This window comes from Capricornis sumatraensis, chromosome 7, assembly GCF_032405125.1.
Source record: "Capricornis sumatraensis isolate serow.1 chromosome 7, serow.2, whole genome shotgun sequence".
Taxonomy (NCBI): domain Eukaryota; kingdom Metazoa; phylum Chordata; class Mammalia; order Artiodactyla; family Bovidae; genus Capricornis; species Capricornis sumatraensis.
Window position 1 is genome coordinate 6293177 of NC_091075.1, and position 72089 is coordinate 6365265.

Genomic DNA, 72089 nt, shown 5'->3' on the forward strand with positions numbered 1-72089 from the left:
GCAGAGTACATCATGAGAAATGCTGGGCTGGAAGAAATGCAAGCTAGAATCAAGATTGCTGAGGAAAATATCAATAACTTCAGATATGCAGATGACACCACCCTTATGGCAAAAAGCAAAGAAGAACTAAAGAGCCTCTTGATAAAATTGAAAGAGGAGAGTGAAAAAGTTGGCTTAAAGCTCAACATTCAGAAAACGAAGATCATGGCATCTGGTCCCATCACTTCATGGCACATAGATGGGGAAACAGTGGAAACAGTGGCTGACTTTATTTTGGGGGGCTCCAAAATCACTGCAGGTGGTGATTGCAGCCATGAAATTAAAAGACGCTTACTCCTTGGAAGGAAAGTTATGACCAACCTAGACAGCATATTAAAAAGCAGAGACATTACTTTGCCAACAAAAGTCCGTCTAGCCAAGGCTATGGTTTTTCCGGTGGTCATGTATGGATGTGAGTGTTGGACTATAAAGAAGCTGAGCACTGAAGAATCAATGCTTTAGAACTGTGGTGTTGGAGAAGACTCTTGAGAGTCCCCTGGACTGCAAGGAGATCCAACCAGTCTATCCTAAAGGAGACCAGTCCTGGGTGTTCATTGGAAGGACTGATGCTGAAGCTGAAACTCCAGTACTTTGGGCACCTGATGCGAAGAGCTGACTCATTTGAAAAGACCCTGATGCTGGGAGGGATTGGGGGCAGGAGGAGAAGGGGACGACAGAGGATGAGACGGCCGGATGGCATCACCGACTCGATGGACATGGATTTGGGTGAACTCAGGGAGTTGGTGATGGACAGGCAGGCTTGGCGAGCTGCGGTTCATGGGGTCGCAAAGAGTTGGACAAGACTGAGCGACTGAACTGAACTGAACTGAAGCGGTCCTAGGGCCAAAAGTTTGAGAACTGCTCCTTGTAAACTAATTCCTACGGCGATGAAACATATTTCTTTGAGGGAGCCTTTCCAGTGGCGGTGAAAGAGGTCAGAATCTACCTTGGATTCAAGTCAGTGCTCCACACACAAAGAGAAAGACTTGGGACTCAGCGCAGTCGTGGCATCGTAGCTCCTCTGCGTCTTGGTCTCCCTGGAAACCACTCTTCTCAGGGCTCCTGAACCCGGCCCTCCTTTCCTCTCCGCCTCTCATTGGAGCGGGGTCAGTCAGTGGGCGGCCTGTCGGGAGGTGGGCGTGGCTTCATGCCCTACAGAGCCCACTCGCAGGGACGTCCTGACGTCACGCAGGACGCCGCTGCTCTGACGCTCCGCCTTTGCATCCCCCACAGAACCCACCACAGTACCTGGCGTTACCCCTCAAAGGAGTCGCGAGCAGTTTCCCCTGAGGCCTGGGATACCACACTCTTTGACCCACCTAGCCTGGCCTGGCGCTGTCCGCCGCGTCCGTGCCGCCGTCATGGATCTGAATCTAAACCGAGCGGATTATTTGCAGGTAAACCTGAGGGGTTGGGGCGGACGCTGCGCGTGGTGAGCCCCGCTCTAAGAGAGGATTCGATCCTTCCACTGCCGTTTGTTGGGGTCTGTGGGAGCCGAGCGGTGAAGGAGTGGGTGTGAGTGGAGCCCTCCAGACGCCTTCCGCACAGGCTTGCCCGCGGGGCGGGTCCGCGGGCACTTGGGAAGAAGGAGAACCGTCCCCCCCACGACCCCCACCGCCCCGCCCCGGTGTGCCGGCGTCCTGAAGATGCTCTGAGTGTCCTGACGCAATCCGGGATTCCTCCCCAAGGCCCTTCCTTCTCCTCCCGACTGGCTGCAGCTACCTGTGGGCTTCAAACTCCTGACTCTCCTTCTCTACCCAGTCTCGTGTCCCTCGGGCCAGACACATTTCTTACTGTGAGCTGGATCTGGCGACCCGGACAGTAATAAAAGCAATGGTAGCCGTTTTCGAGGGTCTGGTTTATTCTCAGAACTTACCTTTTGTGCATATATTATATTGTTGTTCGTCGTTCAGTCGTGTCAGATTCTTTGGGACCCCATGGACTGCATGCAACACGCCAGGCTTCACTGCCTTCACTGTCTCCTGGAGCTTGCTCAAACCCATGTCTGTTGAATCGGTGATGCCATCCAGCCATCTCATCCTCAGTCACCCCCTTCTCCTGCCCTCAGTTTTTCCCACCATCAGGGTCTTTTCCAGTGAGTCAGCTCTTAGCATAAGGTGGCCAAAGTATTGGAACTTCAGATATATTTTCCTTCACAAAAATTCTCAAAGTCGGTACGTGATGATCAAAGGGAATTTTCTTTTTTTTTTTTTTTGAGCTTTGAAAACAGTGCATTTATTAAATCACAGATAATCAAATCACAGATTTTCTTCAACTTACAATGGGATTATGTCCCATTAATGCACCCTAAGTTGGAAACATTCTTATTTATTTATTTATTTTAAATTTTAAAATCTTTAATTCTTACATGCATTCCCAAACATGAACCCCCCTCCCACCTCCCTCCCCATAACATCTCTGTGGGTCATCCCCATGCACCAGCCCCAAGCATGCTGTATCCTGCCTCAGACATAGACTGGCGATTCAATTCTTACATGATAGTATACATGTTAGAATGCCATTCTCCCAAATCATCCCACCCTCTCCCTCTCCCTCTGAGTCCAAAAGTCCGTTATACACATCTGTGTCTTTTTTCCTGTCTTGCATACAGGGAATTTTCATAATAGCCAAACTGATGCAGTTCCTATCTGAAGCAAAGCCTCTTTCTGTTACACCACCCTGCCTCTCAGTATTTCAGCCGTGGACTTTCCCTCTTCTCCATCCCCTTTCCCAGTAATCCTCTTTTGGCTAATGGTACAAATGTTTATCCTGCCACTTTACTTGAGACTTATGCCAGATACTTACCACGTTCAGTTCAGTTCAGTTCAGTTCAGTCACTCATTCGTGTCCAACTCTTTGTGACCCCATGAACTGTAGCACGCCAGGCCTCCCTGTCCATCACCAACTCCTGGAGTTAACTTAAACTCACGTCCATCGAGTCGGTGATGCCATCCAGCCATCTCATCCTTTGTCATCCCCTTGTCTTCCTGCCCCCAATCCCTCCCGGCATCAGGGTCTTTTCCAATGAGTCAACTCTTCGCATGAGGTGGCCAAAGTATTGGAGTTTCAGCTTCAACATCAGTCCTTCCAATGAACACCCAGGACTGGCCTCCTTTAGGATGGACTGGTTGGATCTCCTTGCAGTCCAAGGGACTCTCAAGAGTCTTCTCCAACACCACAGTTCAAAAGCATCGATTCTTCATCACTCAGCTTTCTTCACAGTCCAATTCTCACATCCATACTTGACCACTGGAAAAACCATAGCCTTGACTAGACGGACCTTTGTTGGCATAGTAATATCTCTCTCTGCTTTTTAATATGCTATCTAGGTTGGTCATAACTTTCCTCCCAAGGAGTAAGCATCTTTTAATTTCATGGCTGCAATCACCATCTGCAGTGATTTTGGAGCCCCCAAAAATAAAGTCTGACACTGTTTCCACTGTTTCCCCATCTATTTCCCATGAAGTGATGGGACCGGATGCCATGATCTTTGTTTTCTGAATGTTGAGCTTTAAGCCAACTTTTTCACTCTCCTCTTTCACTTTCATCAAGAGGTTTTTTAGTTCCTCTTCACTTTCTTCCATAAGGGTGGTGTTATCTGCATATCTGAGGTTATTGATATTTCTCCTGGCAATCTTGATTCCAGCTTGTGCTTCTTCCAGCCCAGTGTTTCTCATGATTCCACCTTAATATCTTCCATATCCATCTGGTCACCACATTTTGCTGTTTCTATCTCGGAAGTATCTGTTGAATCTGTCACATTTTCTCCCTCATCTCTGTTGTCCTAGTTCAGTCCTCATCTCTTGGATAATGGAAATAGCCTCCATCCTCCTCTCCCTCCAACCCATACTTTACAACACTGGCTAGACTGATGTTTCAAAAATACAAATCTAAGTAGATTAGTTTAAACTTTAACACTATTCCATAGAATACAGAATAACAGGATAGATCTGTATTTACAATATGTAAATTCTTTCATGGTCTATTGTCTCAATTTCTCTCCCTTTGGTCCCATTCTCCTCCCCTAACCATGCCCAACTACTGACATTTCTCTGCTGAGCAAACCATGCTATTTTCAACTTCTGTATCCTTTGTAAAATAATCTTCATCATCAGTTAGATTGGATGTCATTGTCATCAGCATGTTGGTGTCTTAGCAAAAATCTTCTCTGTTCCATTTTCAGTAATAATCTATTTCTAAAGATTTTTCAATACAAACTCTTCTTTAACAGCTGTCTGAAGTTGTAAAAAAAAGGCTTCTAGATATAATTTTTTCGTGTGAAGTACCTTGCCAGTAATGTCACATAATTATATTTGACTTGACAACTGTATAGCATGAATTTTACTGTTTTTGATTGTTTCCTATATTCTGACTTTTGTGGCATATTTTATTAGAAAATAAGTTCACTTCTGATAAGAATTATTTTATATCACTAATTGTAATGAAAAAACTAAGGCTTACTATGATTAGAATCTGCTGGCCCTTTTAATATTTGAGGTATAACTTTAAATTAGTGTATTAGAAAACATTAACTATGCAGCTCATGTGTTTCCTTAGGTGGGGGTGACCTCTCAGAAGACTATGAAGCTACTTCCTGCCTCAAAACATAGAGCCACACAAAAGGTAATGTAGAGATACTGATTCCTCCTTATCTCTCTAGCTCTTACAGAGGAAAGGTTTATATTCCCTTCTTTATTGACAAGTTTTTTTTAAATTTCAAAGCTAAAGTGGAAGTAGATTTCTATTAATTTGAACAGAGGTTGGAATACCAAGGGACACTTATATACAGTAATTTTCTTGTACATTATAAGTATCATGTACAATCAGTAAATAGTATTAGCAAACTAGTTGAAAACCATGTTCCGTTTTTCTGGGAATAATTTTCCCTGAGTGTACTTGTGCATACCAGATTGTATATATGAAAAAAGAAATATAAAACACAATATGCTGTAGAGAAAATACTTTTAAAAAACTTTGTCATATTTTTGAGAGTAATTTTTATTTTAAACTTTATATTTAGCAAACAATATTGATTTTTTATAGAAATATTAATCCTGAAATTTCTATAAGACAATATAATTTCTTAGTATACTAATGGGATTCTTTAATAGCTGCAAAATAAATACAGTATTACCATATAATAATTTTATCAAGATAAATCAACAGATTTTTGATTATCATTTATTGTATTCAGTCTACTAAAGCAACACTTTTCAAACTTTTTGGTCTTAGGAGGCATTTATAGTATTTTTAAGATCATTTTATTATTTTGTTTATTTTTTATTGAAATATAGTTGGTGTACAATATTATGTAAGTCAGAGGTATGCAATATAGTGATTCATAATTTTTAAACATTATATTCCACTTATAGTTACTATAAAATATTGGCTCTGTTCTCTGTGTTATACAGTATATCCTTGTACCTAATTTTATACATACTAGTTTGTATCTCTTAATCCCTACTCCTGTGTTACCCCTCTTCCTTCCCTCTCCCCACTTGTAACCCCTGGCAGTTTGTTTTCTGTATTTGTGACTGTGCTACTTTTTGTTATATTCACTAATTTGTTGTGTTTTCTAGATTCCACATACAAATGATATATGGTTTGTTTTTCTCTGACTTATTTCACTAAACATTATGCCCTCTAAGTCCATCCATGTTGTTGCAAATGGGAAAATTTCATTCTTTTTTATGACTGAGTAGTATTCTTTATCCATTCTTCTGTTAATGGACACTTACGTTGTTTCTATATCTTGGCAATTATAAACAGTGCCATGAACATTGGGGTGCATATATCTTTTTGAATTCATGTTTTTGGTTTTTTCAGATATATGCCCAGGAGTGGCATTTCTGGGTCATATAGTAGTTCTATTTTTAGTTTTTTGAGAAACCTCAATATTGTTTTCTACAGTGACTGCACCAATTTATATTCCCACCAACGGAGTACAAGAGTTCCTTTTCTCTACATCTTTGTCAGCATTTGTTATTTATGTTATTTTTGATGATTGCCATTCTGACAAGTGTGAGGTGATATCTCATTGTGGTTATGATTTATATTTCTCTGATGATTAGTGATGTAAAGCATCTTTTCATGTCCCTGTGGGCTGTTTGCATTTCCTCTTTGGAAAAATGTTTATTCAGGTCTTCTGCCCATTTTTTAATCAGGTTGTGTTTCTAATATTAAGTTGTATGAGCTGTTTATATATTTTGGATATTAAGCCATTATTGCTCATGTTATTTGCAAATACTTTCTCCCATTTGATAGATTTTCTTTTCTTTTTTTTCTATGGTTCCCTTTGCTGTGCAAAAGTTTTTTGTCTAGGTAAATCAACTATATTCAATAAAAATTAAAAAACGAAAAAAGCTTTTAAATATATCAAATAGGTCTGTCACAAACTTATTTTCATAATGCTTTAAAAATTAATCTTACAGCATTCTTATGCCTTGGTGATGGGGAAAAAGTCAGCTCCTTGCCATATCCATCTGTGTTCTCTTGTTCTCTTTACCTTGTAGGAAACCAGCTACTTCTGTAACAACTCCCACAGGCTTCTCTTTGTCCCTTTCTTGTAATTCTTTAGTGAATATTTTTTTGTAGGGCTGTCTTTACTAGGTTTTCTGATCTCTGTTTTTTTAAATTATAATTTCTATATTGTGGATCTTGTTTCCCTGTATAAGTTAATAAGGCATAATAGCAGTAATTTTAGATTCTCTTCAATCTGTTACAGGTGGTTGTTGGAGATCATGATGGCATAGTTATGTGCTTTGGCATGAAGAAGGGAGAAGCAGTGGTATGTGTATGTTTTGAATCCTCCCAGGTTCAGCTTTTTCTAAAGCACAATGAAAAATGGGTTAAAGGAAGTAGTGATATGAAGTATGAGACTTAAGGCAGCATAAGAGTCACTTGCTAGCTGTTTGTAAAACATCTTTGACATTCTAAGGTTTTTCTGCTGTGTAACAAATTACCTCAAATTTAGGGGCTAACAATGAAATACATTTATTATCTCTCAGAGGCAGGAATCCAGCCTGGAGGCCTCATGTGGCTGCAACATGGATGTTAGCCAGGTTCAATTTCTTTCTGGAGCTCAGAGTCCTATTCCTTGCCCACTTGGCTGTTTGAAGAATTCAATTCTTTATTATTATTGAACTGAGATCCCCACTTTATTGCTGTCTATAAGCCCAGGCCTGCTTTCATCATTTGAGGCCCCCACACTTCTTGCCGTGTGATCTTCTCACAGGCCCTCTCACAACATGGCAACCTGCTTCTTCAGGCCAGTGGAAAAATCTGTCCCGTCTTCTAAGACAGAGTCTTACCTAACAGAGTACAACCTGGAAATGACCATCACATCACCTTTACCATTTAATATAGCCTAGTCAAGGAAGTGATTATTACATTATCATATTCACAGACTGTAATTTAAAAGTGATAGGTCTGAGATGTGAACTCTTATCTTCATTATACCTTATATGGAATTTGCAAAAAGATGAAGCAGGTAAAAACGATCAGAAACTCAGTGTTTCCATTATCCATATATGCTTCCAGATATTTTGTTCTCTGTGTATAAAGTCTCTCAGGGTGAGGGAAGAAACTGATGCCAATAATAAAATAGAAATTAAGGAGAAGTTAATAATGCAAATACTTTCAATTAAATAGAGAGCTATGAAGTTATACACTCAGGTTTTCAGTAGATTCTGTAGTCCTTTGTTTATACTACTAAAATTTTTAAAATTGTAAGGGAACCATGAGAAATTAGTTTTAAAAAGATGATTAAAATACTGGAGGAGGTAGCCGTTTTCTTCTCCAGGGGATCTTCCCAGCCCAGGGATCAAACCCAGGTCTCCTGCATTGCAGACAGATTCTTAGCCAGCTGAGTCACAGGGAAGCCCATAAAAAGATGATGAAAGTGTAAAAACATGTCCATTAGAACCAGATGGGGAGTCTTGGTAAAGTGCACATTCTCATTCAGTAGATCTGCAGTTGAGCCTGAGGGTCTGAATTTCTAAAAGGAAAGTGATGCTGTGCTGCTCCTTAGTGAGCCCTACTGTGAGTTGGAAGAATTTAGATTTTAATGATGTTATTGTAATATGTGTGGGAATAAAGTTTGAAGATATTTAGCAAAAAATTCCACAAGATGGTTGAAGTAAGCACATTTGTACCTACAGGTGTTCCTATATAGTAAAACTATAAACTTTTGTAAGTTTAAAAGCACTACATTTTTATGGTAAAGGAAAATATTTGCAATAAGTTTGTGTACTCAATTTTTCCCTTAACAATTTTTGCAGACAGTGTTCAAGACTTTACCTGGGCAGAAGATTGCAAGATTGGAACTAGGAGGGGTTCTTAATACACCCCAGGAGAAAATTTTTATTGCTGCAGGATCTGAAATTAGAGGCTTCACAAAGAGAGGAAAACAGTTCCTCTCTTTTGAAACAAACCTCACTGAAAGCATTAAAGCTATGTATGTTTATTCTTTCTTTTTATTTTTACATGTACATTTACAATATTTTGGATAGATGACAAGCATCTGATTAAGTATCATATCTTAATAGGTTATCTAGGATATAACTAAAAATACTTTATGAGTCAAAAGTGAATTTGACCTGGAATCAATACATAATCAACTGGTTATTGAAATCTTTTCAAGACATTTGTAGTATTTATATTCAGTTATGATTCATAACCAAAGTATAAAAGAAGTGAAAGAACTCTCCAGATATTTACATTCAAATAAATACCCTCTTTATGATCATAGGTGATGATAGCTATCTAGTGAAAATAATATATTAGTATATAATTTTTGTCAAATATTTTACCTCCCCCAATGAAAACTTGATTCATTCTAAGAATTAGAATATAGTGATGATTATTATCTAAATTTTATTAACTATAATTTTAAATGAACTTATTATTTCTTTTTTCAAGTTAAAATTCTAATGAAATCATTTTTTTCCCACTATTTATTATTTAGTTTCAGGTAGATTCAGTTTAGATAGCCTTATTCTATTTAGTGTGGTACTAAGAAAGATATGGAATAGGAAATGGCAACTCATTCACTCATTCCAGTATTCTTGCTTGGAAAGTTCCATGGACAGAGTAGCCTAGTGGGCTACAGTCCATGGGATTACAAAGAGTCAGACACAACTGAATGGCTGAACATGCAAGAAAGATAACTGTAGAGTTAAAGCTGCCTGAGTTGCAATCCAGTCTACTGTCTACTGTGCATTTAGGCAAGTTACTTAACATTTTATGAATATTATTCCCCTTAAAAAGGGATAACTGTATAAACTAGGAATAATTGTTCCTAGTTTATAGAGTTATGAGGATTGAGCTAATATATTTAAGTCACTTAGGACAGTGCTTGGCACAAGTACACATTAAAAAAAACCTACTTTTTGATATATTAACTGTCTTCAGTTGTAGACAGGTGAACTACCGTTATCCTGTCTTCATTTACAGTTTTTCTGAATTTTTGAGAAGCCCGAGGCCTTAAGAACCTCATTTTCAGCTTTCAAAATCATGGCTATACCAAAAGACTAGAATAAGTATGGGAAATGAAAACAAACAGTGTTCTCTGAGTCTATGATAAAATGATAGTAAACTATAAATAAATAAACTTTTCATCTCTGAAAATAATTCAGGAGTTTCCTATGCTTATTTTTTAAAATGTGGATGTCTTAAATTACTTTTCATACTCTCAGGCACATATCCGGCTCAGACCTTTTTCTCAGTGCAAGTTACATCTATAACCATTATTGTGACTGCAAAGACCAACATTATTACCTTTCTGGGGACAAAATCAATGATGTCATCTGCCTTCCAGTGGAAAGACTACTTCGTGAAGTACCAGTGTTGGCCTGCCAGGACAGAGTACTCCGAGTTTTACAGGTTACTGTTATTTGCATTTTTATAGTTTTTCATAATTTAGGTATGCAAATATTGATGAACAATGTATAATTGAGATAAATTACTTTGGTGACCACTACCACTTTAAATATCTTAAAATTATATCTGAAAAATTTTTAATGTTTTACTTGACTAACTTTATTTTTTTTTTACTTGAGGCAAATGTGTTGAAATCTTTAGCAAGTTTTTAGAGAGGCATATATGGAAAAAAGGACACTTTTCTCCCCTTCAACCCACACATGATATCTGAGTTAGTGTAATTAGAATGTAGTACCTTTACTACATTTACTTCCCCACTTTTATTCTTTTTTCCCATCTATCACCCTCAGTTCAGGTCAGTCTCTCAGTCGTCTTTGCGACCCCATGGACTGCAGCACACCAGGCTTCCCTGTCCATCACCAACTCCCGGAGCTTGCTCAAACTCATGTCCATCAAATCAGTGACGTCTTCTGTTGTCCCCTTCTCCTCCTGCCTTCAGTCTTGCCCAGTGTCAGGGTTTTTTCTAATGAGTCAGTTCATTGCATCAGGTGGTCAAAGTATTGGAGTTTCAGTTTCAGCATCAGTCCTTCTAGTGAATATTTAGGACTGATCTCCTTTAGGATGGACTAGCTTGATCTCCTTGCAGTTCAAGGGACTCTCAAGAATCTTCTACAACACCACAGTTTGAAAGCATCAGTTCTTTGGCACTCAGCTTTCTTTATAGTCTGACTCTCACATCCATACATAACTACTAGAAAAACCATAGCTTTGACAATACAGACCTTTGTTGACAAAGTAATGCCTCTGCTTTTTAATATGTTGTCAAGGTTGTTTTCTTCCATGGAGCAAGCGTCTTTTAATTTTATAGCTGTAGTCACCATCTGCAGTAATTTTGGAGCCCCCCAAAATAAAGTCAGCCACTGTTTCCCCATCAGTTTGCCATGAAGTGATGGGACTGGATGCCATGATCTTAGTTTTCTGAATGTGTCTATCACCCTCCTCTCTCCCAAAAAATCAAACTAAAAGAGGAAGTTGGCTTGGGGAGAAGGTGTTAGGCTTTAACAAGGGAGACTTGAGATCAAGATTGTATCATTTGAGTTTATCCAGCATTTATGACACTATGTTGAACAGAATAAGCACTCAGTAAATATTTGAAAAATCATTTATTATCTTTATATTTTTATTAAAAACTGTGATTGGCTAAAGGTTCTCTCTAGCAGCATGAATGACTGATCTCTCCCCTAGCCTATGCTCCCCAATATGAGTTGTTTGAGTAAGGCTTTTAATAGGAGCTGACTCACATCCATTTAGAAATTGACCTGACTGAATTCTAGGACCCTGCTTTGTTTAACCAGTGACCCATGTGCTTACTGTGGAAAGTAAAAACTTGAAATCTTTCCTCTGACCTGCACACTTTTTCCCTACTTCCCTTCTGCCTCTGTATGCAATCCATTACCCCCAAAGGTAGCCTTTTAAAACAGTTTGTGTTTATATAGTTAGATATAGTTTTGTGTTTACTTTTAAAACAGTTTGTGTTTATATAGTTAGATATAGTTTTGTGTTTATATAGTTAGATACAGATATCTGTGAATATTTAATGTTATTATAAATAAGGTATAAAGCATATGACTCATATATTCTATGTGTATTTAAAATTTTTAAACAAAATCGTGTATCAGATTTACTGTAATTTTGCAAATGTTTCTTCATTGAGAGATTTATTGTATTTTTTCTATGTGAATTTAATATTCTATCTCATTCTTTAACAGCTTCACAAATACTATGCACCAAATTAAAGCATTATAGGTGACAAAATTGAAAAAAAGACAGAATTTAACTTGTTTTCTTATCTAAATAGCAGGGAATTCTGCCTCTTACTAGAGTGGGTTTTGGAGATACAGAAAGGCAAGGCCAGAATTTTCCTTAGGAAGTAGCTTTGAGTCTGTTTGAATGTGCCCCAAGTTAGGACAGAAGATAAAGGTTGTTCCTAGAAAGTTTTGATAGGGAAATTTACCAGTGTCAAGTTTTCATGCAAAGTACCTAAAGTGAAAATTATTCAAAGTGGAGAATATTTGAAATACTTATTTCTTTGCTCTCTTTATTATATATATATATATATATATATCAGTTCAGTTCAGTTCAGTCGCTCAGTCGTGTCCAACTCATTGCGACCCCATGAATCACAGCACTCCAGGCCTCCCTGTCCATCACCAACTCCTGGAGTTTACTCAAACTCATGTCCATTGAGTCAGTGATGCCACCCAGCCATCTCATCCTCTGTCGTCCCCTTCTCCTCCTGCCCCCAATCCCTCCCAGCATCAGAGTCTTTTCCAATGAGCCCATATAAAATGAGTCAATGTGCAAAGTTGCTAACAAAAGTTAATATTCACAATCTAGTTTTTTTCAATTGTTCTATTCTAGAGTTCTTTATATGAATATTGATGTTATCTATGAATCATTTTATTATCAGTATTTTCAATTTGTATTCTGTTTTAGTTTTAAAATACTTGTTCTCCTTCAGGGATCTGATGTGACGTATGAAATTGAAGTTCCTGGCCCACCTACTGTTTTAGCGCTACACAATGGAAATGGCGGTAATCAGGGTTTAATTTTTAACAATCAAATAAGGGAGTGAGTTATGTTATTTAAGTTTAGATGTTTCAGGGTTTTAATCATTTAACTATATATTAAGTGGAAATGAGAAACTGTAAAAAGAACTTGAACTGAAATAGAGAAAGTTGTCTTCTAACTTGCCAGTAGCTAACAGTAATGAGTCACTGAACTTGGCTTTTCAGTTTCCTCATCTTAAGATTCCATCTCTTATGGTTATAAAATTCTGCGAATGTATAACCATCTTTCTAAAATAAGTAAATTAATTAAAATCTGTCTTTTCATAATATTTTAAATGAGGTTTTTATAGGAAAGCCAATATATATGAAAGTATTTTAATTTCAAAGGAATAGTGTGAGCTGTGGGATAACCATAATATGTTGACTTTTAACTGTAACTAGGTGACTCTGGAGAAGACCTTTTGTTTGGAACATCAGATGGAAAACTTGGGCTTATTCAGATCACTACATCCAAACCAATACACAAGTGGGAAATTCGAAATGAGAAAAAGAGGGGAGGTATGTTTTTTATGTAACTCAGATTCTGAATTTTAGTGATTATTGAATAAAATAGCCTGGGAATTCCCTGGCAGTCCAGTGGTTAGGACTCCATGCTTTCACTTCCAAGAGCATGAGTTTGATCTTGGTCAGAGAACTAAGACCATGCCTGCTGCAGGGTGCTTGGCCACAGAGATAGATAGATAGATAGACCAACCTGCATTGTATAGTTCATCCTGTTTCCTTTATCCGTAAGGCAGAGCAGACCTAGCAATTTACAGAGCCATCTCATGTTTATTTACTATTTGTTTATTTAGCAGGTCTATCAGTTTTGCTGTAATTTTTTAAAGTAAGATGTACTAATGGGGCTTCCCAAGTGGCTCAGTGGTAAAGGATCCACCTGCCAGTGCAGGGAACATAAGAGATACCGATTCAATCTGTGGATCAGGACAATCCTCTGGAGTAGAATGTGGCAGCTCACTCCAGTATTCTTGCCTGGAAGATTCCATGGACAGAGGAGACTGGTGGGCTACAGTCCAAGGGGTCAGAAAGAGTCAGACATAACTACTGAGCACACACAGGATATAGTAATAGTAATTTGGGATGGATAGGCACTGGAGAAGGAAATGGCAACCCACTCCAGGGTTCTTGCCTGGAGAATCCCAGGGACAGGGGAGCCTGGTGGGCTGCCGTCTATGGGGTCACACAGAATTGAACACAACTGAAGTGACTTAGCAGGCTTTTATGGGCTAATGTTTATCTATGACATCAATCTCTGCTCAAATCCAATTTTCATTGTTTGCTATAGAGAATTAATTGCAATTTGGGAGTACTTGGTATGAGTCAAAGAAGTACAGTGAGATCAGAGAATATTCCTTAAGGAATTTATACCTTTCTAAGGGGAATTTTTATCTGACTTGGTAAATTTGGATGGCTGTTTATAAGTACAGCATGAAATCTGATTGATGAGAAAATGTGTTAACAATGCAAAACATTTAAGGGAAAACAATGTCTGGGAAGAGGAAAAAATAAAAGCAGAGAACTTGAGGCAGAGGTGAATTCTGTTCATTTGAGGAGCAGAAGGAAGACCAGTGTGGCTAAATATGGCATGAAATGAAGCCAGAGGTAGGCTAAGGCCAAGTCATGGAGGTCCTTGGGAGCCTTGGGTTTAAATTTTAGTCTAGGTGCAGTGGGGAGTCATTGGAAAACTGTAAGTGAGAATATGATGTGATCTAATTTACCAAAACTAAAACAAAAACACTCTATAGAGAGTGGATTTTCCAGGAAATAGGTTGAAATTAAAGACAGGGAGTTGAATTAGGAAGTTATTGCTATAGTTGTAATTTACTTTTTTTTCCCTACTCTGTTATATAGATTTTTTTCATTCATAGTTAGTATATTTGACTGCAATATCAGTATTATTGCTGATTTATCACTTACCTTTTTTTAAAGGTATTTTGTGTGTTGACAGCTTTGACATTGTGGGTGATGGGGTTAAAGATTTACTTGTTGGAAGAGATGATGGAATGGTGGAAGTATATAGTTTTGATAATGCCAATGAGCCTGTTCTACGATTTGATCATGTAAGTTCATTTTTAAGAAGACTATATATGTTTATATTTCATCAAACAATTATAGAAGTGGCTGACAGTTTGTGTTTTCTTAAATGATTATGTTAAAATGTTGTGTTTGGCTTAAAATATTGCTGCTTTGATATTATCAAAATCTTGTCTAGACTGCTCTTATGATTGAATAATAGATATTGCCCTCAAGCTAAACAATAAATTACTTTTTCATTTGATTTCTAAATATTCTATATCTAAAGTATTAAATATTTTACCTTAGTTTCCATAACACATAATATATTATAGGAGTGACATTTATATGTTTGGGTAACATAAATGAGATTGTGTTGTTTTAAAGTAATAAGGTTTGGAGAATAAACTTCATATTGTTAAGATGATATAAAAAATATCCTTAAACAGAGAGGGCAAAGTAGCAATTTCACTTTTAGTCACCCAAGGTCCACTGTATAAGAAGAAATACTAGATAAGAGTAATTTTTAGCTCACAAATTTTAAGCATAATTAGGCTTCTTTATCCCAATCTTTCATTTTCATAAAGTGGTGTTCTCCTGTCCAGGGTTTCCCTCTTCTGCCTCATGCATGATGTGTTGAGGCTGTTCAAGAACAACAAAAAGCTACAACTCAGTATCAACTTTTCTTTCTTTGTCTAGTTTCTCTAATTGTGGTAGAAGTTCTCCCAGTACCTACTTTAATTGCATGTCAGTAAATACAGATCTTTTGATGCACAGATAAAGTATAGTATTATATAGATAATATGGGGATAAAAACATTATACAACATATCTTCTAGATATATTTCATATTCATCTTACTTAGGTATAAAAAGTCACCTTGTTAATGATGCAAATAACAGTTTAGGCTTAAACATACATAATAATCCTATTTGGGGATCTCTTAGTTTTTCTTATTAACCCCTGGGAAACTTTCCTATTTAGAGCTCAAATCTCCTCTTTGACTTCTTTTCCAAATGCCAGTAATGACATAGCGTGTGTCCCCTCTGCCAGGTGTGGCACTAAGGATTCCTGTCTTTCAAGTCTTTCTTCTGTTAGTTTGATGATAGAGTTACTGCTTTCACATTATGTTAAAGCTGCAAATTTGTTGTCTCAACTTGATTCCTGATGTCACTCACTTTGCTGTCTTTCTAATCAGGACAAGTCCTCTTGTTTGACACAGTCTGGATTGACAGTTGGTTAATCAAACAAGTTAAGGAGCAGATCATTAAAAGATAATATGCATATACCTTAAACACTGCATTTAAAAATATGTTTTTAATTAATTTATTTTTGGCTGCACTGGGTCTTCATTGCCATATGCAGGCTTTCTCCAGTTAGAGCGAGTGGGGGCTACTCTCTAGTTGGGGTGCATGGGCTTCTCACTGTGGTGGCTTCCCTTGTGGCAGAGCGTGGGTCTAAGTGTGCAGGCTTCAGTAGTTGTGGGGTGTGGGCTCAGGGATTGTGGTGCAAGGGCTTAGTTGCTCCACAGCTTGTGGAGTCCTCCTGGGGCAGGAATCGAACCTGTGTCCCCTGCCTCGGCAGGTAGACTCACAACCACTGGACCACCTGGGGAATCCTAAATATCACATGTTAACTTAAACTAATATATTTACTCACCAATATTTTGAACCATGACCAAGGTCTTTTTTTGTGAATTCCCCTAATTAGCATTCTGTGTTGTTACTTACATAAACCATGTCCATATTGTGTTGCCTAGGATCTCTTGTTTTATGGTTTGTGACTGGTTTTACAAAATATAAGTTGAATTAACTAATTCTACAAGTCTAGGACTTTTATAAAAAGATACTTGAATTACATAAAGTAAATGAACTTCATTAAAATGTTGTATTGGCAAAAAAATGTAGAAATTATAGTTTTTTTAAATTTTCTAACTTTTCCTGAGTACATTAGGTTAAATAAGGTACTTCTAAGTGAGGAGAGAGTAAGTTATAATTAATAGTCACTTGAGGGGTTTTCCCTGTTGCTCCAGTGGTTAAGAATCCTCCTGCTAATGCAGGGGACATGTGTTCAATCCCTGCTCCAGGAAGACGCCACATGCCTTGGAGCAGCTCAGTCCATGAGCCGCAACTGCTGAAGCCCATGTGCCTCCAGCCTGTGCTCCGCAGCAAGGGAAGCCCCTCCCTGCAGGGATAGCCCCCGCCCGCCAACAAAGGGCGGCCCCATTCTCCGCAATTAGAGGAAGCCCACAAGCAGTGTTCTTGCCTGGAGAATCCCAGGGACAGGGGAGCCTGGTGGGCTGCCGTCTCTGGGGTCGCACAAAGTCGGACACGACTGAAGCAACTTAGCACCAGCACAAGCAGCAGCAGAGACCCAGCGCCACCAAAAATAGACAGATAAAAGAAGATAAGAGAGGGAGGTCGGGGAGGGAGGAGGCAGAGAAAAAAGGAAGATCGCTGAAAACAGTAACATAATGAAATAATAAGAACATATAGTCCTTATAATATTGGTGATAAGAGAATTTCCTGAGCAAGATAAAAAAAACTTCAGAAGTCAGAAAGCAAAGACTAAAAGTTAAATAATTATAGTAATGATGAAAATCTGAAAGTTGAAAAATGTACACAGGAATGGGTGCAGTTTTGTTTTTTTCAGAATTAACTTTAGCAGGAACATGAACAAAAAAGTTCAAAGAATTCTAGTGTCTATTAAGTACACTGGGACACTCATTAAAACTGCACTTATACTAAAGACTTCCCTGGCAGTCCAGTGGTTAGGACTCTATGCTTCTATTGTAGGGGGCATGGGTTCAATCTCTGGTAGGGGAACTAAGATCCTACAAGCCATACAGCATGGCCAAAGGGGAAAACAAAATGCACTTACGAGCCTAATTTCATGCAGATATTTAATCAAACCTCTGTTACTTGAAACCTTCAGGTAATTAGCTCAGAAACAGCTAAGATAGTCTGATTTGCGGAATAGCTCAGTGGCTTGCCTTCTACAGGGAGGGTGAGGATGACTAGCATTTTTGATGCTGGTGTCCATTCCCTCTACCTTCTCCTTTAGAACAATGGCTTTGGGCTTTGCCTAGTAAGAGATACCTAGCAGAGCTGCTGGTCAAACCCATTAATGGGTTGCCAGCCCATTTTTTTTCCTTAAAGAAAGAGAATAGATTAGAATATATCAGAGTACAATGTAGAATACAATATTTAAGCCTTTTAAGTTATTCCTGTTGTTGTATATGTTCATATGTGAAGTATACCAGATTGCAGTATAAAACTTATTGATTACTTTTCAAAGAGCTTGAAAGCCACTGACCTAGAGTGTTTGTTAAAAACAGGTTCCTAGTTGACTTATCCAAGTAATTATTGTCAGACAAGTTTGGGAAGTATTGCTTTAAAGAGATACAAACGCCTGAAAAACAGGGTTTCTCTCCATAATAGCAAATTCCCTAAAGGTCCCATGTTAGCTACCATTTTCTTTATTCTTCTAAAAAGCTACTTGGAGAAAACACATGAGAGGTGGTCTGTGAAATTCAGATAAACTAAATGTGTTAAGAGTTTTGCTTATATAATGTTTTTTAAAAAATAACTTACTTCTTTATATAAATAAATGATCTTTGCTTATTAATGACTACTGTAGCTGAGTGGTACACACAGATACATGAGTCATTTTCAGTCTCCTTTCCTCATATTGAAAAACACTGGAATTTCTGGCCTCTTGTACAGGATTTTCACCTTTCCAATCTCAGTGTCTTCAAATAAGTATTCAGTAAAAATATATTTAATGTTTGGAGATAGGAAAATAAGTTTTGTAGCTTATTTAACTTTGTGAAATTTTATTGATGACATGCTTGATCTTAAATTCATTGTAGACGTTGTCTGAGAGTGTCACGTCAATCCAGGGTGGCTGTGTAGGGAAAGACGGCTATGATGAAATCGTGGTATCCACATACTCAGGTAAGGTAAATGGAAATGGTAATAGCTAGTTGAAAGAATCAATCATAAAAAATATAAATTTGATAAATTGCTTTTAAAAATATGTAAATTTGATAAATTGCTTTTGATTATTTTTTTCAGTTTATTAGTAAGTATCCCTTACCTATAGCATTAAAAGCTTTATTGGTTAAAAATAAGAAAGAAAGGAGTGTTATTGATTTATAAAATCATTTCTTTATTAATGCTGTTTAAAAATGTTTAGTATATCTCTAGTATCTTTGAAAATTAAATGATATCCTTTGACTTAAAAATTATTATTTACTGAAATTTAGTTTGTTTTGTTACTATGTACATTTCTTATAAAACTTACTTTCTTTTGAGTTGGTCATTTTTGGATTTTCACGATAGTTATATGAGATTTTAACTTTCCATGAAAGTAGTTTTTGAAAGGCAGCTCTTACTCATCAGCTCTTTTTTGCATTTGCTAGACTATGTTGACTTATTTCATACCTGAAAGCTAAAGTTATAAATTAAGAAGGATTTCTTTAATTGCAGTATTACAGTATTTCAGGCAAAGCAAAAATGGTATCCGAAGTAATTTCCTTATAGTTTGAATATCTTCCAGCTTGATTTCTTTTGGTTTTTTTTTTTTTTTTTGCTTATGCTTTTTTGAAAAAGAATAAGTCCAAAACTAAATGAGGTTGATGTTGGTAGACAAAGGGGCATGCATTTTGGGTTTAACACTGGCAGCACTTACTGGTGCACGATTTAATTCATCTCTGCAGGCTGGGTTACAGGTCTGACAACAGAGCCTGTTCATAAGGAAAGTGGACCAGGAGAAGAAATAAAATTTAATCAGGAGATGCAGAATAAAATTTCTTCTTTACGGTAATTTGGGGTTTTGGTTTGCCTTTTTTTTTTTTCATTTCATGAAGTATGTGATTGTTGTTTTCTTTGTTACTTATTGGTACTGTATATTTTACTGGAAGAAATTATATAATTAATTAGTTTATCACCTTTTTAAGTGAAAGTTTATCTATTTGAGAACATTAGCAGTAAGTGCTGATTAATATTTGGAGTTAGAAATACACTTTTTATGTGTTTTTTTCTATGTTGATTTTTTTCTTAGATCAAAAATCTAAGAAAAATCTAAGAATATGTTTTTGCATTTGCCTATTATAGAGTGTTTTTTTAATAGACATTAGAAAGTAGCCAATATAGATGGCTCCATTCCTCATTAATTCTAATATTCACTGCTATTGTGGACCTTTCTGAATCTATACTTTGGCTTATAAGTTTTCTTTCTGGAAATGAGTAATGTTAACTCCTTTAGACACAAGGATCACTTTCACGTCCTGTTCAGTTTGACAAGTCCTATGACAAGGGCCTCAAGGAAAATTGCTTCATATAGTGAAGAAGTAGGAGTTGCTGAAACTTTTTTTTTTAATTTTTTTACTTTACAATATTGTATTGGTTTTGCCATACATTGACATGAATCTGCCACGGGTGTACATGTGTTCTGCATCCTGAACCCCCTTCCCAGCTCACTCCCTATCCCATCCCTCTGGGTCATCCCAGTGCACCAGCCCCGAGCACCCTGTATCATTGAACCTGGACTGGCAATTCATTTCACATGTGATAATTTACATGTTTCAATGCCATTCTCCCATATCATCCCACCCTCGCCCTCTCCCACAGAGTCCAAAAGACTGTTCTATACATCTGTGTCTCTTTTGCTGTCTTGCATACAGGGTTATCGTTACCATCTTTCTAAATTCCATATATATGTGATAGTATACTGTATTGGTGTTTTTCTTTCTGGCTTACTTCACTTTGTATAATAGGCTCCAGTTTCATCCAACTCATTAGAACTGATTTAAATGTATTCTTTTTAATGGCTGAGTAATACTCCATTGTGTATATGTACCACAACTTTCTTATCCATTCATCTGCTGATGGACATCTAGGTTGCTTCCATGTCCTGGCTATTATAAACAGTGCTGTGATGAACATTGGGGTACACGTGTCTCTTTCAATTCTGGTTTCCTCAGTGTGTATGCCCAGCAGTGGGATTGCTGGGTCATATGGCAGTTCTATTTCCAGTTTTTCTAAGGAATCTCCACACTGTTCTCCATAGTGGCTATACTAGTTTGCATTCCCACCAACAGTGTAAGAGGGTTCCCTTTTCTCCACACCCTCTCCAGCATTTGTTGCTTGTAGACTTTTGGATAACAGCCATTCTGACCAGCATGAGATGGTACCTTATTGTGGTTTTGATTTGCATTTCTCTGATAATGAGTGATGCTGAGCATCTTTTCATGTGTTTGTTAGCCATCTGTATGTCTTCTTTGGAGAAATGTCTATTTAGTTCTTTGGCCCACTTTTTGACTGGGTCTTTTATTTTACTGGAATTGAGCTGCAGGAGTTGCTTGTGTATTTTTGAGATTAATTCTTTGTCCGTTGCTTCGTTTGCTATTATTTTCTCCCATTCTGAAGGCTGTCTTTTCACCTTGCTTATAGTTTCCTTTGTTGTGCAGAAGCTTTTAATTTTAATTAGGTCCCATTTGTTTATTTTTGCTTTGATTTCCAATATTCTGGGAGGTGGGTCATAGAGGATCCTACTGTGATTTATGTTGGAGAGTGTTTTGCCTATGTTTTCCTCTAGGAGTTTTATAGTTTCTGGTCTGACGTTTAGATCTTTAATCCATTTTGAGTTTATATTTGTGTATGGTGTTAGAAAGTGATCTAGTTTCATTCTTTTACAAGTAGTTGACCAGTTTTGCCAGCACCACTTGTTAAAGAGATTGTCTTTTCTCCATTGTATATTCTTGCCTTCTTTGTCAAAGATAAGGTGTCCATAGGTGCGTGCAACTTTTAATGATTATTCTCCTTACTTCAGCCCTTGCCAACTTCTTGGGGGAGTGAAAGTTAATCTTTTTTTGGTGGTAGTTGCTACAGAAGTTTTTGAGGCAACAAATTGCCACAAGTACTAGTTCACTAAAGCCTCACCACCAGTTCACCACAAACCAGTTCACCAGAGTCACTAGGAGAGAAAGTTCTAATATTCTGCAGTAAGGATACCAAGTAGAGTTAATGAATTGCAATCTTAGGACCTCAGTACTATACCTTATATTTATAACTAAGTCAACTCCTTCCTGATTTCACTGGAATGTATGCTTATGAGAAGGTTATGTCTGTTTTGTTCATAGAGTTACTCAGTAAATATTTCTTGAGTGAATGAATCTTTTCCTTGGTTAATTGCACAAATCTCTTCCAAGATCCTTCTCAGACTTTCCCCCTAAACTCGAGGTAGCTAAACCTCATATTGTTCTCTCCCAGTTACTGTTTGCTTCGTTTGCATTTGGCCTTTCCTTTTAACTGGAGCAACTCAAAGCAGTGCCTGCACAGTTCAGTCTCCAGCACTTGGAACTTCAACTGGCTCATGATTATCGTTGATACTCTGTAGTCTTTGTTGTCTGTCTACTCTAATGTTTCTCTGAAAGGTACATGTTTATTGATTTCACTCATTTTGTTTCTTCTCATTGAATATAAGTTATTCTACCCCAGAACAATCAGTTTGTCTTCTGATTAGTACTACATGTAACTGAAGCCAGACTCATGTGTATTTGCAGCTTGCCTTGATTCTTACAACTCTTTATTAATATTGCTGGTATGGGGCTGAGAAGATATTTTAGTTTTTAGATTATAGATAGATAATATGGAACCAGTTGGTCAGTGATAGAAGCAAAAATTTTGTTTCTATTTGTGTTATAGTTCAAGTGTAACCAATTAAATCCGTTTTGCAGAAGTAAATGTCTGTCAAATTTTTGTAAACATTCTGAGGACCTCAAATGGTTATAGGTGACGAAGTTCTATATTTTCATCTAGGAGTGAATTGGAACAGCTGCAGTATAAAGTGCTACAGGAGAGAGAGAAATATCAGCAGTCTTCTCAGTCAAGCAAAGCAAAATCAGCAGTACCTTCATTTAGTGTAAATGACAAGTTTACATTAAATAAAGATGATGCCAGCTACAGCCTTATCTTAGAGGTGCAGACAGCGATAGATAATGTCTTAATACAGGTAAGTATGCATAATTTCTTTGTTTTATGACTGGATATATTTTAGTGTCCACTAATAATTTTGGACACTTTTAGTTTTAGACAGCGATTTTAAACATTTATCTTAATCTTCCATTAGATAATCAGTTTACTTATAGATTATTTAAATATATCTTTACTTTCACCCTATACATATTAAACAAAAGGCTGGTGAACTTAAGTTTCAGAAAGATTAAGGAAGGACATTTAGGATTTTGTTCTTTGGAGCCTTTAGGAAAATTTTAACAGAGATGTGATTTGTAAAACTTCAATATTTAATATCCTGAATAGGATCTTTAAGTTCCAAATACTGAAGTAAGAGTTTACAGTACAGACTGCTCATTAACCATCAGTTTCCAGATAGGTCAATAGGCAAAGCAGATGATTTCGAAGGGTGAAACCTAGAGATAATAATGTATAGCACCATTTTTCAATTTATTTAATTATTTTTTTTCTTATACTAGAAGAGAGTGGAAAAGGATGAGAGTAGGATGAATGGAAAATAAGAGTAAAGAGGAGGAAGAAGACAAAGTTTGAAAAGATATGGGGGAGGGGGAGGATTATTAATTAAAACTTGAAGGCAGAAATTTCTCTTAAGTAATGTTAGCTCTGGGACTGCTACACTGAACAACTAACTCTAGGTGCATCACTTATATAGAGCACAGTGCAAACTTATTGTCCTAGAAGCTACCTCTCCAGAGTAGATTAAAAATCACCCTCTTTCTGTGTTACAGGTGAAATAAAAAATTATAAAAATGAACTGCTATAAATAAGCATGGGCTTCCCAGGTGGCACTTGTGGTAAAGAACCCGCCTGCCAATACAAGAGATATAAGAGACTCGGGTTCAATCCCTGAGTCTGGAAGATCCTCTGGAGAAGGGCATGGCAACCCATTCCAGTATTCTTGCCTGGAGAATCCCAGGGATAGAGGAACCTGGCAGGATACAGTCCATGGGGTCACGAAGAGTCAGATATGACTGAAGCGACTTATCATGCAAGCATGCATAATAAACATGACCATATGTAGCCCATGGTAGCATTTTTAGCACTGACAGAAAGGCCTAAGAAGACTATACTTTAAAAAGAGCAGTGAGAGATTAAAATCTGTAATCTCTGATTAATCCAAATTAGAAAAATAAGTCATAATATGACATTTATTCATATTATATTTATTTTCTAGAAGTACATATTATCAAATATAAGTTTAGAGAGTTCATACTCTCATATTTAGAGATTAACATAAACTAGAACCAAAGAAAACCCTAAAAGAAAATATGTGTTGAAAAATTTCTAGTTTTCTACCTGAACCTTTCTTTTCCTTTCAATATTGATTGTAGAGTGATGTTCCAATAGATTTACTTGATGTGGATAAAAATTCTGCTATTGTCAGCTTTAGCAGCTGTGATTCTGAGGTGAGTAAAAAATATGAAGAGTTCTTTAGATGCTTTCATTTTCATTATACCATTTTGTATGAAACCTGTAAATGCTATTAGGGTCATTGTTCCTTCAATATTTCCTTCCATAACCTTTCCCTCCAAATCTGTTAATGTTCTCTTTCTCTGTATTCATATAGTCCAGAAACTGTAGTGTTGTCTTTTAAATTGTTTCCTTTTTTCTGATCTGTTTAATCCAATTATAGTGGATCCCTCCCTCTTATCTGCTGGAGATACTGTGCATTCTAAAAGCCCCAGTGGATGCTTGAAATTATAAATAGTACAGAACCCTTGAATAATACTGTGTTTTTTTCAGTATCATTACTTTCGCACTTTGGAGCTATTATTAAGTAAAACATGGGTTACCTGAACATAACATGTCATCTGATAACAGAGATGGTTACTAAGTGTAATCGTATATGCAGGTAGCATATACGATATGAATAGGCAGGATAAAGGACTGATTCATGTCCTGGATGAGATGGAGTGGGATGTGACAAGTTCTCATCACACTGCTCAGAATGGTATGTGATTCTGTAAGCAAAACTTATGAGTTGCTTATTTCTGGCATTTTCTATTTAATATCTTCAGACCACAGTTGACCATGGGTAACTGAAACCCCAAAAAGCAAAACCACAGATAAGGGGGAGACTACTGTAGTCACTGATTTCTGTCACTTCTCACTCCCTTGCTCTTAGCTGTCTGCTTTGCTTCATTCTACTTCTGTTAACCTTCCAGCTCTCACCATGCTTGCTTGAACCACCAGCTTGCTTGTATCCACCAGTTTCTCTGCCTTCAGTATTGCCTCTCAATCACAGGAGATGCTATGCACTCACAGGAGATGCTATGCACTTCCATCCAAGAGGCCTTCCTAAAATACAAAATCACTGTGTCATTTCTCTTCTCACAACCTTTTAAAACCTTTCCTGAGCTGCATGTAAGTCTAGACCTCTCACTGTACCATAAAAGCTTTCCATAATTCAGCTCTGATTACAACTCCAACTTAATCTCTCACCAGCTGCTCCCTTCCCTCCCAGGCACATGATTTCTGCCAAACTGAAGTTCTTAAAATTTCTTCAAATGCTATATAGTTTCACACACTCCTACAGTTAAACACAATCTGTTCCATCTGCCTGCCTTTCCACACTATCTCTTACTGACTCTTGCTTACCCTTCATTCAGTAGACATTTATTGAACACCTACTCTGTGCAGAGTACCTGGGATGAGCCCATAGCCGAGCTTTCAGATGCGTTTGCCGTTCACTTCTCTCTATGTTGGTACTAGCTGACTAGCAGTCTCGGCACTAGATTCAGCTCCTGATGAAAAGTTAGGGTACAAAGAAAGTCTGGGGAAGGCAAGCCAGAGAAGAAAGTGTGACTGGAACTGGCATTAAAAAGAGAAGGACAGAAAGAATAGATAAAGAACAAAGTTGATAGTTATATTAGGGAATAATTTTCAAAATAATTTCAGAGTAAAATTTTTTTTTGATAAGAGATTTATCAAAAAGCAATTGTATTGTTATCATATATGCTTTGCCATACCTGTTTGAGAGTCAGATACAAAAGATTAAGACCTACGTTTTTATGATCATTAAAAAAAATCAAGTTAGTATGAACTTCAGATCTTTAATTCCTGAGTTACAGTGAAAAATTAGCCTGTTTATATCAATGCAGGATTTGAGTATTTTATACTAATTTAAAACCTGTTTTCTAGAATGATAACTTAAAAAACAAATCTTATAGAGATTTCAAACATATACGAAAGGAAAAGAATAGCACCACCTCCATGAACTCATCACTAACTTTAACATATGACCAGTCTTGTTTTCTGCTCTTTACCCTCTTCTCCCCATGCCAAACCTAACTCCAGACATTTTATCTCTTTTAATTAGTCATTTTATCTGTAAACACTGAGATACATAACATTTGTTTTTAATTACACAAAAGTATATTTATTTTTAAGTTGACTTATCCTCTGTGCTTGCTGAGTTTAAAACATTTGAATTTTCTTTTAATATTAGCGTTCCTTTTATTTCTTCAGGTATTTATTAAAAATAGGAAAATATCAGTACATGAAAATTGCATATCAAATAGTTCATGTTGTTTTGTCTGATTTTGCGATTCATGCACCCAGAAATACTTTTTTTTTGTTTTTAGTAGTTTATTATTCTATTTCAAGAGGTTACATTATATGAAGTAACCTCTCCAATTTTATTCAACAAACATGTATTGAATGCCTATGGTCTACTTGACACTGTGCTATTTGCTGGAAATACATAGGTGAGATCTTTCTAAGTTGTCTGTAAGTATGTGTGAAAATCAAATACGTTCAACACTGAACATTTATGCTTTTTGCCTTTATAATATAAACAGGAATTTGCACTATCAGTTAAATTTTTGGAAGGACAGTTAATATTTTTAAATATTATGGGAGAAATTCAAGATGGAAAGAGCATTGAGCTATAGATATGAATTTGAATTCCAGTGTTATTACTTACTGGCTTTTAGGAAAATTACCTAACCCTTCATGCCCCATTTTTTTCATCTGTTAAAACTTCCCACATAGGGTTGTTTATAGGAATAAGCATAAAGCTCATAGCACAGTGCCACCCAAATGATAGGTGCTCAGTAAAATGATAACCACTATTATTATTATTAATGCTGTTGTTATTCTTAAAGACATGGATTAATTCTTCTCTTCAACTTCTGAATTATTCCTAGTCAAATGACAATTTTCTCCTCGCCACTTACCGGTGCCAGGCAAATACCACAAGACTAGAGCTCAAGGTAAAAATGTTTGAAATTACCTTTACTTGAAAGTTCAAACCTTCTTTTTCCTTGGTAAGTCCTGCAACATGCAATATCATTTCTTTGCATTAAATTTCTCCCTGAAACAAGCATTTTGAATGATGTCTTTTGAATGACCTGTTTTTGAGAATCTGAGGTTTCTGTGCTGTGCTGTGCTTAGTTGCTCAGATATATCCAACTCCTTGCAACCCTATGAACTATATATAGTCCTCCAGGCTCCTCTGACCATGAAATTCTCCAGGCAAGAATCTTGGAGTGGGTTGCCATTCCCTTCTCCAGGGGCATCTTTCCAAACCAGGGATTGAACCCAGGTCTCCTGCATTGCAAGTGGATTCTTCACCTATTTGATTTTTTTTTTTTTTATTCTTTTCCATGATTTTATTTTTTTTTTATTTTTTTTTTCTGTTTTTTTTTTTTAATTTATTTTTTTTTTTATTAAATTTTAAAATCTTTAATTCTTACATGTGTTCCCAAACATTCAGCCCAAACCACCGTCTCTTCTATTAACACGCAACTAATTACATTCACTAAAATTTTTACCAATCCTAAATTTCCTCTAGCTGGAAATATTTTTTCTAATTTTCTATTATGGAAAGTTTCAAACATACATAAGAGTAATGATTCCTGCTTAAGCAATGATCCATTCATAACAATCTTATTTATGCTGTCACTCTCTGTTCCAAATTATTTTGAAACAGATACAGGATGTAATTTTTTTTGTATTTCAGTATATATGTTTAAAAGATAAGAACTCTTTTTAAACCTAATCACAATACTGTTATCAAACCAAAAAATTAATAATTCTTTAGTATCATCAAATGTTTAGTGTAGTGGTTTTTGCTTTTAATTTAATGTTTGATTCAGTCATAGTCCAAATAAGGTAATTTGGTTACTGAAGTCTCTGAGCATTTGCCCTGTATTTTCCTATTATCTGGATTTTTCTGATTGCATTCAGTGATGGCATTACTATCTATCTATTCCAGGGAAAATCTTTGAAGTTTCCTTTTGCAATGTACTAGGATAATCATTTTTATAATTAAATACTGTTTTTAGCACACAAATATATTTTAGTTTCTAGTGTGAGATTAAAAAAAAAAACTTTTGGTACATTTATGATACAAAAGTTAAGGACTATATAAATTTTTCCTGGTGTTGCTGATGTTCTGAGACTCAAAGTAAGATTTTTTTCAACAGAGATGCTATTACACAATAACTCTTCCACATCTGGTTAAGGAACTTCCAGTTTCTGCTTGTCTAACAAATTGGCAAAAATTTAGAGAAAGCAGCATCATTAGTGACAGAATGAGGAAAAGGACACTGTCAGTCATAACTGAAAGAAATAATTGTTAAAGCCACTTTCGTAAAATAGGCTATAGTCCCACTTGTTGGAATCTATTTCATAGCAATAAAGTCATAGTAGTGTACCCACAGATATATGTATAATTAACTGCAGCATTGTTTGTAGAAGCAGAAAGGTGGAATCAAAGTGAACACTCAGTATTTCATGTTTGATTAAGTAGCTGTTTAACCATTCCATAGAATATTGCACAGCTGCAAGAAAGAATGAGCTGATCTATTCCTTTTAACACAGAGCAATTTCCATGAAAAACGCAAAATGCAGATAAAAGTTCTATATATGTGTATACATATTATCTATAATATGAAGAAATATATAGAAAGAATCATAGCTGTCTGATATGATAGGTCATACAATAGGGGAAAGGTTTGGGTGGGATGTGAGCGGGAGGGAGATGATAGTATTAGGAGAGGCAGAGATAAGGGAAGATATTAGAAATAAAAACAAAGCTGTCTATGATATAAATAGAATTTATTCATGTGAAATTATGCATTTATTTTTGTACATCTGCATAGAGAGATGTATGAAAGGTTGACTATCAAAATAGCAATAATGATCATCTCTAGGTGGTAGGATTTCAGATGACTCATATGTTAATCCTAATTTTTCTTCATTGTTTGGATTTTTAAAATAATGAATATGAAGTATATAATGAGAAAACATTATGACTTTTTAAAAATTTATGAACAATTGTGTTCTTTTTTAAAAATTATACTGTTTATAGTTATTATAAAATATTGGCTATATTCCCTGTGTTATACTAATTACAACATTCAGAAAACAGATCATGGCATCCAGTCCCATCAGTTCATGGCAAATAGATGGGGAAACAATGGAAACAGTGGCTGACTTTATTTTTCTGGGCTCCAAAATCACCGCAGATGGTGACTGCATCCATAAAATTAAAAGACACTTACTCTTTGGAAGGAAAGTTATGACCAACATAGACAGCATATTAAAAAGCAGAGACATTACTTTGTCAACAAGGGTCCGTCTAGTCAAGGCTATGGTTTTTCCAGTAGTCATGTATGGATGTGAGAGTTGGACTATGAAGAAAGCTAAGCACCGAAGAATTGATGCTTTTGAGTTGTGGTGTTGGAGAAGACTCTTGAGAGTCCCTTGGACTGCAAGGAGATCCAACCAGTCCATCCTAAAGGAAATCAGTCCTGAATATTCATTGGAACGACTAATGCTGAAGGTGAAACTCCAATACTTTGGCCACCTGATGTGAAGAGCTGACTCATTTGAAAAGACTCTGATGCTGGGAAAGATTGAGGGCAGGAGGAGAAGGGGACAACAGAGGATGAGATGGTTGGATGGTACCATTGACTCAATGAACATGAGTTTGGGTAAACTCCGGGAGATGGTGATGGACAGGGAGGCCTGGCTTGCTGCGGTTCATGGGGTCACAAAGAGTCGAACACAACTGAGCGACTGACCTGAACTGAACTGATACTAATTATGAATTTACTGTGGAAAAATTTATGTGCCAGTTTAAGCTTACCCCTTAAAAAGAAGCCCTAAAGATACAGCTTTATCAGATGAATTTTTTATTTTCCTCCTGTATTTTTATACTTTATCCTTTTCTTATGTTTTCTCTCTTTGCATTCAGAGAAATATTTTTAGTGTAACATTTGCAAAAAAATCTTGCTTTAAATTTTTATTTATGTTTCCCATTTAGGTAAAACATTGATTTGCTTCCCCCACCTCACATGCCAGGGAAAGTATGAGTTGATATGTCAGTTAAGAAGCTCCCTTTGTAATACAAAATGTTCTACAGTCCGTTTCATGAACTAGAGCAGGGAGGAGTTGAAAGGGGCTGCAGGAGCGAGAAGCTGGACTGCTTTCTAATTCCTCTAAAATTAGGTCTTCACAGTTATATGAATTAGAGTTTTCTATAAGTGCTTTAAATTCTCAGGATATCCAACTAAAAAGGTACAAAGAATTTCCTAATCCAAATATGTCATAATTAGATTATGAGTATGCTTTTCTGTTTTCATAGAAAGTTAAGAATTAAGTTATTGGAAACATTTTTTTGTCCTGGCAATAGAATTTTGAAAAAAAAATTTGGCTGCACAGGCTCCTCATTGCAGCATGAAGGTTTCTCTAGCTGCAGAGCGAAGGTTTCTCTTGTTGTGGCGCACGGGCTCTAGAGAGCTTGCACTCAGTAGCTGCAGCTCACAGGCTTAGTCCTTCTGTGGCATGTGGTATCTTAGTTCCCTGACTAGGGATCAAACCCGTTTCTCCTTCATTGGAAGGCAGAGTCTTAACCACTGGACCACCAGGGAAGGTCCCTTGCAATAGATTTTTATAATAACCATATGCTGTAATGCCCCCATTTCTGAGAGAACTAAGTGTTAAGTTATTGACTCACTTATCCTTTCAACAAAAATGTCTAAATTTTAACCATTTTTTAATGTGAATCTTATACAGTGTATCACACACCTATGTTTTTAGATGTGATAAGGTGGTGTATGAGAATGTTTATCTTTCAGAATGACAAATCTATAAATTCTGTGGTAGGGATGACTTCAGCTCAGTTCAGTCACTCAGTCGGGTCCAGCTTTTTGTATCGCCATGGACTGCAGCACACTGGGCTTCCCTGTCCATCACCAACTCCCAGAGCTTACTCAAACTCATGTCCATCGAGTGGGTGGCACTATCCAACCATCTCATCTTGTTGTCCCCTTCTCCTCCTGCCTTCAATCTTTCCCAGCATCAGGGTCTTTCTCAATGAGTCAGTTCTTCGAATCAGGTAGCCAAAGTATTGGAGTTTCAGCTTCAGCATCAGTCCTTCCACTGAATGTTCAGGACTGATTTTCTTTAGGATGGACTGGTGGGATCTCCTTGCAGTCCAAGGGACTCCCAAGTGTCTTTTCCAGCACCACAGTTCGAAAGCATCAATTCTTCGGCGCTCAGCTTTCTTTATAGTCCAACTCTCACATCCATACATGACTATTGGAAAAACAACAGCCTTGACTATATGAACCTTTGTTCACAAAGTAATGTCTCTGCTTTTTAATATCCTGTCTAGGTTGGTCATAGCTTTTCTTCCAAGGAGCAAGCATACCTCCTTTGAGTGTTTGAGTATCTCCTGTGGAGGTCCAGGTCAGAGGGATGACTTACAGATGGATTAATTTTGCTTTTGATTGCTAAAATCTTTTAAAATTTTCTTTGACTATAGTGGTAAAAAGTTCCTGTTGAATAGAATGTCATTATTTCCATCAGTGTGTTACAGAAGAAATTAAAGCCTTTGATTACTTGTGTTGAGCATTTTAAAGATAGCATTATGTTGCTAGATTATTCTTATTTTCTTTCCTCTTTTGTGTTGAATCAGATTCGCTCAATTGAAGGCCAGTATGGCACACTTCAAGCATATGTGACTCCAAGAATTCAACCCAAAACATGTCAGGTCCGCCAGTACCATATCAAACCCCTTTCTCTCCATCAAAGAACTCACGTTATTGATCATGACAGGTAGGACAAAGGGAGAGTTTATTTTCAGGATATTACATGATGCATATAAACTTTCTTGTTATTTTATTCTGGTAGCAAATTTGTACTTAAAAAAAAAATGCTATGTACAGATTTCCCCCGCTATCTGAAAGGAGGGCATTTTAATGAAACCTTTCATATGCCAAAATAGCATAAAGCAGAGAAATGGTTACCTTAGGACACATCTTGCTAATGGATGCTTAGAGTCAATTGTGATAAAGCACAGACGATCACAGAGTTCAGAGCTCTGCTGCCTGGTGCTCAGAAGCTGAGTGTAGCTCCTGGAGGAGGAGCTTGGTGGGCTTTTCTCGGTGCTGCTGGGGTGCGGGCTACTTCTCTAACAGTTTGCTGCAGAACAGATGCTGAGGCTATTTTTGCTTTGTACCTTTTTTTGTAAAAGCAAAAATCCTCTTTGGATTTTTTTTGGTTACTGAAAATAGGTACTCATATAAGCCTTACATAAATCAAAATGGCATAAAATGAGCTTTCAAAAAGCGGGGGATACCTGTGTTAATATTTCTAATAGAGGTGAGTCTTTGTCTTCTTTTACAGGCTGATTTGAGCTGGGCTCTCCTTGGATTATAGTCTTATATATGTTCCTAGGTGACACTATGGAAATAATTTAACTCTCTGGGTTGTTTTTTTTTTTTTTTTTTTTTGAATAAGGTTCATGTGGAGATCTCCAAAGTTTCTTCTATTCTGTATTCTCTTAAAATTCTTTCTGTACCTTTAATTTGATAAACTTGTATTTTCTTAACTATCCTCTTGATTCATTTTACATTTATTTAATTTACTTTACAACCTTTTATGTGTATGTGTGATTTGCAGGATAGAAATTTAATTCCATATGCTTGCAAAATAGAAGGTATCATTCCTTAACTTTCCTAGTGGCATGCAGCTAGTGTTTCAAACCCACATCTATCTGTCTTAAAAAAGCCCAGTTCTTTACTTTCACATTATGCTGATTTTTTTTTCTTACCTTGTGTATGTTTTGTAGTTTGTATAGTAAAAATACTAGATGAACTTATGAAAAATGGAATTGACCTAAGTAAACTGAATTTTTATTTGTAAAGGCATATTATAATGAAAACAAGCTATTTATGTCATTTAACTGTTAAAGTACAGGTATAGCAAAATGTTTATCTGATGGGTAAGATTAACCTGAGAAAAATTAAGTGGCTGCTTTTATGTTTGTAACTACTATTGCAAAATTCTGTTTTTTAATGTATTAAGTACATATAATACCTCCATGTATTCCCACACAAATATATGTACTTCTATTAAATTGCAGACCCATGAATACACTGACTTTGACAGGTCAGTTCAGTTTTTCTGAACTTCACTCCTGGGTGGTTTTTTGCATGCCTGAAGTTCCTGAAAAACCTCCAGCAGGAGAATGTGTGACATTTTATTTTCAGAACACCTTCCTGGATACACAACTTGAAAGTACCTACAGGTGAATAAAACTTATTTGTGTTTCACATGTGTTTTTACATAAATGTAATTTCTAAATTTTCATATGTTTTAAGACAGTAATTTGCAAATAATATAATTTGAAAACTATACTGTTCAAGAATCTACTGAAAAGCAAGTGGGACTAATGATTGACCAGCAATAAATATGAAAGATCAATATGTTTCCCATTCTCAACCATAACCAGTTAGAAAATAAATTATTTTTTAAAACTGTTTCAGAGCAACAATAACAAAATATTCATAAAAATACGTGGGAATGCTCTTTCTTTGAAATACGTAGAACTTCATGAAGAAAACGTTAACATTTTATTGACATAAAAGATTTGATTAATGTGAAGACATTGTAAACATGCAAGTCCTTCTCAAATTGACTTGAACATTTATCCTAATTCCATTTTGAATTACAAGAAGAATGACCATTGAGTTTCTTTATGCAAAAATAAGAAATGGCTCCGAATTTGAAATCTTAGAACATGCAGGCTTTTGAAGCTACCACATTATGAAGTGAAGGTCATCATTCTCTTACACTCTTCCTCAAGCTCACAGTTGCCCTCTTGCCCTCTTCACTGTCACTCCCTTGCATAGGCCTCCCTGCTTTCTGTTTCTGAATATAGTGGAGGCCAAAATTTTCTTCTCCTCTGTTCATTTTCAGAATGTGTTGGGTAAGGCTGATTTCTCTGTAATCTGCTTTGACCTTGTACCCTTATACTTTTTCTCATTCTTTCACAGCTATAGGTTGGTATTGTCTGTTTGATCTTTTGTTTTTATTTTAATTTTGTTGTTTGGAGGGGAGAGGGCTTCTCATCTTCCCTCTGTTTCTGTCTCTTGATTGTTTCCCTGAGCAGTTTACTGAGGTATTCTACTTCCTGCTTTCTAGCTGAGACTTTACCATGCTAAGTTCAGCAAACAGCAGTGAACACGTAATTTTACCTTTGAATATAGCCTTTGGGACCAAGAACTCTCCAGAAATCTAATTGATTTTATTTTTTATATATATTTATTTCCCCAAATCTTGCTTATATAATTGGTTTTAGCATCAGTTCTGAGGGGCCATTTCACTGTACCCTCTAGGGAATCTTATCTGTGTCTAAGCCTGGAATCATGACTTCTGTTTTGGAGTATGACAGCGAACCTCACACTTTAATCATAGTAGACAATTTGACAGGCCCCTGGCATGTTATATATTTTTACAGTAGCACATCTTTGCTTTTCATCATTCTGTATCCTTAAATATTCTTTTCTTAAAAATCAAAACTCTGCTTATTTTTGGAGGTCCAACTCAGTAGCTACATTTTTGAAGTTTTCCTGGATGCTCTTCTCTGTTCCCATAGCATTTTATTCTTACCTGTCTTAGATTTTTATTGTTACTTGTTTGAAGTATGTAATATTTTTTATGCAAGCTAGTCTCTAAACCAGATTATAAGCTTCTGGGCAGAGTTTATTTCTTTATTATTTTTGTTTGTATCCTCACGTGTCTAACACATGGCTTTGAACATAGTGTTTAGTCGCTAAGTTGTGTTCAACTCCTTTGCGACCCCAGGGACTGCACTTGGCCAGCCTCCTCTGTCCATGGGGATTCTCCAGGCAAGAATACTGGAGTGGGTAGCCGTGTCCTCCAGAGAGTCTTCCCAATCCAAGGATCTAACCCAGGTCTCCTGCATTGCAGGCTTATTCTTTACCACTGAGCCAGCTGGGAAGCCCCTTGGACATAGTGGTACACTCAATAAATGTTTTTTGGGTACCTGATTAAGAAATATATATTGAAGAAGACCCTGCAGTCTGACTCCTAGGCATATATCTGGAGAAAAACATAATCCAAAAGGTTACATGCACCACAGTGATTACTGCAGCACTGTTTACAATAGCCAAGACATGGAAACAACCTAAACGTCCATCAACAGAGGAATGGATAAAAATTTGTTACATATATACAATAGAATATTGTTGTTGTTGTTCAGTCGCTAAGTTGTGTCCAACTCTATGCTCTCTCCTGGGCTGCAGCACACCAAGCTTCCCTGTCACCATCTCCCAAAGTTTGCTCAGGTTCAAGTCCATTGAGTTGGTGATGCTATCTAACCATTACTCAGCCATTAAAAAGAATTAAATAATTCCATTTGCAGCTATATGGATGCACCCAGAGAGTGTCATAGTAAGTCAGTCAGAGAAGGAGAAATATGGCATGACATCCCTTATATGTGGAATCTAAAAAGAAATGATACAAATGAACTTACTTACAAAACAGAGACTCACAGACTTAGAAAACTAACTTATGATTGCCAGGGGGAATGGTTAGGGACCTTGGGGAAGGTCATGTACACACTGCTGTATTTAAAATGGGTAACCAAAAAGGACCTATTATATAGCATATGGAATTCTGCTCAATGTTATGTGCCAGCCTTGATGGGAAGGGGGGGAGGGGCCTTACGGGAGAATGGGTACTTGTATATGTATGGTTGAGGCCTTCACTCTTCTCTTGAGACTACCACTACATTTTTAATCAGCTATACCTCCATACAAAACGAAAAGTTTAAAGTTTGGATTAAAAAAAAGAAGAAGTATATACTTTGGAGACAGACATACTTAGGTTTGAATCTGAGTCTGTGACTCACCAGCTATTCGACCTTAGCTATGTTACTTTCTGAGTTTCAGTTTCTTTTCTGAGGAATGGAAATAATAGTACTTACTTCACTGAATTGTAATGCTTAAAGGAAGATAAACTGTGTAAGTCATTCTACAGTGCCAGGTACCATATATGTATTTAATGTGAAATTTCATTAAAGTTGAAGACTAGTGGGAAAAATCTCATGATTTCTAAAATATAATTCGGATCAAAATAAGTGTGTATTATTAATCTTTCTAGAAAAAAAAGAATTAGCATTTGTCTACAGCTAGGCAATATGAAACCAAATAAAAAGGCCACATTAAATATGTAAAGATAGTATATATTAATTAGGAAAATTTTAGTCATCATAAAAAGGAACCAAATGTAAGCAGGCTTAACTAAATAAGAGGAATTTATCAGCTTGTATAACTAAGTAGTCTGCTTCAGACACAACTGGATCAGAAGCTTAACTGATCCCTTTAATCCTCTCCATCCTAAGACTTCATCCCTTTTCATTGCTCATCTCTGATTCTGTCTGCTCTTGGTTTTCCTATGTGGTGCCATGGGGGCTACCAACAGCTCCATCCAGCTTTATGTCTTTTCAAGTATCATAGCCTCACTTTGCCACTAGTTCCGATAAAAGCCCCACGATTGATTATCATTGTTAAAACATGAACCACTGTGGTCATGAAGCACACTGGTAAAAGCTTCTTCCTGAAGTCCCAGATATAGGGTTGAGGCCAATGAAACTATAAGGATTGAGAAGGAGGGGAGAGAGAGAAAGAGAGAGAGAGGACAAAGGCGTTCCCTAAAGAAAAAGAAGGGTCCTGTGATTATAGATGTTACTCTTAGGTTTGATATTTAAGGATGAAGCATGGAGTCATGCTGTTAATCTATGTGTTACATAAGAACTGATATGAAAGTAAGCAGTTCTAAATGTATTTTATATATATAAGGTATTAGCTATTAGAAATTTTATTAGTGAAAATGAATAAAAAAGTTTTAAATGAAGGACTTAAATTGTCATATCTTTAGGAGGCATATGTCTAACATCTTTTACTCAGTTTTATAAGTATGTTTAGAACTTGAATTACTACAACAGTAGTAGGTTACATGTTTAAATATGCTTTACATTAATAGTGGGATGTGTATATAAAGAAATTTAAAATTAAATGAAGTATAAACACAAGGTTCTAGTCACAAAATATGTGTTTACGGGACATATTTATTTGATGTACTTCCTTCTAAAACTGTTTCTTTAAAAATATTAATTTTATAGAAAAGGCGAAGGAGTTTTTAAATCTGACAACATTTCTACTATATCCATCCTAAAAGATGTGCTCTCTAAAGAAGCTACAAAAAGGAAAATTAACCTCAACATATCTTATGGTAAAAGAAAAGCATAAAAAGAATCATTCTTTCTGTTTTGGGGGGGTTGTTGTTACAATAAGAATGTTCCTGATCAAAGTGACTTATCTAATTGTGCCTGCCTCAACTTCTTCTAGAGATAAATGAAGTATCAGTCAAACACACATTAAAGTTAATCCACCCAAAGCTGGAGTACCAGTTGCTTTTGGCTAAGAAAGTGCAGTTAATTGATGCTTTAAAAGTAAGTATGTCTACCATGGATTCATGATTATTATTTTATTGTGATCAGATTTCTAAAGTGGTAAAGAGAAAGTCCACTTTATACTGGATTGAATTTTGAAATTAAGGTGCTTTTATTTTTTATTTTAAATAAGGAATTACAGGTTCAGGAGGGAAACACAAACTTTCTGATACCGGAATATCGCTGTATTCTAGAAGAGGCAGATCACCTACAGGAAGAATACAAAAAGCAACCTGCACATCTCGAAAGACTCTATGGTTAGTGGACTATTCTACCATACCTTGTCATATTCTTTTCTATTGGCTGTTTGCAAAGGATCACATGAGGGAAGGTAGGCGGAAGGAGATAGGCAAAGATTACAGCAGTCATGACTGAAACAGTAACAGCCAGTGTATTGCACAGTGTATTTTGTCGAGTTGGTTTTAATGTTTAGTATTTTTACTTGATAATATACAAGTAAACATTAACAAATGAAGTAAATGTAATGCAATTAATTTATATATATGAAGAAACCTGGTATGATACTTTATGAAACATTATAATTTAGGCTGTGTTACATACAAATAATTTTCAGTTTTCATTGCTATTTTGAAGTATCAAAATACAGCATTTAATGTTTTTATGCAAAATTGAAGAAGGGTTATATATGTGTTGTGTCAATTTATAGTCTAAATTCATTTTGCTTTGGTGGCAAGAAGTTGAGTGTTTCACAATATATTGTGAAAGCAAGAGCAAGAGGGAGATGTGAGGAGGCAGAGAGAGAGGAAGAAAGAACAGCTTAAGGAAATTTTATTTTCAATCTTTACAGAAGACCTGTATGCATAGTATACCTATTTATTTATGCATCTTTATAATCAGGTGGGATATTTAATCCTTACAACAGTGCTACACGATAGATGGTGCTGTCTCTGGTTTTCATATTTTTTAAAACTGAAATCTGAACTTAAGAATTTGCCACATAAGTAGCTAGTGGCAAAGCCTTCATTAGGACCTCCTTGCCCCAAGATGCATGCTTTTTGCACTGTGCCAAGTCTTATATGGAGTCAGTTGGTATCATCTGTCCATACTGATCCTTAAGATCTTCCTAATAATTTTATTTTATGCCCAAAGACTTGCTCACGAGCTATAACAATAATATCTGATATCTTAATATTTACCATGTGGCAAGCACATGATCTTTTATCTTCATAATAACCTAAAAGATGGGTGGTACAGAATTGCCATCTCTTATCACCAGTTTTGCAGTCCAGAAAGCTTTGAAATCAAAAGCTTTTTTTTTTGATAAATCATTTGGCAATAAATCTAACTTGATCTGAATTAATAACAGAACCTCACATAAACTGCTATGAGGTTTTTTTAAATTCCACTTAGTGTGAATATTCATACATTTTGTTGTAGAAATGTTGTTTTGTTGTCAGATGCTGCCACTTACTTTCCATGTGTATTATGCCATACATATGGTATATTCCTTTTATTATCTTACTAAAATATGAAAAACTATGAAACATGACTTAGAGGCTTTAGATAAAGGATTTGACAGCTTGAATTATTTCTACTGTACATATGTCAGGATATTTGAATCTAGAAATATTTGCCTTCAAGTCAAATCCTAAGAATGTTACTTCAAATAAAGCTGTAAGGAACAAAATCTGTCTGCACTATGTCAAAATGGTCAAACTGATGGGGAAAGAAAAGAAAACCACTTGTAATTTTATATATACCGATAGGAATTCAAAACTGGCCAGCAGTTGATTGTCTGAACTAATAGCTTGTAACCAGTTGTTAAGAGAGTTATTAGCCAAATGATTTATATTTTGAAATTTGCCATAAAATCTCCCCCCCAAATAAATATTTTTTAATGTACCAATCCTTTCAGGTGTGTATGTTAAACAATAGAAATTACAGGTGCTAAGAAATTCTCAAGCAATCACTTTCATTAAATAATGTGTGGTTAATTGAATTAATCAATGACAGAAAATTATCCTTTTTTCTTTGTAGGCATGATCACTGATCTTTTCATAGATAAGTTCAAGTTTAAAGGCACCAATGTAAAAACCAAAGTGCCTCTTTTACTGGAAATTCTGGACAGTTATGACCAAAATGCACTGATTGCTTTCTTTGATGCTGCATGAAATATAAACAAGGTAAAGTTCCAAAGAAGCTGTCTGTTTAAATGAAAATTGTTAAAATAGAATTACAAGCTAACTGTACATACTTCTATTTCAGGTGCTTTTTAATAGTCTAAAATAAATGAAGTATGACTTGTTTTTTGTAGCACTTTTATTTTTTTACAAATGTAATTTTTTTAAAGTAAAGAGAATTTTTATTTTTTTTTAATGAAATGATTATAACAGATTTTAATGAATTTTTTTTTCAAGAGGCTGTTTTACCTTTCAAATCAAAAAATACTGTTTGGAAAATAGACACATTTAAATTTTTAACAAGCCAACACATATGTATAAACTGCTTTACAGTTTTCAAACTGTATGTACATATGTGACCTCAAGTGATCTTCACAGTATGTTGATTATTTTGTCAAATCATATAAGACAATTGATTCTCAGATTGTGTTTAAGAGGACATGCTGTTATTTCATAAATGTGGGACCCAAGTTCTGGTGCCTCAATTATGTTTTGGTTACTATGTGTGTTGTCAACTAGGTGAAATAACCTATAATGTTTTTGTTTTTTTTTTCTAGGAATTGAGATTGACTTACAACTGATTTTGCTGTTGCTTGGTAATGTTTTGTGACCTGTACTCAGTTTGTTAAATACTTGGGTTGGCTCATTGCTTTAAATTTTGGCCAGGGAAATCAGACCTTGAACAGATTGGGGGGATTTTAACTTGATGTGCTGTAACCAGTAGGGCTATACAAATGTACTACATATGAATAGTACAGAAACAGTGATGGCTTCTTAGATTTTCCTGCACTAATAAATACTAATTTCCTTTTTTATCATATATGGAGGGAAATATAACTGTCAATCTTAATTCATATTTATTCATATTCAGGTGAATATTATACTTAAGATTTTGCTTTTTAAAGTGGCATAAGGATTATAATAGAAAATAAACTATTCTCTGTGTTTTCAAGAAGGGCACACTTATTAATTTGTTGGGAAACAACAATGCTCAATTATATGCCATTATATTTATTAGTGTTGTGCAAGCCTTGTTGTATATTAAATGTGAAAATTTGTTAAAGGCACATATTTCTATCAGTTTTATTTTAATAAGGTCATATTTTTTTTACTATATTTAGACAACCTTCATTTCTAAATGGAACACAATTATATCTAGGTCACTGGAATTTCACTCCATGCTTTTTGTTGGCTGCCATACCTTGGGGGAAAAAGATGAAGGTTAACGGCTGACTAGTTGAATTTCTTGTATATTAGTTTGTTACGTATATCAACAGTAATTCAAGGTGGCAGTTTAATTGCATCTTCATGAAGAAAAAAAGGATAAGACTGTGAAGAAGCACGAAAATCGTAAGATGACACTGTAGTCATCCACTTGAGTATCAATTACATAAGCAGCGTATGAAATGATTTATGCACGTTATTTAATACTAATGATAACTTATAACGTGTAGATATTATCACCCCAGTTAACAGATAGGAAAACTGAGAATCAGAACATTGAGTAATTTGAACAAGACCACCAGGCCAGTATGGCCGGATCCGATTTTAGACCTTGAGAAACTTCAGTCATGCTAACTGGAGGTCCTGTGGCTAAAGGCCGGGTGGTGATGGTGTGGTCTTTAAGTGATGTTTGACTCTGTGACCCCATGGACTAACCCGTCAGACTCTATGTACGGCCCACTAATAATCGCTAAAGTGTAACTCACTTTGTACTAGCGGCCGCCCCTACCCTAAGACAGGAACTGCGTAGCGGCGGTATTTAAAGCCACCATAAGCCTAGGCCCCGCCTCCCCGCCCGGCGCAGGCGTCCTTCCTTCTGCCGCCGTTCTCTGTTTCTTCGTCCCGCTCCGCCCTTGCTCGGGTGCCTTCGCAGCCGCCTTCATTCGCCTGCGACCGCGTCGCCCCGAGTGACGTCACAGGGACCGGCACCTTTCATTGGTGCATTTCAATAGTCGCGGGATACTTGAACTGCGGGAACAGCCGCAGCTCCGGCGGGCTGCTCGCTTCATTTCGGGGGCGTCCTTGTCCCTCCACGCCCGGCAGTTCTTGCCTCCGCCTTTCTCAGTCTCCTCGGTCCTGCACGGTTCCGAGCAGACGGGCAGGCTGGCTAGGGCTGCGGCGGGCGGGTACGGCTGGAGTGTTCCTCGGCTGGTGTGCGGGACTCAGTGCACGCTGCTTGGCGCCGGGCTGATCCCGCCGCGCCCCCGGGAGCAGTGATGTTGGGCAGCTCCGCGCACGGGCCTGCGGCCCGCGAGGCGGGTTCGGCGCTATCATTGCAGCAGTCGGCGTTCCAGGAGGACCAGGAGAACGTCAACCCCGAGAAGTCGGCGCCCGCCCAGCAGCCCCGGACCCGGGCTGGGCTGGCGGTACTGAGGGCCGGGAACTCGCGGGGTCCAGCGCCCCAGAGGCCTAAGACGCGACGGGTAAAGCAATGAACGATATCCTCAGGAGGGAGGGCCGAGCGGGGGTTTTGCACGGGTTTAGCCGGCAGAGGAGAGTGGCGAGAAAGCATTCCCTGGGCTTTTCGCGGGAGGCCAGGATCTGGAGTCCCTTGATCCCTGGGTTTCTAGAGTGTAGGACGCCACATTACTGCCATGAGTTACTCTTCCATACTGTTCCTGACAGCGCTGTGCTTTCATGCTGCCTCTCAGCTTTCCATTGGGAGTATTTTTCCATAGATAATGGGATCAAACCAAGCCCCACAACGTTGAGTATGGTCTTTGCCCGCCTCCGCGCCTTTCTGCTTTAAACCCCAGGCACTATTTCGACCTTCGTCTTCCCCATATGGATGGGTAAAGAAACTACCTCTACTTTGGGCGAAGGTATAAAAAGTACTTTGCTATTGGTCAATTCCGCCATCTTACTGAATTTGCTCTGTTGCTCCACCCTAGGGTGAAAAAGGAAAACCACTTGTTTTTTGCCATCTCTGTTAAATTTGGCATCTTTCGGCCTGCCACTCCAGCCATCTCTGGCCTAGTTTTGCATAATTCCATTTGGTGTGACTGACATCTTTGGTGTCACAGGAATGCCTATGACAAATTGAAGCATCTCTTCTTTCTCCAGCTACTCAAATTTCCTTGCCTGAACTTTGCCCCCAAAAGTTTTAATTTTCCTGATAGAGGGTTTGGGACTATACTCAGCAGTATAAGGGGATGAAAGTAAAATTCCACTTAATAGGCTCAAAGCATTTAATTATTTCATTGTAGGTTGCACCTCTTAAGGATCTTCCTATAAATGATGAGCATGTCACTGTTCCTCCCTGGAAAGCAAACAGTAAACAGCCTGCATTTACCATTCATGTGGACGAAGCAGAAAAAGAGATTCAAAAGAGGCCAACTGAATCTAAAGAATCAGAAAGTGAAGATGTCTTGGCTTTTAATTCAGCTGTTACTTTACCAGGACCAAGAAAGCCACTGGCACCTCTTGATTACCCAATGGATGGTAGTTTTGGTAAGTTTTAAAGAAAACTTGAATAAATGTAATTGTTAAATAGGTCGGATTAATATTTTCCTTCTAAGACATTTTACTTGAGCCTTACTACATTATGAGTTAGGCATAACAAGTGTAGAAAGGGTGTGACTTATCTCAGGCCTCACAGCTAATCTGTGACCTGGTGACCTCCAAAAAGATTCTAATCCTGTGCTCCTTCTGGTACACTGCTGCTGCTGCTGCTGCTGCTGCTAAGTCGCTTCGGTCATGTCCGACTCTGTGCGACCCCATAGACGGCAGCCCACCATGCTCCTCTGTCCCTGGGATTCTCCAGGCAAGAACACTGGAGTTGGGTTGGTACACTGCTAGTCATATCAATTTCATTAGATCCCAAAGACTTAATTGACCCTCAAAATATTTGCTTAGTTGGGAGAATATATTTCAGTTAAGACTAACTTTGTTCACACCATTTCAGAGAACGCCATCTGAGGATGCAGCTTTAAATATTGAGATAGCCAACATCCCGTCCAGCTCTAAAATTGTTTCTGTAAAACCCGTCTGAATGATTGTCTGATATCAGAAAGACAGTTGTCTTCCTGTGAGTCAGAGTAACTGCTATGGACAGCTCTGTCTACAGTTTGTGCTACTTTACCATCAGACTATGGGTTCACTGGACACCTCACTGAATTCAATATCAGTTTTAGTTGTATAAACGAGAGGTATAGCAGAGAAGTGCTTTGGAAATACAGTAATTTGTGTATTATTTAAAATTCACAGCAAATTTTAACCTCAAAGTAAACTTTGAGCTGAAATAATAATGGATGACATTCATTGCCTCCAAAGATGAATTTTACCAATCAGCCATTGATTGTACCATTAATATGTTTCAACTGCCCATGACAAATCTGATTTCCTCTTTAGCACACTTGTTAGTCCTGCTTCTAATTGTTGCCTGGATTATGCTTTGCAAATGTTAGACTTTGGGGTCTGCAAACTCTCTTATGACAAATCCTAGATATTATCTCAGACTTTGGATTTTAACCTTGTTCTAACAGAACCACTGTCTTCCTATCATGCAAGATGAATGATGGTTTAACTTAATAACCTGCTCCTCAAATTCATTTTCCCATTAATGGTCCAATGATATTTTAATTAAGATCATTCCAAAACTAAGTAGACAGAGGTACTAAGATGAGAGTTAATCTTCTATGTATTTTGTCATAAAAAGCTCTTTTAGTTGGATGAAATAAGCTCATTGGTAGTATGGGACTCCTTACAAGGACAATCATTTTTAGCTCTTAAGTGAACTTAACTGTATTTTTGAATTGTCCCAGAGTCTCCACATACTATGGAAATGTCAGTTGTACTGGAAGATGAAAAGCCAGTGAGTGTTAATGAAGTACCAGACTACCATGAGGACATTCACACATACCTTAGGGAAATGGAGGTAACTGCTCCCTGAATCTACTCTTTATACTGCTGTTTATTTACTGTGGGGAAATGAAATTAAGATGATGTTTTTAAATTTTTTAACTGCCAGTTGATTAATACTATATTTAAGTTTCTAGCATGTAGCTGGTATCTGTTAATGATAGAATATCTAACTGCAATTTTAACACTCAACAGGTTAAATGTAAGCCTAAAGTGGGTTACATGAAGAAACAGCCAGACATTACCAACAGTATGAGGGCTATCCTCGTGGACTGGTTAGTTGAAGTAGGAGAAGAATATAAACTGCAGAACGAGACCCTGCATTTGGCTGTGAACTACATTGATAGGTTTCTTTCATCCATGTCTGTGTTGAGAGGAAAACTTCAACTTGTGGGCACTGCTGCTATGCTTTTAGCCTCGTAAGTCCAACTTGGTTTGTTGGGTTAAAAGTGATTAGTATTTTTCTGTGTAGGGAAGAAATTGTGATTTAAAATACATATATTTGGCAAGTGTGATGTTCTAACATATAACACAAAGCAGGACTCACAACTACGTGAGGGGTGGTAGTGTAGATGAAACTATCAATTTAGGACATTAATTTGCCTAGATCAGTCTTTCAGGGCACTTGAACCTACAGACTGGCAAGATTTTAATACACTAGGACCAAGTTACAAAGTATGGTTCCTTCCACGGAAAAGTACCTTCTGTTAAATAAGCAAAATCTTACCTTTCCCCCATTAAGATATGAAAACTAAAATATAAAGCATTTCTTTTTCTAAGGAAATTTCCCACATTTTCAGTTACTTGACCTTGCTCCCATCTTGGGAAGTCAGTCTCTCATTTCCTTGGACTTCAGTGGAAGACATATATGGGGGCTTTTAATTAGCATTTAACCAATTTCAGCTAATAATGGTCAAGTATCAGTGGAAACAGGGAACTGGTTTCAGATTCATTCCATTGATTCTGCTTAAGGGATTTCAAGTTGGGATAAACAAGCTTGCTTTTCTAAGGACTAATTACTTCTTTCATTGTAGAAAGTTTGAAGAAATATACCCACCAGAAGTAGCAGAGTTTGTATACATTACAGATGATACATATACCAAGAAACAAGTTCTGAGGATGGAGCACCTAGTCTTGAAAGTCTTGGCTTTTGACTTAGCTGCACCAACAATAAATCAGTTTCTTACCCAGTACTTTCTGCATCAGCAGCCTGCAAACTGCAAAGTTGAAAGTTTAGCAATGGTAAGTTCCTTTCATTCTGTTGAATGAAGATTCTAAGGTCACAGTTGGGGCAAGCTGTAGTTTCATTATACAGTCTTGGTCAAGGAATATACTATTCTGGGACAGATGAGTGCTGCAGCACATGAGAGCAAGCCCATCACTCGCAAAGGATAATGTAAATTGGGAAAGCACTGGGGATATGAGAATGGAACATAAGTGGTAGCCAGAAGGGTTGTTCTAAAGGCTAGAGGAAAAATACAGGATGAGAATGAAGCAGAACAATGCAGTAGTGGATATATTTAAAGATGTGACTGAAAATTTTTATATGGTTGCTATACAGCCAGTCTTAAAAGACAAGAAAAAATTAGGTCAGAGAAGGCGGATTTGAGGTTTGAATTCCAGAGCTGTTATGATCATAGTTATTTACTTTTTCATTCCAGTTTTTGGGAGAGTTAAGTTTGATAGATGCTGACCCATATCTAAAGTATTTGCCATCAGTTATCGCTGCAGCGGCCTTTCATTTAGCACTCTACACAGTCACAGGACAAAGCTGGGTATGTATTACATCTTCACACATCTTCTTTTTGATTTTAAATGCCTGTGCCAGATAACCGTCGTAGATAATTGATGGTTATCTAAATGTACTGAACTGGAAGAGTTGTTCAACCATCTACTCTGTTTAAAGCGTCCTGTCTTAGAAAGCTTAGTTACTTTTGCACATTTGAAAGATGTGCTTAAAGAATTTGGGCAACAAGGCCTGCCACTGGCAGGGAAAACTGTAAAAACTGAAGTCAGCAAAAAGGAGCTTAAGAAAACTGGAAAATGTTCAGTTCAGTCACTCAGTCGTGTCCGACTCCTTGTGACCCTGTGGCCTGCAGCATGCCAGGCCTCCCTGTCCACCATTGGAGGTGTTAAATACTGAAGTTTAACAAAACTCAAGCTTAATGCCAACTACTAACTTGTGTTTAGTGTCTGTTACAAAAACAAAGTCCAGTGGTTTTCTCCTCCCTCCTGCAGCCTGAATCATTAGTACAGAAGACTGGATATACTCTGGAAACTCTAAAGCCTTGTCTCCTGGACCTTCACCAGACCTACCTCAGAGCACCACAGCACGCACAACAGTCAATACGAGAGAAGTACAAAAATTCAAAGTAAGAATTAACAGCAGTAGATATTACACAAGTTTGCTTTTCCAGGCTATCCTACAGTTCAGAGTTCCTTAATATTTTAACTTATTATTTAAGCAACCACTCTCTTAGCAGCCATGTGTTTTGAGCTTTCTGTCCTATATTTGAGGGAGAAGAGGGGAGAGGAACAGGGCATGCATGCATGTTTGGGGGACCAGACTGGTTTTGTAAATATTAAATCAAGTGGGCAGAAATTTGTGAGTTCCTGGTATGTGTATAATTCCATGGTCTGCTTCACCCAATGAATGTTTATTAAAAATGGATTTTTTTTTCCTACTTACAGGTATCACGGTATTTCTCTCCTCAACCCACCAGAGACACTAAATGTGTAACAGTGAAAAGACTGCCTTTGTTTTCTAAGATGTAAATCACTCAAAGTATATGGTGTATAGATTTTATCTTAGGTTTTAATTTTACAATCATTTCTGAATACAGAAGTTTATGGTCCAGTACAAATTATGGTATCTATTACTTTTTAAATGGTTTTAATTTGTATATCTTTTGTAAATGTAACTATCTTAGATATTTGGCTAATTTTAAGTGGTTTCTGTTAAAGTATTAATGATGTCAGCTGTCAGGATAATAATTAATAAATTGATTTGGAAAATTTGGTTTGTAAGTCAAATTTAATTTGAAGTAAAAATTTGACTTCAGGATTTCACTCAGAAAAATTCATCAGGACTGGGAAGGCGTCTCCTTCCGACACACAGGTGCTGACATTCACTTCCTTAAGAAACTGGGCCAGCTGTGACTTGGGAATAATCTGAGACTGTCAGGCCGGTGTACACACTTCTTCATTCGTCAACTTTTAGTACACTTGACCTACCAAAATGACAGCTATTTAAAACCTGTAGAGTTCTCCAGACATTTATTTTAAAGCATAATGTAAAAAACTGTATAAAGAAGTAGATTTTATGATGGATTTGTGAATAAAATACTCAAGATTGTTAGCACTGAATAAATACCTTTTTAATAGTTATATACACAAATATACAACTTTGTGAACTTTAATTGGCCGCTCTCTTCTTTTTTCTTTTCTTCACTGGCTTTTTACTTGGTGCTTTTACTTGTGTTGCACTGATGGTCTGTGTTCTGTGAACAAAGTAAATTAACGTTTCAACAGTATTAGTACTATGAGCTGATTCCACAAATGGTTTTTACCAACCTTACTTCCTATACTGCCCCCTACTTTGGTGATCCAAACTACTTATTCCAGTAGGCTGGATATTTACCAACTGTGGCAGAAGAATACTGTAACCTTGAAAGGCACCCATGCAGATGTATAGAGAAACCATAGAAGATTGGATTACTAATGAAAAAGGTGTCTGTTGAGAGGGTAAGATGACAATAAACCAGAGAGCAAGCCTCTAAAGAGTCCTGAGTATACATTTGAAATAAATGAGAAATTTGTTACCTTATTTTCTTTGGATTCTTATCTGGTTCTAAAATGATCATTTCTTCTTCTTCACTGTCTGAGAGCACTATAGGGGCATCTTTAAGAAAATGTTAGAGGAATTAGATTTCAGATAGAAGAGGCCCAGTCATTTTGGCTGGAGGCTTACAGATCTGTTTGGTTCTTCTCTTCCCTGAGTTTATTCATTGGAGCTCTGAAAAACCATGTGTGCTGCTATCACAGAAAAGTTAGGGGGGTAAATCTATATATTTTGTAGATACAGTGCATCTTTAATAGAACTAATCTGGAAACAAGTCAATATGCCAACTCAATTCCTTGTGCTTTTTAAAAGATTTTTGCCAAACTCCTCCAGAAACTGTGTCAATTTAAATTCCAAAAAACAGTATATGAAGAATCCATTTCCTACAAATCCATTTCCGATCCACTAAGAGTTTTCCATTTCTTCCTTTGTTAGTATGTGTGTGCTAAGTTGTGTCACTTGTGTCCAACTCTTTGCGACCCTGACGGACTTATAGGCTCCTCTGCCCCTGGGATTCTCCAAGCAAAAAAACTGGAGTGGGTTGCCACTTCCTCCTCCAGGGGATCTTCCCCACCCAGGGATCGAATCCGTGTCTCTTAGGTCTCCTGCATTGGCAGGTGGGCCACCTATATATATAAAGGCATATATAGTTTTAAAAAAAAAAGTATCAAGCTGAGTAAGGGTCCCAATCAATGGGGAATTTTTTTTTTTGCCTTACAAAAAAAACCCCAGTAGGTTCTTAAGGTAGGCAGGTATGTGCAACTATTTTCTCAGCCAGATTTAGTAACTGTCCTTTAGGTCTCTACCAACCTACTTTATGTCTACATAAATAATTCATGATAGAATTTGGCTTTCCTTAAAATATCCACAGGTGAGAACCATTTCTATAGTTCTGTTGCTTTCAGGATGCCAGGAACATCTGGGACTACCACTGTTCATGCACATTTAGAATGTTGTGGGTTCTCATACAGCTCTGTTATGGTAGCCCCATGTGGCTACTTAATTATATCAATTAAAATTCAGTATTCAGTTACACAAGCCACATTTCACTGCTCAACAGCACTGGCCTAGAGGCTACTATGCTGGACAGTGTAGACAGAACATTTGTAACACTGCAGAAAGTTGTATGGACAGCACTATTCTAATACATGTATGACACTTCCTTTTTATATTTGAGGCTTCCCAGCTGACTCAGTGGTAAAGAACCCGCCTGCCAATGCAGGAGACGGGGGTTTGATCCCTGGGATGGGAAGACTGCCTGGAAGAGGAAATGGCAACCTGCTCCAGTATTCTTGCCTGGGAAATCCCACAGACAGAGCCTGGCGGGCTACACTCAGTGGGGTCGTTAAGAGTCAGAGGCAACTTGGTGACTGAGCATGCACTAAAAACTATACAAAGAAAAAACAGCGTGCACGAATGAGGTTTAAGAAACTTATCCTTTTACAACTGCCCTGGATATATAATCAAAAGAAAAAGAAACCTTTTATGCCACTCTCCTCATATATCAAAGAATACCACTGTTCTACAAAGTATATTCTTAGAAAAGAACTAGGAGTTAACATTGCAGTTAGCCTCAGCAGTTGAAATTTAAATCAACATTTAGTCCCTCTAAATAAGTAACTGCTAATATAGAAATAAAACTTCTAAGATATATATGTGTATATATATATACACATTACATACAGCCATAAAGTATCACATACCTTGGCTTCCAATATGAGAGACTTCTACTCCTGTGTCCATTTTCATACCATCAAGAATGATAGCTTCATCATTGCCACCTTCATCCTCATCTTCCTTCTCAGAGTCTTCAAGATGACCCCAGGAGTTTTCTATTCCCTCTCCAATTTGGGCGGTCCCAGGAGTCCACAGCACAGGTTTAGAAACACTTGGCAAGTTAAGAAAACTGAATAACAAATATACTGCTATTTGATGCAGTGTTGAAAACAATTAGAATATAAGTTCTCTTCTGTTAAGTCTGAAGTTCACCTCAAATTATTAGAAAAAAATTATTAATGGCTATACTATGGATGGCTGAACAATGAAGAAAAAATATAATTCAGGTTAAGATTTTATGGACAGAATGGGTGACAAATATCAAGACACACACTGGCTTGGAACATTTCAGTTGTAGTAATAAATTTGGTGAATGAATCAACTTTAAGAACAATGCAATGATGTATATATAGGGTTTGATTATGTCACTGAGATTCAAGAATTTTTCCAAAGGAAAATAAAACACTGAAAGTTGTTAAAATATAAAATTTTCTGATTTCTGAGAAGTTGAAGAGAAGGTAGATGTTACACCATCAATTTACCTCATCACTCTTGTCTTGTAAATGTTTTTTTCTAATAGTGTTTTCAGAAAACAAATTTCAGTATGCACGTACTTCACACAGCCCTAATCATGCCACAAGTATTATAAATCTTATTTTTACTGGAAAAAAAAAAAATCACCCAGTAAAGATACACTTCTGAAGGAGGTTCAGCTTCAGAAATGATTTCTTCTGCTTTCTCTTCTACATCGGAGGTATCAATAGGGGCCTTTTCCATTTTAAATGCTGTAATCCTTTGATTTGCCATAGATTCTGCAAAGCCAAACTTTCCACCTTCTTTCCTATGTGGATTTTTTTAGGGAGTGGGGAGGGAAAGAGAGAATGAGATGGAAGAGAAGACAGGAAGGAAAAAAAAGTTAACTATTTTATCCTTATGACAGATGAGAGACACTGGATGAGAAATCATTTGACTAACTTAATCTAACCCATTTATTTGGCCTATCAAGAGAGATAATAGAAAGCTACTATAATTAACCATTTATTAAACCACATGCCAAGCATGTGCTTGAGGTATATTATTCTCCAAACCTCAAACCAGCCCCACCCGGTAGGCAGTAAGCTCCCAGACCACAGCAGACACTGAAGTGCCAAGACAAACTATCACTTAACATCACAGAATAAGAAGAGATGGGGATCAACCCTAGCTTGTGTTCTGTTAGTATAAGTTACCAGATTCTCTTTTTCCTAAGAAAATGTTATTAAAAAAAAAAAAAAAGAAAAGCATTGTGTGGCTTTTCAGTAGATTATGCTTAAACGAAATCCAATACAATAAACAGTTTGATCAACTTTCAAAAACATTAAGTACTATATTCAACTGAGACTATTAGATAAGGAAAGATTTGAATGTAAAAACTGTATGGTTATGCTTGTGCAAGAAAAGTCATTAACAGAAAAATTTATAACAAGACCATTTAATTCTAAAAAAAAATAAACTTACCTAACTTTCTGGTCGTTCTCCAAAGCTTTCTGTATTAGCTCTGTAATTTCCACTACTTTCACACCAGCTATTTTACTACATCTCAAAACCTATTTATAAAAGTGAATACTATTATTTATAGACAACAAATCGAAGAGTTTTCTTTAGCAAAACTAAAAACATAAGATTAGTTTTACCTTTGCAATTTAAGCCTTACTTTTTTTTCAAATTAGAAAATAATACAATATAAAAACACAAATTAAGGCAAGATGTAAGAGACTTTTAATTAAGGGAAGTGACCCAAAAACTTTTCTATGACAATGTAAGATACCACTGAAAAGGCCACACATACACTCACTTCCTTTCTGTGAGTGATCCCTATCTCTGCTCAAGACAGAGCTGCAAAGTGTCCCATCAGAAGCTTTCATAAAGCAGATTCCCAGGCCTCAGGGACCAGTAGATCAGAATCTCTGGAAATAACATTTACTGTATACTTAATTTATGCTACACAGTTCAAAGTATCCATATTGATCCTTACGTTCTCCTAACAAGAAGGTGCTGACAGTAAGATTACTTCCTGTTTTACAGATAAAGAGACTGAAGCACAAAAAGATGAATTAATCTGCCGAAGGTCAGTTAGTGTAAAGGCAGAGCTGGAATTCCAACCAAGTAGCCTTGTGCTCCTAACCAGCTGCACCATGTGCTACGTGGCAATCTATTTTCTAAAAGCCCCCACATGAACCTTATATGCAGCTGGATTTGAGAATTTCTGCCCACTCTACCCAAATCTCAAAAGTAAAATTTATACCTAAATCTACTTTACGACACTTAAAAAAACACAGGGATATAAACCCCATTCCTCACTGGGAAGAAGAGTATTCCTCTATGTAGAGGGGCTTAGACTGGGGAGCGCCACACACAGGGGAGGAAGGGAGGAAGGACCCCTTGTAGCATAAGGACAACAGAGCATAAGGACAGTCATGAAACCAGAGTCTAACAGAGCCTAGGATCAATCACGGAAAGTACCTGTTGGATTTTAGGCAAAAAATCAAGAAAATGCTTCTAAAAACATGAGACCTATTCTTAATGGAACATCAATCAAAATACTGACTTGATCTTTTAGCAGCATTATCCCACCACTGGACTGGATGGTACAAATCTCTCGATGCTTATTCATGGCAATCACCAGCAAGCCATCCATTACACGTTCTTCTCGTTCACTGGGATCCACCAATAAATATGTTCTGAAATGAATGTTAAGTTTACCTGAACAAATGTGACACTGCGTGCTTGTCAATTTTCTTAAATTGGATAATTGCTTTACAATACTGTGTTGGTTTCTACCATTTATCAACCATCTATCAGCCATAGGTATGCCTATGTCCCCTCCCTCCCACCTCCCAGCCCATCCCACCCCTCTAGATTGTCAGAGCGCCAGATCTGAGCTCCCTGCGTCATACAGGGAGTGTCCACTGGCTGTCTAATTTTACGTATGGTTATGTTTCAAAGCCACTCTCAATTTGTTCCCTCCTCCTTCCCTGCGTCCACAAGTCTGTTGTCTGTGTCTGCATCTCCATTACTCCACTGCAAATAGGTTCATCAGTACCATCTTTCTAGATTCCATATGTATGTGTTAATATATGATATTTGCCATTCTCTGACTTAGTTCACCCTGTATAATAGGCTCTAGGTTCATCCACCTCATTAGAACTGAGTTAAATGTTTTTTCCTTTTTATGACTGAGTAATATTCCATTCTGTATATGTACCACAGCCTCTTTATCCATTCATCTGTCAATAATCATCCAGGTTGCTTCCATGTCCCGGCTATTGGAAATAGTGCTGTGATGACACTGGAGCACATAATGTCTTTTTCAATTATAGTTTTCTCAGGGTATACATATATAAATAAATAAATATATATATATGCCCAGTAGTGGGATTGCTGGGTTATGTGGTGGTTTTATTCCTCATTTTTTAAGGAAATTCCATACTACAGTAGTTGTATCAATTTGCATTCCCACCAACAGTGCAAAAGGGTTCCCTTTTCTCCATACCTTTTCCAGCACTTATTGTCTTTAGATTTTTTCATGATGGCCATTCTGACTGGTGTGAGGTGATACCTCATTGTAGTTTTGATTTTCATTTCTCTGGTAATGAGTGATGTTGAGCATCTTTTCATGGGTTTATACACTATGTGTATAGTCATGGGCAATGTTGAGCATCTTTTTTTATGTGTTTATATGCCATGTGTATGTCTTGCTTGGAGAAACATCTGTTTACATTTTCTGCCAATGTTTTGATTGTTGTTGGTTTTCTGGTATTGAGCTGAATGCTGCTGCTGCTGCTAAGTCACTTCAGTCATGTCCAACTCTGTGCAACCCCATAGATGGCAGCCCACCAGGCTGCCTGGGCGTCCCTGGGATTCTCCAGGCAAGAACAGTGGAGTGGGTTGCCATTTCCTTCTCCAATGCATGAAAGTGAAAAGTGAAAGTGAAGTCACTCAGTTGTGTCCGACTCTTCACAACCCCAAGGACTGCAGCCCACCAGGCTCCTCCGTCCATCGGATTTTCCAGGCAAGAGTCCTCGAGTGGGGTGCCACTGCCTTCTCCATTGAGCTGAATGAGCTGCTTGTATATTCTGGAAATTAATCATTTGTCGGGTTTGCTACTATTTCTCCCATTGTGTGTCAGTTTTAAGATAATGGATATTTTAAAAAGATTTGTTATTGTTCAGCCAAGTCATGTCTGACATGAGCTGTAGCCCGCCCAGCTCCTCTGTTCATGGGATTTCCCAGGCAAGGATACTGGAATGGGTTACCATTTCCTACTCCAGGGAAATCTTCTCAACCCAGGTACTGAACCCACATCTCCTGCACTGCAGGCACCTTCTTTAACACTGATCCACTCCGCCTATCAATGCAGGAGGCATGGGTTCAATCCCTGGGTCAGGAAGAATTAGGAAGATCCCCTGGAGAAGGAAATGGCAACTCACTTCAGTATCTGTGCCTGAAAAATCCCATGGACAGAGAAGTATCAATCTAGTCACATCATTTTTAAAAGACAGCACTATAATAACATCAAGAGAGTGTATGTAGGTCTGAGCCTATGAATTTGAGTCACTTCAATGTAAAGAGACAACAGAATTATTAAAACATTAATTTGGTTAATTTTAAAGCTTCCCTAATATTCTGTACTTTGAAATTCTTTCAGATTCTGCTTATGGCTCATTAAAAAAATGCAAAATATCTAAGGAATAATTTTTAAGATACTGATTACATATTAAAATAATATTTTAGATATACTAAGTAAAATAAACTATATCAAAATTAATTTTACCTGTTTCTTTTTACCCTTTTAATGTGGCTACTAAAACTACATATATGGCTTATGTAGTAACTCTACTGCACAGTGCTATTTCCCTCTAATAAAATTCAGTGACTGAAAGATGAAAGCTTTTCTCCGATTCTCAGTTATAAAATTGCTAAAATATTTATACCTTTGTTTCTAAAGAGACTTAAGGCTCAGGTTTTCACTTAAAGGCACATAAACACCATTTAAAGGACCTAAGATTTCAGGTTTTCTGTTGTAGAAGGAGTTAGCAGTGAGTTGTGAAGAAACTCCTGGAGAGCTAAAGGAACCTAGATTTTTACCCATCTGTGAACCATTCCCCCTTGTGACCTGCTCTTATCCTATAACTATTCCATCTATTATGCTCCTCAAATATACTCCAAAGTCTTCTTCCATGAACCCACAGTCTCATCCATGCTCCAATTAGAGCCGAATATCTGTATCTAAGGAAGATACACTAACATGTTGTGGTAAACTCATAAATTTCTAAGTAATCCATGAAAAGAAAAATGTCAAGTCTCTTTGTTAGAGGAGAGTTTATCACTTCTATTGAGGAAATTCTCAGTACTGAGCGTTTGTCAACTAATGCTCTTAAAAAGAAAGAAAAGAACTATAAAGTACTTTAGTATTAAAGAAAGGATTTGTTCATTTGCCTATGGCATATTTGAGTGGAACAAAAAATTTCTAGCTTCATTAATAATTTTGGCCATGATGAGGATGAGACTTACCCTTGCTGGAAGAAGGCAAAACTGACACAAATGGGCATGTGATGGATGCTCAATGGTACAGGATCACGTTCTTCCAGTGTATACTGTTTGAAAATAAGTTTCAATAATTACAGTCCCTAAGTTATAAACATATAAAAAATCACTTTGTATATCAAATATTAAGGTAAAAGATGAAATCCCTTTAATCCTGAGTACCTAAATAACTTCTTTTGCAATTACCTGTTTGACTTTGCCATTCACCTTTCTTATAACTTTATGTATTTGTCAAAAAGGTTTACTGAGGTATAATTTATATACCATAAAGTCCACTAATTGTTAATAATCCACTTTCTAGTAAATATATCAGTTCAGTTCAATTCAGTTGCTCAGTTGTGTCCAACTCTTTGTGACCCCATGGACTGCAGCACGCCAGGACTCCCTGTCCATCACCAACTTGAGGAGTTTACCCAAACTCATGTCCATTGAGTCGGTGATGCGATCCAGCCATCTCATCCTCTCTCGTCCCCTTCTCCTCCCACCTTCAATCTTTCCCAGCGTCAGGGTCTTTTCCAGTGAGTCAGTTCTACATATCAGGTGGCCAAAGTATTGGAGCTTCAACTTCAACATCATAGTTGTGTAATTATCACCACAATCCAGTTTTTTTTCAAACATTCTCATTACTCACCTCAAATCTCTTTAGCATGTCTGAAGTTGATCACCCTCACTCCCAGGTCAAAGCAACCACTGATTTGTCTCTAGAAATCTGCCTTTTCTGGGCATTTTATGTAAGTGGAATCAATTTTCCATCTCCTGCATCTGCCTCCTTTCAACTGAGCCTGTTTCATCCACCTTAAAGTATACATGACATCAGCAGCTTGGTCCTTTTTGCTGTGAAATAATATTCCACTGTGTAGATATACTACACTTTGCTTTCCCATTCACTAGTTGATGAACATTTGGATAGTTTCCAGTTTTTGGCTATAGCAAACAATGCTGCTATGAACATTCATATAGAAGTCTTTGAGTGAATGTATACTTTCATTCTCTTGGAGTACACTCATAGGGATAGAATTGGTGGGCTGTATTAAGCTTACACTTAAGAAACTGCCAAACTCTTCCAACATGGCTGTACCACTTTACCACCATCAATATTGAGTATTGAGTATCTTTTTTGATGAATAATTAATTTACTTAGTTTGGGCTATGCTGGGTCTTTGTTGCTGCGTGGGCTTTTCAGGGCTTACTCTCTGGTTGTGTGGGCTGCTCGCTGTGGTGGCTTCTCGTGTTGCAGAGCACAGGCTCTAGGCGAGTAAGCATCAGTAGCTGCAGCGCGTGGGCTCAGCAGTTGCAGCTTATTGGCCCCAGAGTGCTGGCTCAGTGTCTGCGGCTCAGGGGCTGAGGAGCTCCGTGGCCAGTGAGCTCTTCCTGGATCAGGGATTGAACCTGTGTCTCCTGCACTGGCAGGTAGATTCTTCAGCCACCGGGCAAGTCCTGTACAGTATTTTTTAATAAGTGTCTTTTTTGCCTACTAATCATACTATACTTTCTTATTTCCTTATACCAACTCCCTTCTCTAAAGGAACATCTCCATTGTTAACAAAACTTTGTCTACATCTCTGTCTTTCAAGAGTCTGCTGCTGCTACTAAGTCACTTCAGTTGTGTCCGACTCTGTGCGACCCCACAGACGGCAGCCCACCAGGCTCCCCCATCCCTGGGATTCTGCAAGCAAGAACACTGGAGTGGGTTGCCATTTCCTTCTCCAATGCATGAAAGTGAAAAGTGAAAGAGTCTGTTCCAACTTAATTCCTAAAAATAGCATCATGAATGACAGCTTAGAGAATCTGGGCATCTGATGTTTCCTTTTGTAAATTCAAAAATCAAACTATCACCACTGTGCACTTCCACTATCCTAGCACATAATTTATATAAATTGAAATTGAGATACTCTGTACACACAAAAAAGGACAATGGAAATAGTCTAAGTCCATGGTTTTCAAAATGTGATCCTTATACCACCACTATCAGTATCACCTGGGAATGCTGTTAGAAGTACAAAGTCATACATCCTATCCCCATCCTACTCTGAGGATGGACACTAGCAATATGTTTTAACAATCTTTCCAGGAGTTTCTGATGGCTTTTGCCACAGAATAAGAATAAGACAAAGCATCTCCCTGTGAAAATACTGAAAACTGTATATTTCTCACACACCCCCTAAGCAAAAGCCAACCACTTTATCTAATGCTCAGTCCAATCTAGTTCTATTCTAAAATATCAAGATAGCCTGTACTTCTGTCGACAAAACTTCTGTATAGGAGATTTAAGAGATTTCAAGGGCAACTATGAGCACATGTAGTTTTTGCCTTGTGAACAAATTTTAGAACATATCTAACTGCCATTTACAACAAAACTTCATTTAAAACAAGTTGTCCTGCACGTCATTCATTCTTAAGAAGGAGCCTGGCTCACATCACGGGAGCTTACCAATGTTACTTCATCTCCTTGGACAGAGACATCAGGCCTTCGGAAGTGACATAAGGCTACAATTGCAGCAATGCTGGCAGCATCGATAATATTTCCATCATGATTTAATAAATGTAGGTCCACGCGTATTTGCCAAACCTAAATGTGAATTTAAAACAAAAATAAATCCTAACTGGTCACAAGCACGCTTTATTTGTAAGGAAAGATAACACTGTGCAAATTTTTCTCTTGCTGTTAAAACATGCCTTTATTCCTTCCAATGTACCAGTAAAAACATATTTAGAAAAATATTAATCCAGACCAACACCTGAAATACCAATAGTTTACCTTTCTATGAGTCATTTGACAACAGTAAAATATATACTCCAACTGAACAGAACCACTGTTATGTTTAGTACTAAGATTTCCCTAACTTCCAAGACTAATGTATTTTTATTGTCTCCGAACTTAAAAAACTCAAACACTTAGGTTCCTGGACAATACTTATGATAACCTTACAAGTAAAGGAAGTATAATATTCAAGTATGTGATGTGGAAAGATTAAAGTGACTTCTCTGAAGCCAAAAAGATGGTTAAAATACCCTCATCAAGAATAAAGTTTTAATATTATGAAGCAGCACAATATGTTGACAGTAATATTTCCAATGTCAGACTACCAGTGACTCACTATGAGGCCCTGGGTAGGTCAATGAACTTATCCAAATGAAGGATTTAATCAGTTCTTTAGTTCTTCATCCATAAAAAAGGAGAATATTACCTGCTTCCATCAACTCACTTATAACATAAGAAAGAGACATGAGAATATGTAAAAACCACAAGTTCTTTGAATAAAGAATTTGTATGCAAATCTAAGCTACTATTTTCACCAATGTTTTTTGTCCCTCCAAAGAGAGATTCTATAGGAAGATCTATAGACAGCACTCCGTAACATCTGAAGTGAACCAGAATAAAACTGAATTAACTGAAGCTCTGGGAATGAAAGTATAGGTAGAGAGATCCACAAATCAACAGCACTTATCCCGAGATTAAGAATTCTGGGTATACTGCCCACCTTTTCACCAGCAACAACACAGAGAGATTCAGTGTCTATACACTTCGAATTTCTTAGACATCTTTCCAAGAGGCGATTCAACTTCACCAAGAGATCTGACTGCCTGTGAAAATAGGAATGGGCTAATGTCAAGAAATGTAACACCAGGCATTAAAACAATAGCTCATCCCTGTTACGCTTTCCTCTGGTTAAAGCAGTTTTTTTAAAAAAAAGATTTAAATACCTGCCAGGTTCAAAAGCTGGGGCAGCCATCTGCGAGAGTTCAAGGTTAAAAAAAAGAATACCTTCTGTTGCCCTATTGAGTTTTGGAGAAACAAGTTCACAGGAAACCTGTCCAAGAACTCTGCAAAAATAAAGTGCAAATCTGTTAACTAAATGTTCAGTATGATATATCCCTATGGTTGAAGTTACACACAAAGTGCAGTAGTAGAATATATACAGAAATAAAACATATATTGGTATGCACCAAAACATTTATTACAATATTTACTATTCCACAGATTTTTAAGCATCAATGACCATTACTCCTCTTTTCACAAATATTTAGTGATACAATCGGACATGCAACCTTGAGACATCTTAAGTTTTCATATGGCATAGTTCACCAACATTATCTGACCAATATCTCCACAACTTCCAAATGAACATTAAAAATCAAATTCTCACATCACTCAGGAAAAGAAGGAAAGCAGGCCTTTCTCAATGACAACAAATGTCTAAGGAACAAATTCAGTGCAATCACTGCTGGCTGCATATATGATTCACAGAGATCAGAAACAACTATGTGTGGCTCGTGTTGACAGAAAATATATTTATGATTAAAAATATAAAGTGTAGTTATAAAACTAAAGTCCTACATTAAAGAAAATATACTTATTTGGGGAAGCTAAACAAAGTACTGTTCAGACTTCTTATGCTTTGTAAACTGAGCCAATAAAGTTCTTTCAAATTTCTATTGAGCTTATACCTAATTTGAATTGTTACCTTGTTTTCCCAAGCTCCACAATGCAGCACCCATAATCTGTTCCAAATGAAATCTTGATGTTCCTATAATCATAGGTTTGTCTGCCATCCAGCCGCTGTAAGCAGAACATTCATTCGTTTATTCCTAATACAAATATCTATCACTCTTTGCTAGGCAGGCCCCGGGCCCAACTTAGAGGTAAGTGTGATACTAACTACTCCACATGGGAGAGTGGAAACTAGGTGCCCGGGTACTGACAGTCGCTGGCATGACCCGAGCCTTGAAAAGACCCCACCTGAGCCAAATAAATACTGGGGGCTTGGGGAAGCACTGGCGGCTACTGCTGGGGCTCCCCGGGCCTACGAGAGCTAAGTCCAAGCATCCAGGCCGGAAGGCTGCGAGCCGCCTGCAACCCAACCGCTGACGCAGCGCTAATTCCCAGTTTACCTTCTTCTCTTCAATGGCGCGGAGTAGAAAGCGGCGCTCGCAGTTTGACAGTGGCGTTTCCTTCATACTGTCAAATCAGGAGACCAACAAGTACTGGAATTCGCAGGGAAAACAGAACTCGAACCTCTTCACGCGCGCCCAGCTCGCACCGCGGCGCAGAGGATTGACGTCATCAAAGCGCGGTGGCTGAAGCTGAGAAAGCAGAGGCTAGCGGGGCGTCGTTAGTGCGCAAGCTCAAAGCAAAGTTACGCCTTCCTGACTGAACTCGCCCTGCTGTGAAGCAAAAGGAGGCAAAACTCAGAGAAAACCGGAAAGATCTGTTTCTTTTATTACAAAGTAAGCAGAATAGGCGGAGAAGGCAATGGCAACCCACTCCAGTACCCTTGCCTGGAAAATCCCATGGACGGAGGAGCCTGGTAGGCTGCAGTCCATGGGGTCACGAAGAGTCGGACACGACTGAGCGACTTCACTTTCACTTCTCACTTTCATGCGTTGGAGAAGGAACTGGCAACCCACTCCAGTGTTCTTGCCTGGAGAATCCCAAGGATGAGGGAGCCTGGTGGGCTGCCGTCCATGGGGTCGCACAGAGTCGGACACGACTGAAGCGACTTAGCAGCAGCAGCAGCAGCAGCATCAAGCGAGAAAAGGACCCCGAGAAAATCACCACTGATTGATAGAAATTAATATCAGTAGAGCACTCTCACACTTCTACACTTCTATCTTCAGTTCTAGCGGAGTAGACTAGACGGTATTATTGCTACTTGACAGATGAGGAGGTTGAGATGTGGCTACTAAAAAGCTGCAGAGGCAGAGTTTGCTGCACATTCATTGGAGAAACACTAGAATTGGAGAAACGCCGTTAAGTGAAGAGTAGGGAACGGAAGAAAGTTGAGATGGTGAATTAAGGTACTACCGGCTGACCGTGTAACCTCGTAATCCTTGAAAAGCTGACAAGAATTGAGAATATTCGCAGTTTGTAACTGATCGTGTTATACCTACCACTGACTGAAACAAAATTTTCTGTTTATTTCTTACAGTCTCCCCAGTTATTTTAAGGTATTAACCTCCTTTTATAGCAGGCGTAGAGGACTTTTAGTGTGTTCGTCTGCCAACCACTTGGCTTTTGGGGAGAGAGAATCAAGAAGTACAGATCTTCCTCCACTTAGGGTAGAGTTATGTGCAGATAAAGCCATGTTAAGTCGAAAATATATTAATACACCTAACCTAAGAATGTCATGGGTTAGCCCAGCCTGGCTTAAACTTGCTCAGAATACCTACATTAGCCTACAGTTGTGCAAAGTCATCCAACACAAAGACTACTTTATAATAAAGTGTTAAATATTACGTGCAATTTACTGAATATTGTCCTGAATGTGAAAAGCAGAATAGATTTATGGGTACAAAACGGCTGTATCAGTTATTTGTTGGTGGTTTAGTCACTAAGTCGTGTCCAACTCCTGTGACCCCATGGACAGTAGCCAGCCAAACTCATCTGTCTGTGGGATTTCCCAGGCAAGAAAACAAGTGGGTTGCCATTTCGTTTTCCAGGGGATTTTCCTGACCCAAGAATCAAACCCAGGATTTCCTGCATTTCAGGTGGACTCCTGGATGGCTAAGGGAGCGGTGGTTGCTAACAGTATTCGACATGACCATAGAGTATCCGACTACATATCCATTGCATGGGGAAAGATGAAAACTTGTAAGTATGGTTTCTACATATTGCTTTCAAGCCATGGAAAAATGGAAAGTGGAACCATTGTACTCCAGGACCGTCTCTAGTTAAAAGCAGGAATTAATTCCACACTAAGCCCAGATTCTGACTCTGCCCTTTAATTTTTCTGTGACCTTCACCAATGTAGCCTATATATTTCACTTTTATTCATCTGCAAAATAGCAATGATAAATTTATTGATTATGAGTAAAACAGGTTAGCACATGTCAAATGCTTAGAACAGGGCCTGGCTTGGAATTGGGCCCTGAATAATAGTATTCACATATTATTGTTGTTTTATTTGCTTTAGTAATAGGCAATGTAACTCCTACACAGGCTCCATTCCACTTCTGTCTCTTCTAAAGTGTGTTTTCCTAACAGTGATGCGTTATAGTCTCAATTTATACCACTTGTAATAGGTGTGCTCAATTAATTACTTCTATTACTTGTGAGAGCTTCTTGTGTCCTAAGAATAATTCAAGAGCTGGGATAACAGGGTGGACAAGCTCCTGACCCTTAAAAAACTGTATACTCTCTTTGGAGGAGATAAACAATTAAAACATACACAAATAAAACAGTTTCACATACTAAATGTTATCTGAGAAGTCTATTTTAATAGGGCTAGGTGCTGGAAGAGGTCACTAGGTAGAGGTGACATCTGAGTTAAGTAAATCATTCATGAAGAGAAGGCTCAGCCAGAATATCATCTGCAGGAGAGAAAAAGTCTTTCAAGAAGAAGGACCCATGTGAACCAAGACTGAGGTAAGGAAGAGCTTGACATTGTCTGAAGACAGAAATTGTGAAGAAGGGAATTGAACAGATCTTATATCTACACATTCAGACAGCTGACTGATTTTTTTAAAGGGGAAAGGCAATTGCAGGATATAGGTCATTTAAGTTCTTTAACAACACAATTCATGTTTATAGCTTTGCAACAGAACTCCTAGCTACTAAGTTTATCATTTAAATCTTTGGGTTATTTTAGTGGGCATTTGGTAATTTCTCTTTCTTGTCAGAAAGGATATAGGCCTTTACTGAAATAGTCTGTCCTTTCCTGGAAAAAACTTGGTGGTAGAAAAAGAATGGACTTTGACTTCAGATGAACTTCAGATCAAATGGACTCTAGGTGAATTAAATAATCTTCAGCTTCTGTGTCTTTAGGTTGGAAACAATTGCTTTGTGTTAAGTGGTCTGAATGAAAGCCTCTGACATGTTTTTGACGTAATAGCTATTCAAATTGTTAGTTTCCTTCCTTTTTTGATTTGGCAAGGCTTTTCATGAAACTGCCCCAATACACCATGTCTGATCGCTATTCTGAGATTGCTGCTTGAATACTTTGCCTATGTTTGCCTACCTTTCCCCTGTGCCCCTTCCACTTTTATATCATTTCCATCATTCCTTCCTTCTTTAGTATTACAGGATTGTAATTTTATCACTTGAGCATTTGCCTTTTATTGGAGTCAATCCAAAGGTGTATAAGCCATTTCCACTCCCATCTACATACTATTATGAAATATATTTACTTCATAACCTTGTTTTTAGTAAGAAATTTTTGAAATGCCCAAGGAATATATTTGCTTGCTTTCAGGGGGAAATTCTTTTGTAATTTGAGAAGAGATTCAGATAATGTTGTACATTCTGCCCCTTAAAAAGAATCAGTTTGAGTCAGTATTTTGACCTAGATGATCCATCTAAGTATAACCTGGTTTTCAACAAAATCTTTCAGTATAGATCTTCTCTCCTCTTTATTGGACATCTGTTGCTTTGTCTGATCAGCATTCTTCTGTTTCTTGGTAGAGTGCCTTTTCCTGACCCTACGTGATTCTGGTGTTATTGTTAATAGCAGGCGTGGGTGTGATCAGGCCCTGCTAATTGTAGAACCCCATACCCTCTCTCCTCATTGACTGTACACCCAGGCTGGGCCAAAAGAGTTCCTCCATCATTCTTGAACATGTGAACTCTGAGAGAGAATATGTCTTTCCTTCTCTAGGATTATAAACACTAAGGTGCATGAAAGTCTAGAACTATGAGGGGCCATCTTGCCACCACAAGGAGAGAACTTGTTTGAAGATATTTTCTAGAAGAGAGAGAGAAGTAGATCCTTTATGTAGAAGTAGCTTGTACCAATTTTTGGACTTTCCAGTTGTGAGTCAATACATTTGAGTTGGTCTTTTGTTAAATGTGTCCAAAAGAATACTGACCACATATACTTCTATAAGAAGTGTATAAAGATAGCCATATTGTATTAACCTTTATAGCACCCACTGAGATTGGTGGAGTACCTTGTGAAGAAGTGGACGAAAGGCCTATTTCATAGCACATCTGGTGAAAGAAACCAATGGGCAGATCTCAGAATAAACAAATGGAAACTTACACTTTATTTACTGTATAACATAATATATCTGCTATGCAATTTGCCTATATAGAAATCGGTTTTCTATAAATTATCATGGAAAGAAATAATGCAAAATGTTAAGATGATTATTTCTATATAGTGGGATTTGAGGAAATTTTTCTTTTCCTTTTGAATTTTTTCTTCTATGAATTTCCCAAATCTTCAGTATAAGGCATGTGAGTAGCTTTTATGATCAGAAAGAGTTAAAAGCAATATCTTTTCTTGTTCTGACACATTTTATTATTTCTTTATTTAAAGGAATTTTGGCATTCAAGCATTTTATCAGAGATATTTGTTTTGCTGTTTTTCAAGATTCAAACAGGAAGCTACATGATCAACATCTGAAAAGATTTTACACCTTGACAACTCCTATAGTGTGAATGTTTGTGTCTTGCCAGATTCATATGTTGAAATCCTAATCCCCAAAGTTGATAGTGGTTGAAGGTGGGGCCTTTGGGAGATGAGGTAAGGGTGGTACCCTCCTGAATAAAATTAGTGCCCTTATTACAGAGGTCCCACAAAAGCTCCCTGGTTCCTTCCACCATGTGAGGATACTATAGGAAGTCTGCAGCTTGAAGGAGATGGTGGCACAACCGTCAGGGTGCCATGGTGGCCATGGTGGCACACTGATTTCAGGCTTCCAGTCTCCTGAACTATGAAAACAAAATTTCTGTTGTTTATAAGCCACCCAGTCTGCAGTATTTTCATTATAGCAGCTTGAATGGATTAAGACAACAACAGTTGAACACTAATAAGTCACATGTAGTATATACTTTCCTTCCATATTTTTTACTTCATGTAATAAAAACCTTGAGCTTATCAAGTTTTGTTCTGGTTTCTGTTGAATAATTGAAAGAGTTTCTGCTTCCATTCTTATCATTCACTATGCCAGGAATCTATCTCTTCTGTTATTATTAAGCTCTTCTATATGTTCAGAGGAATTAAGTCTTCAGCTTGTCATAAATACAGCAAAATGAGGGGGAAGAGATGCAGGGGACCTGTTGATTTTCAGTGCACTCAGACTACTGTAATACATGGGTAATCCTATGCCAAGGAAAATTATGCATATGGCTCTGTCTCAGGCATGTAACTGAAGTCCTTTGACTCATTCTCTTCTATAAAAATAAGATTCATACTCGTTGATAAAAATCTGTAGGAAAATACTTCTGGCTTTAAAGATTGAGGAGGGTGTGCAAACCAAGGAATGTGGGCAAGCCACTAGAAGCTGGAATAGGCAAGAAAAGGGATTTTCCTCTAGAGCCTTCTTTCCAAAATGAAAGTGGCCTTGGGGACATATTTTAGATTTCTTACCTCCAAAACTTAACTTACAAACCTGTAAGATAGTAAATGTTATGTTGCTTTGAGCCATTAAGTTTGTAATAATTTGTTAACAGCAGCAATAGGAAACTAGCATAGATTGCCAGATAAAATACAAAATGCTAATTTACAATTGAATTTCAAATACACAATAGTTTTTTTTGGTTTTTTGTTTGTTTAGTATGAAAGGGAAAAGTGAAAGTTTAGTTTCTCAGTCATGTCTGACTCTTTGCAACCCCATGGACTGTATAGCCTACCATTCTCCAGGGGATCGTTTCGACCCAGGGATCGAACCTGGATTTTCCATACTGCAGGCAGATTTTCTACCATCTGAACCACCAGGGAAGTGAAGTGAAGTCACTCAGTCGTGTCTGACTCTTTGCAACCCCATGGACTGTAGCCTACCAGGCTTTTCCATCCATGGGATTTTCCAGGCAAGAATACTGGAGTGGGTTACCATTTCCTTCTCCAAGGCATCTTCCCGACCCAGGGATCGAATCTGGGTCTTCTGCATTGGGGGCAGACGCTTTAACCTCTGAGCCACCAGGGAAGCCCATGTCCAATTTGTTTTCCAAATATTTCTATAGGGCATACTTATACTTAAAAAAAAATTCTTTGTTGTATATCTGAAATTCAAATGTAACTGAGCATCCTATATTTTAAACAAAATCTGGCCACCCTAAACTATTATAGTTTGCCTTATTATTCACATATGTATTAATTTCTATCTCTAGTTTTATATGCGAAGTTTTCTTAACAGAAGATGCTTATGTTCATCATAAGCTATATTGTTATGGGGAGTCATAGTATTCACAAAGCAATTTTTACCTGAATATTTTTCATTGCGGTGTGAAGATACATAGTTACTGTTGTTCATTCTCCAAGTCGTGTCCAACTCTTTGCAGTCCCATGGACTGCAGCACCCTAGGCTCCTCTGTCCTCTACTGCCTCCTGGAGTTTGCTCAACTTCGTGTTCGTTGAGTCAATGATGCTATCTAACGATTTCATCCAAGCACATAGCTAAAAGTATTGGTTGGGAAAGGCTCTTTTTTGTAGGCTTGTAGGAAGGAAAGTTATGACCCACCTAGATAGCATATTAAAAAGCAGAGACATTACTTTGCCAACAAAGGTCCGTCTAGTCAAGGCTGTGGTTTTTCCAGTGGTCATGTATGGATGTGAGAGTTGGACTGTGAGGAAAGCTGAGCACCGAAGAATTGATGCTTTTGAACTGTGGTGCTGGAGAAGACTCTTGAGAGTCCCTTGGACTGCAAGAAGATCCAACCAGTCCATCCTAAAGGAGATCAGCCCTGGGTGTTCATTGGAAGGAATGATGCTAAAGCTGAAGCTCCAGTACTTTGGCCACCTCATGCGAAGAGTTGACTCATTGGAAAAGACTTTGATGCTGGGAGGGATTGGGAGCAGAAGGAGAGGGGTACGACAGAGGATGAGATGGCTGGATGGCATCACTGACTCGATGGACATGAGTTTGAGTGAACTCCGGGAGTTGGTGATAGACAGGGAGGCCTGGTGTGCTGCAGTTCACGGGGTCACAAAGAGTCGGACACTGAGTGACTGAACTCAACTGAGAAACTTGTTCTCTTGGTACAATAGGAAAGCCTACAGATAATATCTCATAATTTTAAAACTATAATGGGTCTGATAGATCATTAAGTTTAGGACTTGGAAAGTCAAATGATTCACAGGTTATAAATGAGTGAAGCTGGTCAGTTTGGGACTTAGGAAGTGATGGGGACTATGGTGATCTACACGGGACATGCCCTGTCTAAATGTATCAAAAAATCATTAAAACTTTCTGAGAGCAAAACAAAACATGTGCTTTTAGTTTGTTTAGTCTCCCCCTCCTAGTCTTTATCACCCTAGTCCATCCAAATAAGCTCTTATTTTAAGAAAATGTAGTGTATTTGACAAGTAGATGCAGCCTTCTGAGCAGTCCCTTATTCCCTTTCAGCCAGATTGCTGGTCCCAAGCTCCTATATAAATTCCAGAACGTCTACTGAGAAGATTTCATCTTTAAAAACCATCAAAAGTCTTGTATCTTCTAAATGTGATCCACTGACCGGTAGCATCAATATCACCAGGGTATCAGTTGACAATCCAAATTCTCAGGCCCCACTGCAGACTTACTGAATCAGAATCTTTGCAGAAGGGTCCCTGCAGTCTGTTTTAACAACTTCTCTAAGTGATTCCTACACACACTAAAGTCAGAGAAGCCCTGATCTAAATGTCTTCTGGAAAAAAGGTACATCCAATTCTGGCACATAGCCCTGGGATTCCCAGTCTGTTTTGTGCAGAATGTGCCTGCAGTCGTCATCCACTCCCCTCTCCCCAGGAGATACTGCTAATGGAGGACTTACAGATTTCTGGAGTGAGATAGAGACAGAGAAGGTTTTATGGACCTCCTACTATTGGTGCCAGCAAAGTTGTGACTTCCTTAGGATGATTTCCAACTTGCTCTTTACTCAGGAGAACTTTAAGCCACAATCTAAACCTGAGCTATGTTTTAGCAGCATGAATTTTAAAAAACTTAATAGACATTGTTAAGAGCACAGCAAGACTGAGTGGAAAATACACAGTTCCTATATACCTCCCCTCCAAGTATACATGCAACTTCCCCACCGTCAACATCCCCTATCCGTGTGCTATATTTATTACAGATGAGGAATCTACATCAGTACAACCAAAAGTTCATAGTTTATTTTATGGTTCACTTTTTATGTGCATTTTGTGGGTTTTGACAAATGTATAATGATATATATGGGCTTCCCTGGTAGCTCAGCTGTCAAAGAATCCACCTGCAATGCAGGAGACCCCGGTTCGATTCCTGGGTCAGGAATATCCGCTGGAGAAAGGATAGGCTACCCACTCCAGTATTCTTGGGCTCCCCTGGTGTCTCAGCTGGTAAACAATCCACCTGCAGTCCAGGGGACCTGGGTTCGATCCCTGGGTTGGGAAGATCCCCTGGAGAAGGGAATGGCTACTCACTCCGGTATTCTGACTTGAAGAATTCCATGGGATATAGTCCATGGGGTCACAGAGAGTCAGATAATGACATGTATCCACTATTATCATATCAAACAAAATAATTTTACTGCCCTAGAAGTTATTTGTGATCTGCCTAGTCATCTAGTCATCCTTCCTTCTCTCCTAACCCCTGGAAACAACTGATCTTTTTACTGACTCTTTTTTGCCTTTTCCAGAATGTCATATGATTGGAATCATACAGAATTTGGCCTTTCCAGGTTGGCTTCTTTAACTTTGCAATATGCATTTAAGGTTCTTCCATGCCTTTTTGTGGCTTGATAGTTCATTTCTTTTCATTACTGAATAATCCATTGTAAGGATGTTCCACATCTTGTCTATCCATCCACCTATTGAAGGATGTCTGCATTGCTTATACTTCCTTATTGTTGAGTTCTTTGCATATTTTGGACAATAGAACTTCAGCAGATTTGTCTATTGTATTATTTTCTCTCAGTCTGTGGCTTGTCTTCTCATTGACAGTGTCTTTCACAGAGAAATTTTTAATTCTAACAAAATTCAATTTATCAGAATTTATTTTGTGGATTGTTTCTATAGTGTTGTAGCTAAAAATTCACCTCCAATCCCAAGATTATCTAGATTGTCTCCTGTGTTCTGTGCATTGTGTACTTTTTCTAGTCGAGCCCTAGAGTATAAATGATAGTTATTTTAAATTCCTAGATTGATCATTCCAATATCTTTCCTAAACTGAGACCGGTTCTGATGTTTGCTCTGTCTCTTCAAACTGTACTTTTTGTCTTTCAGTATGCCTTGTAATTTTTTGTTGAAAGTTAGACATCATGTGTAGGATAAAAGGAACTGAGGTGTATAAGTACTTTGTGATGTGTTGGTAGGGTGTGTGGGAGAAGAGCATTCTATAATCTTACATTTTGGTCTCAGATTTTTAGCGAGCCAGCGTGACCTTTACAAGTGGTCCTTAGGTGATACCATAAGGCTGGGAGGGATGAAGTTGGGTCTTTTCTCTTTCCCCAGATTAGTGAAGCTATGGTAAAATCCCAATCTGTTGGGCTCTGCTTGCATACTTGCTTCGTTGCATCAGTCATATCTGATTCTGTGACCCTATGGACTGTAGCCCACCAGACTCCTCTGTCCATGGGATTCTCCAGGTGAGAATACTGGAGTGGGTTGCCGTTTCCTTCTGCAGGTGATCTACCCAACTCAGGAATCAAACCCATGTCTCCTGTAGTTTCTATTGATATGTGTTTCTAAGAATAGAGTTTCTCTCTAGTAAATTGTGGTTTTCTGTATCTGCCTGGCTGCCTGGCCAAATTCTGTGGCAGTGGCTTATCCTGTGACCTTACTTCTATGATAAATCTAAGAAAAGTTATTGACTTAGTTTGTTCAGCTTTCTTCTCATTGTATGAACAGGGATGACATTTCTAAGCTGACTGTGTTGGACCAGAAACTGGAAGTTGTATAACATAAAAACTTAAATAGATTTTTTAAATTTAAGAAACATGAATATAACACTTACTATATCCCAAGGCCTGATTTAATGTGTTATAAATATTAATTCTAATAATTAACCTTTGTTGTTGTTCAGTCATATCCAGCTCTTTCTGACCCCATGGACTGCAGCATGCCAAGCTTCCCCGTTCTTCACCATCTCCTGGAGCTTGTTCAAACTCATGTCCATTGAGTTGGTGATGCCATCCAACCATCTCTTCCTCTGTCATCCCCTTCTCCTCCTGCCTTCAGTCTTTCCTAGCATCAGAGTCTTTTCTAATGAGTCAGCTCTTCACATCAGGTGGCCAAAGTATTGGAGTTTCAGCTTCAGCATCAGTCCCTCCATTGAATATTCAGGATTGATTTCCTTTAGGATGGACTGGTTGAGTCTCCTTGCAGTCCAAGGGACTCTCAGAGTCTTCTCCAACACCACACTTCAAAAGCATCAGTTCTTTGGTGTTCAGCTTTCTTCACAGTCCAACTCTCACATCCATACATGACTACTGGGAAAACAACAGCTTTGACTGTATGGATCTTTGTTGGCAAAGTAATGTCTCTGCTTTTTAATATGCTATCTAGGCTTGTCATAGCTTTTCTTCCAAGAACTAAGTGTCTTTTAATTTCATGGCTGCAATCACCATCTGCAGTGATTTTGGAGCTCAAGAAAATAGAGTCTCTCAGTGTTTCCATTGTTTCCCCATCTATTTGTCATGAAGTGATGGGATTGGATGCCATGATCTTGTTTTTTTGAATGTTGAGTTTTAAGTCAGCTTTTTCACTCTTTCCTCTTTCACCTTCAACTAAAGATACTCTTTCATCTTTCAACTAAAGATGCTCTTTAGTTTCTCTTGGCTTTCTGCCATAAGGGTGTGGCATCTGCATATCTGAGATTATTGATACTTCTCCTGGCAATCTTTATTCCAGCTTGTGCTTCATCCAGCCTGGCATTTCACATGATATACTCTGCATATAAGTTAAATAAGCAGGGTGACAATATATAGCCTTGACATACTTCTTTCCCAATTTTAACCAGTTCGTTGTTCCATGTCTGGTTCTAACTGTTGCTTCTTGACCTGCATAAATGTTTCTCAGAAGGCAGATAATGTGGTCTGGCATTCTCACCTCTTTATGAATTTTCTACAGTTTGTTGTAATCCACACAGTCAAAGGCTTTAATGTAGTCAATGAAGCAGAAGTAGGTCTTTTTCTGGAATTCTGTTGTTTTTTCTATAATCCAATGCATGCTGGCAATTTGATCTCTGATCCCCCTGCCTTTTCTAAAACCAACTTGAACATCTGGAATTTCTCAGTTCACATACTGTTGAAGCCTAGCCTGAAGCATTTTGAGCATTACTTTGCTAGCATGTGAAATGAATGCAATTGTGTGGTAGTTTGAACATTCTTTGGCAGTGCCTTTCTTTGGGACTGGAATGAAAACTGACCTTTTCCAGTCTTGTGGCCACTGCTGAGTTTTCCAAATTTGCTGGAATATTGAGTGCAGCATTTTCACATGAGGTGGGTAAAATTATCTGTTTTACAGATGGGGAAACCCAGGGCACAGAGAAACTGAGTGATTTTTTTCCCTTAAGGTTACACAGCTAGTAAATCATACATCCAGCATTCATACCCAAACAGTCTGTCTCAGGAGACTGTGTTCATAGGTACTATACCATTGTGCTTCTTGTAAAT

At 37.7% G+C, this 72089-nt stretch overlaps 3 protein-coding genes across 3 annotated transcripts; 2 read left to right on the forward strand and 1 right to left on the reverse strand.

Moving 5' to 3' along the window:
- Positions 1 to 1295: 1295 nt before the first annotated feature.
- BBS7 (Bardet-Biedl syndrome 7) lies at positions 1296 to 40197 on the forward strand. The gene is made up of 20 exons (XM_068975379.1): positions 1296 to 1436; positions 4597 to 4662; positions 6764 to 6826; positions 8319 to 8494; positions 9735 to 9921; positions 12440 to 12512; positions 12930 to 13046; positions 14478 to 14608; positions 18432 to 18516; positions 19281 to 19383; positions 22384 to 22576; positions 23931 to 24005; positions 26748 to 26813; positions 31529 to 31668; positions 32978 to 33142; positions 37043 to 37152; positions 37269 to 37372; positions 37506 to 37629; positions 39371 to 39516; positions 40071 to 40197. The coding sequence occupies exons 1-19, from the start codon at positions 1401 to 1403 to the stop codon at positions 39502 to 39504; spliced, it is 2148 nt and encodes a 715-aa protein (XP_068831480.1). The 5' UTR covers positions 1296 to 1400; the 3' UTR covers positions 39505 to 39516; positions 40071 to 40197.
- Positions 40198 to 41505: 1308 nt separating this feature from the next.
- On the forward strand, positions 41506 to 47958 carry CCNA2 (cyclin A2). Its single transcript, XM_068975001.1, has 8 exons — positions 41506 to 41939; positions 42723 to 42966; positions 44280 to 44392; positions 44572 to 44795; positions 45411 to 45618; positions 46038 to 46151; positions 46615 to 46748; positions 47068 to 47958. The coding sequence occupies exons 1-8, from the start codon at positions 41733 to 41735 to the stop codon at positions 47114 to 47116; spliced, it is 1293 nt and encodes a 430-aa protein (XP_068831102.1). The 5' UTR covers positions 41506 to 41732; the 3' UTR covers positions 47117 to 47958.
- EXOSC9 (exosome component 9) lies at positions 47759 to 60603 on the reverse strand. The gene is made up of 12 exons (XM_068975000.1): positions 60473 to 60603; positions 60046 to 60140; positions 59285 to 59404; positions 59062 to 59164; positions 58011 to 58148; positions 55547 to 55629; positions 52581 to 52713; positions 51491 to 51579; positions 50688 to 50834; positions 49921 to 50105; positions 48199 to 48277; positions 47759 to 47876 (listed from the first exon to the last, which is right to left on the reverse strand). Exons 1-12 carry the CDS (start codon positions 60536 to 60538, stop codon positions 47792 to 47794), a joined length of 1323 nt encoding a protein of 440 aa, XP_068831101.1. The 5' UTR covers positions 60539 to 60603; the 3' UTR covers positions 47759 to 47791.
- Positions 60604 to 72089: the final 11486 nt, after the last annotated feature.

What these genes read in the sequence shown, in the direction of transcription:
- CCNA2 (XM_068975001.1), top strand. Translation starts at nt 41,733, where the DNA reads ATGTTGGGCAGCTCCGCGCACGGGCCTGCGGCCCGCGAGGCGGGTTCG. An exon ending in CATACCTTAGGGAAATGGAG is followed by an intron (nt 44,393 to 44,571) that starts GTAACTGCTCCC and finishes AACACTCAACAG; the next exon opens with GTTAAATGTAAGCCTAAAGT. An exon ending in CAGTCACAGGACAAAGCTGG is followed by an intron (nt 46,152 to 46,614) that starts GTATGTATTACA and finishes TCCCTCCTGCAG; the next exon opens with CCTGAATCATTAGTACAGAA.
- BBS7 (XM_068975379.1), top strand. Translation starts at nt 1,401, where the DNA reads ATGGATCTGAATCTAAACCGAGCGGATTATTTGCAG. An exon ending in ACTGAAAGCATTAAAGCTAT is followed by an intron (nt 8,495 to 9,734) that starts GTATGTTTATTC and finishes TCATACTCTCAG; the next exon opens with GCACATATCCGGCTCAGACC. An exon ending in GCTACACAATGGAAATGGCG is followed by an intron (nt 12,513 to 12,929) that starts GTAATCAGGGTT and finishes AACTGTAACTAG; the next exon opens with GTGACTCTGGAGAAGACCTT.
- EXOSC9 (XM_068975000.1), bottom strand. Translation starts at nt 60,538, where the DNA reads ATGAAGGAAACGCCACTGTCAAACTGCGAGCGCCGCTTTCTACTCCGC. An exon ending in AAGGAGATGAAGTAACATTG is followed by an intron (nt 55,630 to 58,010) that starts GTAAGCTCCCGT and finishes ATTTTCAAACAG; the next exon opens with TATACACTGGAAGAACGTGA. An exon ending in GCTGAACCTCCTTCAGAAGT is followed by an intron (nt 50,106 to 50,687) that starts GTATCTTTACTG and finishes TAACTTGCCAAG; the next exon opens with TGTTTCTAAACCTGTGCTGT.